We start from the raw sequence: 72,089 nt of genomic DNA, 5'->3' as shown, positions 1-72,089 counted from the left end.
ATATGCAGCTATCATGTAGGCCTACAGCAATATATATGTCAAAGTAGTGTCACTTTGACAAATAGTTGACCTGCCCTGCAGGAATTCTTGTACACATGGCTCTTACGCAGAGAGAAAAGGAAAGTGGAAAACTGTAGTTCTTGCCTTAGGCAAACAAATAGAAAAATTGGGATTTCCACCCACTTACAGAACTTTTAGTTGATAAATCATTTAGTTTCAATCAATGTGTTGATTACTGAAAGCTCACTATAGGCATCTTTTAGAGATATTGACAGAAATGTGGAAAAACATGCAATGCAATAAACCAATAAACTACTTTTCTTTGTTAAGAGAAAAGTCCATCTTGAATAGTTTTCTCCATTCAATATGACAGAAGCAGACCAGAACCAAAATAGTCTCCAAAATTAAAGACATGCTGCTTTACTGTTCACCCTTCATGTTAAAAGTTGTGCAAATTAAGTAAATTTGCCACAACTTTCAGTCTAGTGCTTGTGTTGATTAATACAGCAATCAATCAAATGAACAAATGAAAGGTACAGCAATCAAGTACCTTTTCATTCAGCACCCATTTTACGTAAAAGGAAAGAACACGAAAGCAGGGCTGTTCCATATTTAGATACTGTACCTTAAAACACCACACTCCAGCCTGATAGAGCATGCGGCATCTAGGGTGATACCTGCAGAAGGCCTTTTAACAAGCTAAAGCATCCCATTAGTGAGGAGGAGAGACTTCAACTATTCTCCTCTTGCTCTCCTGAATCAATGTGATTTTGGATTTAGGAACCCCAGATACGGGACCAAGGAATTGTGCCTGCACACACCCATTGCCCTATGCAGCTGCACATCTACTTGGGTGTACATCCAAACAACCACTTTTGTGCATTCATAGTCCCTCAGCCATGCCCCAGATAGAACTATGGATAGTGTCAGATTGGGAGTGAAGAGGCAAAGGCTCAAACCACTACTCAGCTATAGCGGCCTTCGACTGGTCACCGTCAGCCTAACCTACTTCAGGGTAACTCTTGTGGGTTACTGTGCAAAGATGCATTTTCTTGCCTCTGTGACTGTTTCTGGCAGCTTTTCCCAAGCTGTTGCCACCCACTCCATCCCTGGTGTGTTACACTGCAGCTCCCTTCATCCCCAGCCGGCATGGCCTGGGATGACCAGGTTGTAATTCAACACATCCAGAGGTTGGAGGAGGCTGGTTTATGGCAACGTTTGAGCACATGTGGTGCCGCTTGGCATGTTTAGGGCTCAAAGCACACTTCACAACTGCTTTTGAATTTCCACATGCACTTAGTGTGAAAGTGGACAAACTGGGTAGGTAAAAAGAGAACCCAAAGCAGAGTAGCATGTGTGTGTGAATACACTTTTGCTGTGAGACAAACAGCGGGAGGAGTTTTGACACTGGAGTAGCACTTCCATGGCTTGCTGAACCCAAAGACACAAGCCCCTAATGAGGGCAGAAGATTCCCAAATGTGTCTGGCAGCTCTCACTTCTTCTCACGAATCAGGCATCACAGGAAGAAGAATCTCTTCATGAGGGACAAATGTTTTACACTGAGTAACAGGATCCCACACATCTTGCAAAGGTGTCAGATAAACCAAAGGAGCCAGGAAAGGAGACAACAAAGACAAAGATGTTCGAAAGACAGCCGTCACACTGGTGAGATGTTACTTTTGAGCTAGCGACACTATGGAATGAAATGCAGTTTGTTTTGATGTCACTTCTGCTGTTTGTGTTTTGAAAATAGCAAGCGGAGGAGTAATAAAAGAATCTCCATAGACAGTCTACAGGTGACTGAGACGCCTTTACAGGGGAAACACAGTTAGCCAATGGAAGGGGAAGTTCCTCCATTTCTGAGGCCTTGGGAAGGTTCTGTTGCTTTCTATTCTATTTTATATTGTATAGATCTTTGCTATTTAGATATCCAAGGTGAAATATTGGGTTGGTTTAGGGCTGAATCTAGGTTGCCATGAGGAAGAAAGAACGGTGAAATCTACTTTGCAGGTATTATAATAATTCATGCCGTTATTCAAAATTTTCATTGTCATCACCACTGTCATCATGTTCAATAATAATAATTCATAGAATAAAAGAGTAGTAGAGTGGGAAGGGGCTAGAGGGCCAGAGGGTCCACCTGCCTGCTCAGGGCAGGCCTCCAAGCCTCTCAGAGGGCTGCCCAGTCATTAATGAATTCATGATTTCAGTATCATTTGTATTCATATTTATGAAAGTTATTTTGAATATTAATGGATTCATTATTCATAAATAATAATAGGTTAAATTTTGTTTTTGTGAATGTGATGATCTTTTGCTTTTGCTTTGCTTACAGGCAGTTTATGCAACAAGCAAAGCACCAGAGGCTAATTCTCCAGGACTTTGTCAGTTGTGCAAGCCAGGCAGTAACAGGATAACATCCCGCAGATACAAAACACTTCACCTTAGCAAGGAAGCAGGTAACCCATCTGCCTCTTCAGTCTACTGTCTAGACACTAAATGCTGCTGGAAAAATTCAGGACACCTCGTTTTCCTTCTAACAGTTCCATATCTTTAAACCAGAGTCAGCCAGGACAACCCTCGAAACAAACGATGTCTTCAAACATAGGGCCGTCCTGTGTCAAAAGAGGCCACCTGGTGACCCTAAACAATGTTAAATAAATGTTCAAAGAATGTAACAATTGTCAGAGGAAATTCTGTTGGACACAGAGCTGGTAGTATTCACAGAACCTGCTTCGCTGCCAGAAGCTGATATGCTGCTGTTCCTACATCGAAGCCTGGCTATTTCTCTAGGCGTTGTTTTTCACACATTTTGAATTGTGGGCCCTGAAATATGACAGGGACAGTGGTCCCCAAACAAAGATCATTAGTTCATAGGAGATTACGTGTTTAAATAATGCCACCTTCAAAAGCAACAACAACGACGACAACACGCAAACACACACACACCCCCCTAAGAAACTGGATCTAACAGCAGAAGCTATTTTCAAACTTTGAGAGTTTCATTAAAATGCAAGAACGCAGGCCTTGGTAACAAGATTTCAATAATTTAATTAAGCACACTAGACTAAAAGGATTACTCATTTATCAGTTTCATTCGACTTCCCACCCTCAGCTCATCAGGCACCAGCTCACTATTGATTACCCAGAGAAAACCCCTTTTCTGGGCATTTTTATTGAATAGAATGAAATATGCAAGGAATTTTATACAAAAATAATTACAAAAGTGGACAACCATAGCCAAAGTATGAAATGATGAAATACCAAACCAAGGGCTAGCTCAGAGAGTAATAAAATGGGATAGTGATCCATATTGATCCGGAGAATGGTTTTGGAATGAATGGAACCTAGAGGTTGTTAGCCCTTGAGCATTTATAATTATTTTCAGGAACTGAGGCTTTAAACAGATTAACAGTAGCAGACTCATCATTCTGCTTACTTATGTGGAAAGAATTCCAAATTCAAGATGTCCTATAAAATAGCAGTTCAGAGTGCAGGACAATTAAAAATGCAGAATATTAGAGTGCCTATCACACGGACAGGTAATTTTCTAGGGCAATAATTCCCAACTGGTGGGACCTGTTGGCACATAAGAGAAGGCCTGCAGAAGAGTTGGCCAGGCAGCATCAGCACTGGGGATACTGGAGACAATTCAGCGGCGTTGCCTCGCAGAGTTGCTCAGTAGGAACAGCTTTCAATGCCAGAAGCGAGAGGGTAAGTGAGCGCGTGCAACATGCACGTATGTGCAGCATACAGGACAAGCTTGCCCGACCTGGACTGTCCGGATGTGCTGGACTGCAGCTTCCATCATCCCAAGCTGATAAAGAGTTGTAGCCTATCACATCTGGAGGGCACCGGTTTGGGGAAGGCTTCTATAGGCCATGAGTGAATATAAAACTGCACAGCCAGAAATGGGCTCAGAATAAAAAAGAAATGTGACTGATATGTTCAGCACTGGAGATGCTATAAAAAGCTTATCTTCAATACCAAAGTAAGAACTAGTACTGCAGAAGAGAGGCCTACACTGCAGAGTCCCCATGTGTATGAATGAGATAAGAAAATTATATTGCCAAATCACTGGGCCTTGGTGAAGGGCAAGAAATATAAATATCTAGAAACCGTGTGCTAAGTATTTCTCATGGACTTGGTTTCCAAATGGTAGACAATGATCATCTCTTTACTTTTGGTATTCGGTATACAATATACACTTCTGGAGAGCCACTGCAGTGTGGTGGTTCAAGTGTTAGCCCTGGAAGATCCTAGTTCTAGCCCCAACTCAGCTATGGGCTAGTCACTCACTCTCAGCCTGGCCTACCTCCCAGGGCTGTGGTTGTTGTGAGAATAAAATGGAGCTCTGTAAGCTGACTTGGGCTCCTCAGCACAGGAAAGCAGGCAGGATGTTTATGCAATGTAGTCCTTTTCATCATCACGGGCAAGTGCATAATTAGGTGTAGGTCCTTTGAAAATGTCCAGAAGTACCTAAGGAGAAAGGATTGAACCATTGCTTCTGCGTACTTTAAAGGGACTGGATTTTACACATGCACCCCTTCGTTCAGGATGAATTATGCATAGGCACGGAATTGGGTGTCCATTGAAGAATACAAGATAAGAAGTTGCTGTGTTGTAATCACAGCCCGTATCAGGACTGGGTGGACTTATTTTTGCAAATCTTGATAAGATCTCTGTTCTTCTCTTGGCTTGGTATGAATGAGTGGGCTGAGGCTCTCTGTATTATTGTTTTCAAAAACACAGGATGGGGAAGGTGCACAAGTCCACTCTACAGGAAAGAATTGCTGTGATGTGGTTAAGGGTGTTGTCATCTAGCAAACCATAGCATGCTAATGGCCATAGACTTGCACAAATCACACACAACAAAACGAGAGTGAGAAATAGAAGGCGTTTCAAAAAAAAAATTTTTTTTTTGCAAATATAACAAAACCGAAGGAAAAGGAGGAAAGCTAAAACAGCAATTGAACAAAAAGTAGGGGGAAATAATATACCCCAAGCCCCCTAACAACCTTCTATATCAACTCAGAATTGCATTATAAAAAGAATAAAACTAAAAGAGAAATAAACGTTTTAACTCCAACATGTTGTTGTTGTTGTTAGTCGTGAAGTCGTGTCCGACCCATCGCGAACCCATGGACAACATTCCTCCAGGCCTTCCTGTCCTCCACCATCCCCCGGAGTCCACTCCAATAATATAAGTGGTCCATATAGCTAAATAAGCATGCAATTGATGACTGTCGAATATATGTTCAAATGCAGCAAGAGCAGCAAAATCTTCAGACCACCATTGGCAGGTGTTGATCTTTCCAAGTATGAAGTGTGTCTCTTTGCAACTGCAAGGGCTGTTAGAGGCATGCCTGCTCTCCATCTTCTGATTCTAACATCAGAAAGAGGTAACTGAAAAGTGCATAAACTTTCCCAATTAGCACATATTTTTCAAGAGGAGATCTTATACAAGCTATCATTTCCAGCCAGAAAGACAGCACCACAAGGCATGAGAAAGCTTGGGTGCTTTCACTGTGCCATCGTTCTGCCTGATTAACGGAACGTAGTGAGAGTTGGGATGATGTCATCTTCCTTCTGTAACCTGCCTATGTTTTCTCAACACTCCATGTGTTTTTTTTCTTATCACAGAAAATCCATTAAAGGAGAGGTCAGAATAGCTGCACAATATTTCTGAACCCTGAACAGTCAGTTAGATATGCGATGATCACAGTTTCCTCACTCATTTTCTCTGCTTGAAATGCCTGCAGAACAACACTGGAGACATTAACTCAGATCAAGACTTACTGCGGTCAGTGGATTACTAGCTGATACCTGTTCAAAGAACTGACACCCAAAGAAGCAGCTACATACAAGATGGGAGTGTGGTGACAACCTCTTCTCTGGCATAGCTTTTGTTCCTTCAAATAATTGCAAGTAGTCATGAATTCCAGTGGCTTGGAACTTCAGTGTCCTTTCCATGCATAGATGGGCTTTTGACCTAGTTGCAACTCTCCTCAGTGGAAAGAGAAAGGCAATTGACAGTTCTCTCTCTCTCTCTCCCTCCCTCCTCCACCCCACCCCACTTTCTTGCTGCAGCTCCATTACCTGGAACAGATTTTCACAGGTACTTGAACAGCAGACTAGAGACGGAGACAGAATCTATGGCACTTGCTTCTCCTCCATTCCACCAGCAGGAGTATCACATGAGTTCCATTTCATGCACTGGACCTTTGGATGACTGCCAGCATGAAGTTAATGAGCTGGCTCAGTGAATTATGGCTTGTTTTAATTATGACTAGTTAACAAACCAAGATAGATAGATAAATAGGTAGGTCTAGGTTTTTAACAAACCTTAATTATATTAAATCAAGCCTAAATTTGCCCTGGAAGCAAAAATGACAAAACTGAGGCTGTCATACAGGGTACATCATGAGAAGGCAACACTCTTTGGAGAAGACAATCATGCTAGGGTAAGTCAAAGCAGCAGAAGTAAAAGACCAACTTTTAAACAAAATTATTGACATTTTTATAGACTGTCACAATAGCTACATGGTTTACAAGGTTAAACATGGTTTACACAGTTAAAAACTATCAACCAAATATAAAAATCAACTTATTAACAAATTCAATAATAAAGCATCAGTACCAATAAAACATCCATTCCAACAGCAGGAGCACCAACCGTGTTGACATCATGCACTAACAGACTGGACAGCTTCTTATAAATAACAATTAAAATATTAAAATTCATCAATTAAGATAACCTCAGATTAAAATTAAATTAGAATTAAACTGTCAGCAGTGATGAGATGGATCCATTCCATAAAGGAAGCCACAGAGCTAAGCAGGGATGCATGGAATTCACCACCATAGGAATGGCAGTGAATTCCATGCAGTGAAGGGGCTTGGACTAATTGGACTAATTCATGGAGGAGAAGGCTATCAGTTGCTACTAGCCTTTCAGGCTGTGTGCTGCCTCTATTATCAGAGGCAATATGCCTGCTTACATGGGCTGCTAAGAGTATGGTCAGGTGGATCTCTGGCATGCATCCTGCTTAAGGGATCCTGTGGGCAGCTGGTTTGCCATCATGTGAACAGAGTGCTGGACTGGATGGGCCCCTGGTCAAGTCCAACTTGGTTGTTTTATGTTCCATCAAGGACATTTTGGAAGGGAGCCATTCACAGGGTCACCATGAGTCAGAGACAACTTGATGGCACATAGCAAAAAAAATAATTAAAAATTAATTATACTATGATCCTCTAGTTTGGAAATCACAAAGACAAAGCAGGTTTTTATTGCCCCGATATACATCTGAAGGAGAAGAGGGGAGAAAAAATGGATTAGTCCAAGGCTCAATTGGGCTTAAGTGCAGAATGCTCATTTGGCATTACACCTGAAGCAAGCCATAAGTGATAATGAAAGGTCTGCTTTTGGGATATGTTTGAGCTACAGTTCATAGCAACATGAGTGTCTTCAAGGGGACAGGAGGGAGGCAACCTCATTGAGAATAATTGACTATTCTGAAATGAGAAAATTTATCCTCGGTCATTGCGGGGGGACACATGCCAATGTGCCTTTAAGTCATCTTGGGGCCTCTGAAAATAAATGAAAAAATAAAGTTTAATATTAAGAGAGCAGAGGAAGATTAATATAGTCTTTGTAATCTCATCATTGGTGTGTGCTGCTCATTTTATCATCATAGCTACCCTGTGAGGTAGCTGAGGGAAAGAGCAAGTTGAACTTGAGTTATCCAGTTTTCATGTAGTGAGGCCCCACCATGGGTGAATTTCCCAAGGGCAATTTTGTTGCCCCTGCCGCCATTTTAAATATTGAGTCACAGCAGGGACGTAATGGAGTTTATTGTTATTTGTGAACCCAAGGAGGGTGGTATGTCAGAGTGTTTGACAAGCCACCCAGAACCAATGGGCTGTTCTAGACTTGCTTCTGCCCAGCAATCCATCCACTCTTGCCAGGTTCTCACACAACAAGAAGCTAAAGCAAAGCCCTACCATATTCAAAATGGTGCCCAGCACCTCAACAAGACACTCCACAGGAAAATCCACCCACAGAAGCTTCTTATTATATGTACACCAGGTCAGTGAGTCTGCCAACATTCATTGTTCTGTAGGAACATATTTATCCATGTATTTATTTCATTCTACTTCTATGCTGCCCCATAACCCAAAGGTTCTCTGGACAGCTTACAAATGCTGAAAACAGCATACCATACAATTGATAAAACAATTAATAAAGCAGATAAAAGAGATAAAATGGTTAAATAATATATTAAAACCCTCTTGTGATGAAATGTAAACCATGCACGACATGATAGATACAACCAATAAATTAACAACCAAAAATTAAATAAGCATAACAAAATATAAAAATATGAATTAGATAAATTAATCAAAAGCTTATTTGAATGAAAATGTTTTCTCCTGGCATCTAAAAGAAAGAACCAGCCCTGTGTCCCTGGGGAGTGAGTTCCAAAGTCTGGGCTTTACTGCTGAAAATTCCCCGTTCCGAGCCCCCTCCTAACTTCCAGCTCTCTGAGAATAAAGGAGGCTGTGTTTTCCTTCTTCAGTCCTAAATATTTTACTATTGGGTTTAATTTATTGGTTATTTAGAAATTATACTAGCAAACAATGTCCATGTAATGTTTGTATCTAAGATAAAAGTAATCTCTTCCGGTGTTTTCCGTCTTTCAGTAAAAGGGTGTTGTAACTGCAAGAGGAGCATGTTTGATGACAGCTAAAGATACCAGAGGATAATAGTATTGACAATGGGGTGTTAATTGGAAACAGAGTGGGGAAGTATCTGAAAAGAATAAGCACTAATTAACTTCTTATCATTAAGAAGGTTAATGTATGTGAGAGAGAATGGATTTTTCCCTACATCTCCTCCATGGTAATATGATGATGACATTTTAAAATGGCTTTTGCTTCTATGATTAAAAAAAAAAAGCAGGAACCCATGTTCATTAATATCTCAATAACTCATTCAAGAGGAAAATATACAAGATCGCCTCCGGGTTTTGTGGACCCTGGCAAAGAAAACTGCAGTATAAAATGCACATGGTCCCTCCTCCACAGAGTGCAGCAAATACAGGACACAGATACACACACGCACACGCACACACACAGTGCACATGCACAATAAACATCTAGACACACACTGTTGGCATTTGGTTGTGCAGCATCTGGAATCAGCAAGGATTCACATTAAGAGCTGCTGCCATACAATGATCCCATTATGGAAGTGACTCCCATTAGATCATGTTTTAATTGGAATGATCCTGTATTGCCTGCTAGGGAAGCTCTGAGTTCAGCAACAATCCAAGGGTCATCAATGACAGCAAGGCTAATAATGCCACTGAAGTGCTTCAAGCACTTAGGAAAAGCTCCATAGAAACCCTCATGGAGATTTCCCAATGGATACTTCCAGTTGTATTGCGCTGTTTGCACTGATAGAAACTGCAGGTTGCTGGAGGCTCTACTGATGCATTATAATAAAGTAGGGGAAGGCAATGTGGTGCCCTCCAGATGCTTTGGACCACAACTTCCAGGAAGCCTGACCATTGGCCATGCTACTTGGGGCTGATAGGGGTTGCAGTAGAAAACCTCTGGACAGCTCCAAGATGCCTACCCCTGTGGTCATATATGATCGCATCCTTCCTTGGAGGAGCCCAGCCACCATCCTGGTCCTCCTATTTTTCTGTGCTCCTGATTTGTTGAGCCTTTCGTACTAGGATGATAAACGAAGGCTTGATCTGCCAACATTCTCCTCGACTTAATTTTCCCAAAATCACATGGTGATTTTTTTCCCTATCGACGCAGTGTCTTCTGGAGAGGTGTTTTCATCAATTGTTGGCTTTTCTTCAGTAGCACTCATTACTTTAAAGAATGTCTGTGGCAGGAAGCCCAGGACTTCTCTAAGCTGCTTTTATTCCTGTCCAGTGTTATCTTGTTGTCCTATCTTAATCCCAGTAAATAACAGGCTGAACATTTCTGAATTCTATTATACTTTAACCCTAAATGAAATGTCAAAATATTCCTTCATATTATCTAAAATTGCAGTTTTGCAAAACAACAAAACTCATCAGGCTGGGTAGTAAACAAACAGATGGTAGTCGTCCATCTGGAAAAGTGGCTGACAATGAAGCAAGCCAGGGGTGGGGGCAATTTTTTCTCACCTGTCTCCAATTTTTCTACTTTGTTTGCCACTAACCTGATGAAGAATTTTGGAAAACCCCAAAGCTTTGTCAACTTTGTGTAGGCCTAATAACACAGCTACCTTCTTTGTTTGTTTTCTGGAAATAGTTTATCCATGGTAATTTTTAAAAACCTCTTCAAAATCCATACTTTGTACTGCACAAGCTGACTAGACATGCTTTTTAAAAGAAATTACAATTAAGCAAAGTTAAATTTATACATGCATGTTTATTGCTTAATCAGTGCTGCATCGAGTAATATGTTGCATGAATGAAGCAGCCAGTACATTTGCAAAAAATTATTTTCTTAAGACCCCACAGAAAACTTTCATACAACTTCAAAATCAATACTTTTCTGTAGAGGTACTTTATACATTGAGGACTGGTCTACTTTTTAGTCTGATTTACTTTTTTATTGTGTGCACCAATGCGCAGACAATGTCTCCACATCAAAGAGTTTTGTCAATGTGTTTGAAACATTAAATATCTTATTCCATTTCTGTATTTGTATTTTAAAATTTAACTAGACAAGCATTCCTCAAATTCCTCTTCCTCTATATAAAGGGGCTCTTCTATAATTAAATTATTATTATTATTATTACATTTATATCTTGCCTATTTGCAATTACTGGGATCAAGACAGACTACAACATTAAAAATGCATACAATTAAAACATTCATAGAAACATTTTTAAATGAATTGGGTATTAAAATTATACAGATACCCAAATAAAAACAAGGTACAACGGTAGAAATAGACTACCACAAACTCACAGGCCTGGATCATTCCCAAATGCCTCCCAGACAAAAAGTGCTTTGCCTGCCTTTGGGGACTTAACAGGGAGGAGCCACCAAGCATCTGTGAGCAGGAAGGCCCGAGCCAGGGGGCAGCCACTGGGAAAGGCCTCTCCTGCAGGCCAACCATGCATGCCTTGGAGTGCAGTGGGACCAAGGAAAGAGTCTCTCTGGGAAGATCTTAGAGCACAGGCAGGGCCGTAAGGGAGAATATGGGTTTTCACATAGCCGGAAGCTGAACCATACAGGACTTTAAGATCATAACCAGCACCTCAAATTGTGCCTGGAAACAAACTGGGAGCCAGTGAGGCTGTTTCAAGAAAGGAGTTGTATGCTCCCGGTAGCCAGCCCTGGTCAGCAGTCTAAACTCAAGGAATCACCACCATCATGCCTAATTTGGCCTGGAACATCTCAAAACTAAAATCTGTAGTTGTGTTAGCACTGCTAAGTTAAACTCATTGTGAGTCAGTGTGATGGTTAAGCGTGTCAGACTAGGTCTTGAGCAGCAGGCTCAAGTGTCCACCTGGCTATGGAGCTCACAGGGTTACTTTGGGCCAGTCACTGAGCGGCAGCCTAACCTTCCTCACCTGATTACTGGGAGGAAGTTGGGAGGAAGACTATCATGTAATTAACTCTATGTACCTTACAATGGGGAATAATGTGGGATATAGATGCAATAATTGTAGGAAGTGGGCCTGCTTATCCCAAAATATAGCATGACAAGATGGATATCTCAGACTCTGAATCTGAACTGTAGGAAGAGTCTGGGTCAAAATGTTTAGGTGAATTATCAAGGTCAACAAGTTCGGAGATAAACTAAGTGGCCAGTGGGAACAGACTGCCTCTGGTTTGATAGGAGACACTGCAGAACAGGAAGGGTCAGAGGGGGAAGCATTTAACTTAAACAGCTCAGTGGTTTCATGCCAGCTCAAATGAACAGACCAGCTAAGTAGCTTCTAGCATCCCCTCTGCCTGGTCCACAAACAACACAAACCTCCTGGAAGATAGAACCATTTGGTGGGGAAGGAGGAAGGCAATTCAGTTTGGAATCACCTTCTCGTTTAGACAGAATAAAAATCACAGTTAGAAAGCTCATTAATTTTGATAGCAGCCTCTTGCTAAGCTTCTTTAGATTACCCAGTTTGTATCACAAAGCCAGTCCTGGCTTGTCAGATTTAACACATGAACTATAGTTAGAAGCCTCTGTTATGGATCTGATGAGAAGAAAAAAGGAGTGAGGCTGGGTGTGTGTGTGAGTGAGGGTGTGAAAGAGAGAGGGAAGGAGAGAGAGAGAGTGAGAGATGTCAGCTCACAATAATAATAATTAAAATTTTTTAAAGAAGCAATATTCTGATCATCTCTTTGGCACGTAACATAGACATATAAAAATTCAGAAATCTGATTACTGGACTGACATGTCTAGGTGAGCCCTGTTATGTCATTTTGCTGCTCCTTGTGGGTGGTGTTTTCTTCCAGAAACCATACTTAGGAGTAAATTACTGCATAAAAATGCATGCCAGGAAATTGAACTATCCTTTCCATATGAAATCATGTGAAGGTGTTGACAGCACAAGGCTAACCAAGAGCATACAGACAATGAACATGACTTCACATGATGCCAATATGGCATTAGGGAATTTTTGACAGCTACCACCTACCCGAGGGTTTTGCCTTGTAGGGAGTGCCTCATCTTTCTGTAATTGACTGCATGACCAATAACTGGATTTCTCACAGGAGAGCATGAACAACGAATGACAACAGAAGAAAATGGTTCTTGAAGGTTGGAAATGGAGTAGAAATCTCGCCTGTCTGATCCACCTCACCCCTTCTTTAAATGTTAAGGAGCACTGTAAATACGGCTGTCAGGAAAAAATGTCAGATCAGTCAAAAATATAAAAGCACAGAAGAAAGAGGAACTTTGGTGGTGCCATATCCTGGTAGGCAAATGCACTGTGGAATACATTGGCAGGCTTCTGTTCCTAAGAAAGCAGCCACAACATAAGTGTTCTGAGGCTTGAGGTTCTACAGGGGAAAGTATCCCCAAGCTAAGATCGGAATCGTCTGGTGTCAAGGGCAAAAAATGTGAGCCGGCTTGCACGACACAAGATCCAGTTGTGGGTTAATTAGGAAGGTCCTTCTTAGGCAGCCACCTCCCAGGAAGGTGAAGAGAACGCTGGCTAGAAGAAGACCCTTCTTGGCAGAGGCTCCTTAGAGAGATGTGCCTGGTACCAACGTTAGCATCTCATCATCCAGCAAAGACTCACCTTTTTCCAGTTATTGTAACAAGGGATTTTAATGGCTATCCGGTTTTAAAATTGACCCCATGTTGGTTTCAGTTGATTTTAGTTTAATTTGTTTTTAATGTTTATATAATATTTTAATTTGATATATTTTATATTTGGATTATAATGTTAATGTTTTGAATATGTTGATTTAATGCGATTGATTTTAGGATATTATGCTTGATATTGTGAGCCATGCAGAGAGCCCAGACATGGCTATTGTAGTGGTATATAAATCCATTAAATAAATAAATACACCCACATTTGTTGCTTTGTGTTGTGGAAGGCTGGTCAGTGGGGGTTATTTGAGGACTAAACAACATCACACATAAGCATTCAACAGACTGTGAATTAAGCAGGGATTGTTTAACTCTCAAATGACCCATGCCGGCTGGGTTCACCTGACAAAAAATGTTGGGGCTGTTGTGTCATGTCAGCCAGCTCACTGCATTATCCAGCAACCTGAAGTGACCTCTCTTTTATTTATTTTACTTCATTGATATTGTTTGCATATTGGCCAATTAACAATATCTTCCAGGCAGTTCACAGCATCAGCCTGGTGACACAAAATTAAAAACCATTTTTAATTGCAAAGTACTTCATTCATTCTAAGGCCAAGCTTCAACTTCGAATAAGTCAAGGAATATATATCCCCATGGGAGAAGGAAAGGAATGTGGATGCCTCTTTGCTATACAAGGGCACGCGTGTTTGTCCTTCCCCTTCCCTTATTTCATCCAGTTCAAGAAGATCACGACATGATTGGCACAATATCAGGCACAATAAGACAGAACAGAGATTTAAAGCCACGAGGAAACAGTGGGCCTTTGTACTGGATTTGCTTGGGGAGCGCTTGGAAACTCCCTCTGAGACCTCACCCAGAGGTCTCACAGACCAACTTTAGCTCAAAGCACGGTTGTGGGATGTCCCTGTGAAGATTTTCTGTTTGGGTTTTCCTCATTCGCTGAATGGCCTGCTAAAATGCATGCCTTACAACATGAAAATGAAAAGTCGGCATGAGTCTCATTAGCCATGCTGTTGTTGGAGAACTAGCAGCTTGTTTAATAATAATGTACATAAAGACTGGGGTAAGTCCTTCATAAAGAACAATAATTTGGAAAATGTGCCATGTTTCCACATATGCATTACAACGTCAGGACTGCCAAGTCTCCCCCATTCCCATCTCAGGAGAGCTTTTCTCTACATTTTCCCCTGAACGGACAGCTTCTATGTATCCTTTCATGGCAAGACTGTCTGACTGAGTGGGCCGTGGGGAAGCCTTGGGCGGGCTCCTTGGCTAGGACCACGGCCTTCAAGCTACATATGCATGCCAAGCAACACTGTATCAGTCCCACACACGTTTATTTGGTGGTAAGTCCTACTGATCACAGCGGGACTTATTTCTGAGTAAACAGGCATAGCATTGCCATGCAGCACAGAAGTATACATTCAGGTATGAATTCAAGCCAGGAAGATGCAGTCACTCCTCAGTAGGCAGCCGTCAGCAAGCTATTCTTTTCTCAGCCTGAGTGCAGTTGATCAAATGGAGGCATTTCTAGGCAACTGAGCAAGGACTGAGGCAACTTTAAGCTGTTGGGGTAGACAGAGGTGATGGAGAAAAAACAGGCAGGCAACAGTATCAAGTGCTGGCAAAGTGTTTACTATGCTTGTCTGACTCTGGAGTGTGAATGCAAATACCACACATGTGGGAGGGTCTAGCATGCAAGGGTTATAAATGCTTGTTTGCATATATGGATGATGGAGTATGTGAGTGAAGGGGGAATCGATACAGAATATATAAGATTCACAAACATGTGTAAGCCTCTTCATTTGGTTAATGGGTTTACACAGAATCTGCAAAGAGGTCTTCCATGATATGGCAGCTCAGATGCTGTGATAGATCCTCAATAGGAACACACCTTTGAGAATAATGTGCAGCTTGTTAATGGTTAGAACCTTCTAGGTTTAAACCCAATTAAAACCTCCAGGTGCTACTTTTTCTAACTCTTTATTATTTTTACGTGTGTGTTATTTCTCCATATTTTTATTGCAGCTTCTCTAAATGCTAAAACAGTTCCGTGCAAATAAATACCTGCAATTATTTACTTGCCATTTAATAGCTCAAGGTCAACTGCTTAGTTAACATCAGACATATTTTCTTCCAGGCAAGTATTATAACAACATTCTCAGGCAACCTTACAACAACAACAACAGCAACACTCAAACAGTTTTTGCATTTCCGCTAACATTTTAACCCTAAGACTTCAAAGTTTTCCAAAGGCCAAACACATTTAGAGCTGCAAAGAATCCCAATAGCATTATTTTAATTCAGTCTAATCATCATCATCACCATCAAAATACATTGTAGATTATATATTGTGCATTTATATATAAAGCAGTTGCCTATGTTGTGTTTTACTATGGTGGAAGGTTTTAAAAAGAAGCAAGGATATGGTTTTTGTTTTGTTTTATTTTGTTTTCAAACCCGCACCGAAAAACCAATATTAGAATATTGCCACACCAAAACCATAAGGCTATCCTAATACTCACATTTCTTGAATCATTTGGACATATTAGAGGGAAAAGGGCAAGTTGGTCTAATTTCCAATTAAACCATTTGGGTGGGAACTTATTCTGGGATGAGTGTTGTGTTTGTTTCAGCAGGGACTATCAGTAGCTTCTGTCTATACCAGTTTGGAAAGAGACATTAAAAATCAAAGCACCAGTCAGAGGAACCATTCCAAAGCCAGGCCTCCATTTTCTCATTTCATCACATAACCATTAATAGAGCATCCTAGCAGTGGGCAACAGCTTTTGAGACATTTCAAGAAAAGTGTGATGACCATTCCAGCTGGTAACTGATAATGACTTTAGCTGAAAGGCATAGGAATTGTACTGTGGGGTGTATTTTTAATAGTTACACGGTCTTCCAAATTAACTCGTTTCAGAGGCTTGGGGCTATACAAATCTTGATTAGGACAGCAAACCTTCAAAGCCTGCATCCTGCCTCTCTTCCCTGCCTTGCGGGTCCTTTGTGTGAAGCTCATTGTTAAGCAACGCAGCAAAGAGAACCGTCCAAGAGTAACAGTACAAAAAGATCATTGAGAATATTGTTTTGAGGTCTCTTAATTTTCTGCATTTAAGAGTTACCCAATTAATGATTCACATATTTCTGTGCAAGTCAAGGCATTTTACACTGAATCTGTATCACTTCCAAGTAAATTGAGCATTTAATAGCCACTAAGCATTGGTTACTAAGTGCTGATATACATAGGTATGTTGACAACTCAGTGACCCAGTTTGCATAATTAAATATCCCACAGTTTGTTAACTATGGGTTGTTTTGGAGCAAGCAAGAGGCAGCTAGCATGCTGGCTTCCAACTGCTCAACAACTTCTAGGGCTTTAAACCACCCAGGAATACTTCACCAGGCTGGATTCAGCTGATAAACCACACCAAGGGTGAACTATGATTTACCAAGCTGTCTGAACACTTGCACTGATCTGTATGATGTTAACATTCAGCACCCTGGATTATCAAGGAAAAACACCCCAAAGTTAGAACCCATGTTTTGTGCTTGGGTTATAACTGTGGGTTGTTTCTCAGTCAAGAGATCTGGGTTCACACCGCATAGAGAACAACTCAGGAACAAAAAGTTCCTGGGCTGTTTCACACACAGTGCATGTGAAGAGCTGAGTCCAAGCATGCTTACTTGCTCCTTCTTGCTCCTGAACAACCCACTGCTTGCTTATTTCTGTAAGCCGGGTCAGTATCTCATCATCCAATTGTTCACAGTTGATCTTGACAGCTGCTTCCACTGAGAAACATTATGCATCAAGATGTATATCAATGGTATCTGAACTGCAATGTCTCCTGAGTTGGTCTCTTAGCCCACTCCACCTCTCTCCTTTCCCCTCTCTGCAGATCAAGAAGAGATGTCTAGCTGCAGTCATTGATTAAGTTAAGTTTGCCAACCAGAGTTGGCTTTGTGATACAGAATGAGTAATATAAAGGTCATTATCAAGAACTATCCATCAAGTTAATGATCCAGCTAATTGTGCAGTTTGTTCTGCTCATTTCAGAGAACTAATTCCAAACTGAATTCGCCTCCTCCCTTCCCCACCAAATGGAGTTGGCTCCACCCTTAGGGAGGTTCATACCACTTCTAGGTCAGGCAGCAGGAACACTGGATGTCACTTAAGTGGTCCATTCATCTGATCTGCTATTGAACCACTGGGATCATTGGCATCCCTCCCCATCCCCATCCCCCAGTGCACAGTGTCTTCCCCTAAACCAGAATATTCTGCTTTTCATCAGCCATTTCCCTCATTGATGGTAGCAATCCAGCTAAGCAGAGCCATAACCATTCAGAGGCCCTCACTCTTCTTCTAGTTCAGATTCAGAATCTGAATTATCCACCTCATGATGTATTTTGGGAGAAACACTCTGTGACACAGTTTTCTATATCCGCATATCTGAACCTACCCACACCTGCTCTGTGAATTGCAACTTTTGAAAGTGAATTGGGGCCAAAACACACATTGCTTTAACTATGAATCTAGAAGCTTTTTTAAATTTTCATTCTCAAGATCTACCAATCAGAGTCTTGATTCAGCATTTGGAGCCCAGGGATTTGGTAGCAGTAGAAATGAACAGAGATCACCATGTGTTTTTCTGCACCTGGTTACCCCAAGCTATCTTCATTTAAGCAGCATAATTTAGGTGGAGATGGGGGGGGGAGTGATCTTGCTGGTATTATTGTTAAATAACAAGGACTCAGAAACCCTGGAGATCTGCCAGTAGTTCCAGATCTATCTTCTACCCATCCTGAATGGATATATTGCAGGTGAACAAATTACGACATGGCTGATAAATACTTCTTCCATTACACTATGGTTCTCAAAACAAAAAATTATAGAAAACTGTTCCTTTCCAGTTATGTTGAGAACAAAGATTAATGAGAAAGGGGGAAAGAGAAAGAATTTGAAGAGAAAAGATAACAACAACTTCAGGATATGGAAATTGCAAGAGTGATGGCTCAAAGAGCACAAGGGAGATAGATGGACCAAGACAAAAGATGAATACGAAGTAACAAATCAAGGGGAATTTTGAGTTATTGTTTGACTCCAACTTCCATCAGCCCAGTCAGCATGACCCACAAGTCTGGATTGTGAGAATTATAGTCAGTAACATCTGAAGGAGCACAAGGCCATCCCCAACCCCCATATCTAGAAGCAAAAAAAGTTGCAACTGGTTGTTCTTTAAAACTTTGTGCTCTTAGGTTCATTATGGCCCAACATTCAGAGAAGATACATTAGCTTAAACACACATCCCCACTAGCAGAAAACATCATGGGCCTTTCTGCTCTCGCCTCCCACTGCAGCCCTCTGGATCACCTGCAAGTCTACTTCAGGGGATTGGCCAAGCCCTACAAAGCAGGTATTGTATGCACAGTGGAGGCTGTGTGGAAGGGGAAATCAGCACCACCCAATTTTTCTGTCACTATAGATGGATGTGAAAGCTGGACAGTGAAGAAAGCTGACAGGACCGAAATCAATGCATTTGAAACATGGTGCTGGAGGAGAGTTTTCCTTAAATGAAAAATGATGCAACTGAGGCTGTCACACTTTGGGCACATCATAAGAAGACAAGATTCCCTGGAGAAAACAATCAGTCTAGGGAAAATGAAAGACAGAAGAAGAAAAAGAATCACAGAAGAGTTGGAAGGGGCCAGAAGGCCATCAGGTCCAACCCCCTGCTATTGCAGAAAACCAAACATGAGATGGATTGATTCCATAAAGGAAGCCACAGTCTTGCATGTATAAGAGCTGAACTGGGCTGTCACAGAGAGGACATTTTGAAGGGCTTTCACTCATTGAGTCACCATACATCAGAGACAACTTGAAGGCACGCAACAACACTTTCACTCACAGAAATGCTTCCCTCAAATGACTCAAACTATTAGAGATACAACCAAATATAGATGGTACCAGTGCCTAATCTTCTTAAGTAACACTTAGCACAATTTATATCTCAGTTGCTCACTTGATAAGTATCCTGTGAATGAATCAAAGGAGTGGCTGAGCTATTTTTAACCAATAGCTGAACATGGCAGCAGCAGGAGATGGGGCCAACATGGTCAAGAGACAAGACCCATTATGTGTCGGGGGAGGTCGGTGTGAGCTGCTAGGCTAAATCAGCTCCATGTTCATGTGCTGGTTTAGTTAAGGCCATGGGGCTCGCCTCAGACCGCAAACCTCAAAGGCTTTCACAATATCTCTACAGTGACCCACCCAGAGAGACAATTCAGGGCTCCTGGTATCCAAGCAGCCTTTGGAGAGGACAAGGAAAGTACTAAGATTAAGGAAGGGGGCAGGCAGTCCAGATGATTGCCTCAATCTAAGGGCAGTTGTAACCACAAGTCTGCATGTTCCTTGCTCTAATAACCAGCTTGCCCAAATAGGAAATGAGTCATGAAGAAGGGCCGGTTTCATATGAGGCAAGCAAGCGAGGTTCCGGAATTATGATGTTTACAAAGTTGTGTGTGTGATTGCCAGCCAGCCTCCTGCTATGCAGGCACAAATCAAGACTACATTCAAATACTAACTGTACAAATGTATCTAGAATATCTATTGCTTCCTTCCCAGGCAAAGCCTTTCCAAGGTGGTTTGCAAGAAAAGCCAATATTAGGCCGCCTCCCCCTTCCTGGAAGAATGGAAGCCTGGCTTTCCAAAGTGGTGCCCACAGGAAGAAATGCACCCACAGCGACTTTGCTCAGCTCCCTCCTGGCTCCCTGCCTTTCTGATTTTAATTTCATCTGTTAAGATTTTTGTATTCTTTCTGCAACTTGGAGATTACCACACTGGAAACCAAGAGCGCTCTTTTCCATTACTCTATTCTATGTCTCTATTGCTTCCTACTCCACAGTTTACTTCCTGGGAATGGATTGCTTTGGGACTAACTACTGAGGCAGCCATGCTGTTAATGAGCAAATGAAGCCACAGCACAGCAAAGAGGCCCTGGGAAGCCTGCTGTGCTGAGACCGGCCAAAATTCAGCCAAGGTCCTGACCCATAAGTTGAGAAGCACTGGTGGAGTGTATAGTGTATGAAGCACTTAACAGGTGTTGCCAGGAACTTAACCAATTTGGAGACCAGGCCGATAAGACACAATTTGCATAACATTTGCACATACTAATTTACACTATGGAGAGTATACACACTGTACTAACCATATAAGCAAATTTAGAAGTAATTACTAGGATTCATTTAAATTCCACAGATGACAAATACAGTCAACTAATTTCTCATCCAAAAAAAGCTCCTACAATAAGTTATACTAGTCAATGAATCTGTACCCCATCCCAGATCGTCCGAAAGCAGTAGCTCTTCTTCAGTTACAATTAATTTGCTGCTGTGATAAAAAGAATGCAAAAAGGGAAAGTGGTGGTTGTTTTGTCTTGTCTTGCTTTCCAGGAGCTGTCTCACACACACCTAAAAACAGCAACCTTTGCATCCAAATGGAATCTGAAAAATGTAAACGCTGATCCAAGCGCAACCCAAGGAGTCACTCCCAATTCTTTGTCCTCTTCCCACCCAGATCCTGCTCCAGAATTGAAGTTTCAGTTACCACCATCCTGATGGCTACATGCCAGCTCTAGTATCTGAGGCAGTATGCCTATGTATATGCCAGTTGCTGGGGAGCATGGGTGGGAGAATGCTGCTGCAATCTTGTCCTGCTTGTGGGATCCTGTGGACAGCTAGTTGGCCGTTGCAAGCAGAGAAAGCTAGATCAGCTGGCTCTCATTTTGGTCCAGTACAGGTCTTCTTATGTCCTTGTATCCAATTCACCATTACGCCATCAATTAAATTCAAAATAACACAAAGCGTTGCACAATTCTAGTTGGGGAAAACCCCTGCACAACACTACATTTACACTTCCTTGTTTTAAAGTTTTATCTGCAACATTTGATTTATTCCTTTTAACATTATACTTTGCTTTCCTACACTTGTGTTGTCATTCTACTGCATAATTTCTTGTTTTGGGAATAGTGAATGATGTCTTTGAATTATACATGGCACTTCCTTGGTTGAAAAGAACAAGGCTAAGATTAAGGGAAACTAGAACTTTTTTTTTGAAGGGGGTTCATATTTCATTTCAGAGTTTTAAATGCCTGATATTACATTCCAAAATTAAGTCCTGTAGCACCTTTCTGAGATAGATATCATTGTCTTCTTCTTTTAGATGGATACACTAATGGGAAGCATGGTTAAATTACTTGCCTAAAGTTGCAACCTTGTGATATCAAAAACTAGCACTCAACTCCTGTAGCCTTGGCTGACAAATCCAACCTCTTCACTGCTTGATCACAGCCCTGTCTTTGTCAGAAGATAGATAGATAGATAGATAGATAGATAGATAATGAGGAGGAGGATGGTAGATAATCTCATATCCCTCATATTCCCTTTCTGGAATTTCAGGCTTATTGATAAATGTCCCTTTAAATGTCAGGACTGCATTTTACTTTAACAGTTAAAAACTGCAGGCTTTATCCATATATGTCTTTATGTGATATTCCTGCAAGTCCCCCATAGTACATTGTTATACGAAGGAGAGAAAGTTTTTGTTTTGGGGCTCTATACATTTTTACTGAGTTAATCAGTGAGCTTTGCAAGGCTCTTTGCTACAGATCACCAAAAAGTGGGGGTTAAATTGGGAAGACTGTGAGGGAAATGACTAGCTGATCACACTTTGGTTAAGATTCAGGGAAGGTGAGACAGGTGGCACCTGCAGGACTATTTATTTAACTTGGCTCTGGCCCAGTCATGCACAAAGCAGGGGAAGGGGATCCGATTTCTAGAGTAAAAGAGGCATTAAGGATCAGTGCATTAATTGCACGTTTTGAAGTGCATCGCCCATATTAGGCAAAAAAATATCATTTTTAGGCAAGGTCACAAAATGAGTAGGCAAGCTTTCAGTGACCACAGAACACTGTATCTTACCTACTTTTAACTGTCAGAGGAATCCAACCTTCTAAGCGTTGTCAAGCCATCCTTTTTGCTGCTGATGATACAAGCCGCACAAAAGTGAGGTAAGATCCAGTGAGCTCCTAAACACCACACACACACACACACACAATTCAGAATGCTCTCAGATGAGGTTTTCACTGTGCCATTGCCCTGCCACAGTTCAGGAATTAGTCAATGTCCTCGTCCTCTTGTAACAGTCCCACATTTTCCCACAATTTCTTCCCCCTTTTATGTTATTGCAGAAAAGTCATTATGGAGTGATTGCACAATGCCTCCTAATTAGTAGTGCGAAGAGCTCTCTCTCTGCAAGCACCCCCAGTCGCGTCATCTCCCCTCTACGAAGCTAAATATTTTCACATTATTCGTTTTTCAAAGAGCCTAGCGGGAAGCATACAAAGCTATTCAGTTTTAGGTCATTGGTTCAAACGGTCCAAAAGTCATTTGGTGCCGAACACGATTAGCATACTGACAGCTGTTTCATACTTCACATGAAATGAATTGGTGGCTTCATTCCAATTCCTGCCAGACAGTTGTCCATTTCCTATACCTCCCACTTGATCATAATTGGCAGTCTCACAAAGGACTTATGTTTCATGGATACTAAATGGCTCTTTTCCTCTGACAAGATAGTTTTATGAGGGTCTGGACCAGGCTAGGATGCTGATGAGTTCGTCAGGCATTTTTCAATCAGAACTGTCAAAACTAAAGTGAAGAATACCTGACAGCAGAATGACTGGAGTGGGAGACTATGGCTTGGTTACAAGTTTAACAGTCTGTCCAAAATATTCCTGTATTGCCTTTACTTAGGTATTTATCAGCCTGGGGGCTTTCCCGGGATCCCACTTCTTTCCCTGACCACAGGTTCTTTAGTCATTTCTTGACTTTTGCATGGTTTGCCCTCCTCCCCCAATTCTAAGATTAAAATATGCCTCCTGTGGGTTAGTTATTAATAAGAGTTTTAAGGTAAAAGATGTTGGCGTTTTTAAAAATAACGCGATCCCATGGCTTTTGCCTTTGGCTCTGCCCACCATGGTGATAACAGCAAGCCCCCCTGTTTCTGCAGCTCTTGGCAGGCAGAGAAAAAGAAGAGCACCGAGACCTGAAGGTTCTCCATCCAGCGTAATAAATCACCATTCTTGAGATAATAACTCAAGTATTCCTGAGTTCTGGCTAGCTCTGTGGTGAATTTGGGGGACAGGGCTTTAAAGGGTTTTTCCAGCGAGGTAACTGGACTCTGCCAGGCTTCAGCTTAGCTCCAAAATGTGCTGAAGCACAGTGCCGCTCCACTCAGCAAGGCTTGGAACAGAGGTAGCAGATTTGGTTGGACAGGCTGGGATTGGGTGGCAAGGCGAGATACCAGGGACCTGCTGTTGCATATGGATCCATCACATAGGCTAATGAGCTGGCATGACTGTAAGGATGAAAGGGCCTGGAATGTCCTGACTGGCTTGTAAGGGCAGCTGACAATAGCAAAACTAGGCAGGCCGCTGGCTGATCCTCTTCAGGCTTATCTGCAACCTGCAGGGGCCCTTCTTCCAAAGATCCCAGTGCCCACGGACACCTCTCTCCATGCCTGCCAGCTTCCCTGCCTCTCCGGATTTTTATTTTAAGTGGTAAGCCAACATGCTGTAAAGCTCAGTGTCTTGCTTTAGCACTATCTTTATTTGGATTCAAGAGGGTGGTTTCATTTTTTTGGATCTCAGACCCTGCCTTTAGTTTATACTGGAGTTTTGGACAAGCTTTCTTTTAATCTTACTGATCTGTACTCTGGAATGGGTGTTTTGTTGCTGGGGATGAGCACCATGGAAGTCATTTTATGCCTAGGCAGCCAAGCCCCATAGCAGTCAGTTGGTGAGATACCCAAAACATATTCTCAAAATTCAAAATGTGCCCACTAACCCAAGAAAATATAAATATGTGGAAGTCAAATGTTGCTGTTGTTATGTGCTCTCACATCATCTCTGACTTATGGCAGCCATATGAATGAAAGCCCTGCAAAATATCCTGTCCTTCACAGCCCTGCCCAGGCTCAGGTCTGGGACATGGGTAATGGGCGGGGATAAGCAGAAAACTGGGGCCAGGATACTGGTTTGAGGCAGGGCTCTGTAGGGCCAAAGGCTGGCAGCGTGTTCAACAGTCCAAGGTCAGAAACGAGGCAACAGGTGCAGTCCAAGGGAGAGAGAAAACAGTCCAGAAACAGTCCAGGGGTGGTTTTCCAGGGGAGCAGTCACATAAAGGGGGCCAAGATAGAGGAGCGAGGCCACAGGGACAGACAAGAGCAGGCTGGAGCAAGGCAGGGCCATCTGAAGCGAGCAGGAGCACACAGGAGCAGGGCAGGGGCAGACTGGAGCCTGCGGGATCAAACAGGAGCAAGGTTCAAGGTCCGGCACAGAGATCCAGAGCACAGGATTGGCCCAGAGACAACTTGTGTTGCTGGGGCAAAGAGCAGCAGTGCAGGGAGGGCTTCTGTGCTGGTCTCCGGGGGCCCCAGCTGCACTGCACAGTTGCCCCTCAGCTGTTGCTTGCAAGTGCCTGCCAAGGCGTTCCTGGTTCTGCAGGCACTAGCAGGGTCACTCAGGCCATGACCCTGATGCCCAGGTCTTGTAAACCCAAGGCTGTGGCCTCCTTCCATCTCATAGCTTGAGATTTTTCTATATGCTGCGTGCTTCCTTTTTTTGTTGCCAATCTAGAAACCAAACCCATACTATCTGAGAGTGTTTACAAGACACAGATTTATTAAAGCTGTGTGACAGAGGCAGTGCTGGGACAGGGGTAGAGGAGAAATGCACCTGGTAGCAACAGAAAGTTCATGGAAAAAGAAGGACAAATTGGAATGGGCACTCGCTTTGGCTTGTTCTCCTTGCCACACCTGCATCAAGACGCACATTCTTCTTTTGCCTTTGACTCTCCCTAGCCTTTTCATGATGTGCCCAAAGCATGACAGCTTGACCTTCATCAGTCAGGGAAAGTTCTGGCTTGTTTGATCTACGGCCCACTTCTGTCAGCCCAGGGTATTCACAAAGCTCTCCTCCAACACCATGTTTCAAGTGCATCAATTTTCTTCTGATCCAGCTTCCACTCCCACACACACTGGTAAGAAATGTAATAGTGTCAATGATATTAGCCTTGATCTGATAAAACTTTTGAACACTTCATGATCTTTTCTGGGACTTTCATTGCTGCCCTTCCAAGTCTTAGACTCCTTCGAATTTCTTGGTTGCAGTCTTCTTTTGATTTGATGATTGAGCCAAGGTATCTAAAATCTTTCACAATTTCAACTTCTTCCTCATTGACCTTAAAGTTGTGCAATTTTTCTGTAGTCTTGATTCGTTTTCTTAATGTTCGGATTCAGTACTGCGCAATACTGCTCCATTTTTATCAGGAGTATCTTTCAAATAATGGCTGTTTACTCCCCATAACATGCTATATTCTGCATATCTTGAATACTGATGTATCTTCTGCCAGTTTTTACTCTTTCTTCCTCTAATACTAATCCAGTTTTTTTCTTCATTATATGTTCTGTGTACAGGTTGAACTGATAGGGAATTTTTTAACTATAGGGAATAGGGAGATAGGGAATTTCATACTAGCGCTGGAAGGCGAGGTATTTTAAATGGCTTCCCAAAGCAGACTGCATATGGATACTGCAGGTGGTGAACCACACGCTTTTTCTGATGCTTTTGTCTGATGCCTTTGCCTATAGGAAACTATTCTGTTTTTTGAGCCTCTGTCCTAACCATAGCTTCTTGTTCACAATAAAAGTTGAGCACGAACACAGTCAAGTGCTGAGGCACCCCCATTTCTTTCAGGACCTTCCACAGCTTCTCATGAACCACCCAAGGCTTCCCTGTAGTCTACGAAGCATAACTGATACACTTCTGAAACTCTTTGGTGTGCTCCAGTTGTCAACACGTATTTGCTATGTGATCTGTAGTGTCTCTTCCTTTCCAATATGAACACTTGGCATTTCTCACTGCAAACAGGGTAAAATTCTTTGTTGAGCACATTGAGCATCCCTTTGCTTGTCATTTTTAACTACCCTTCAAGGTGGACTGATTCTCATTGCTGTTTATGAGGTAGAAGAGTCGGTTGATGTGAACATTCCCTTAGTATAATGGTTGTGTGAACATACCCTTCACCCTTGCATTTTATCATGTTGTAAAGAACATAGCAATTTTTTGTCCTCCTTCCAGGGTGTGATATCTTGTAGTTTTACCATTCTGGGAACTGTTTTCACATGCTATGATATGGAAAGCTTAGGAGGGAGATTCACCTTGTGACTTGTAGAGATCAACACACAAACCAGAGCATAAAATACTAAAAACAACGTATTAGCACAATGGAATTTCAGAAAAATAGTAATAAATATACTAGAATGGATTGCACACACCACTGCATGAACTTTTCCTTTGTTTCTTGTTTGCAGATTGTACTGTCCCTAATCCTCAGTGTAATCCTTACTTTCCTTGTCCCTCAGCAGCTTCAATTTTTGTCTTTCTATCCAACAATTATTTGCTTCTTCCTGGCTTAGTATTCACCCTGCTGTCCTTGACTGTGCTTGTTCTTTTTGCTTTCTTCGGTTTGCCTTATTACATACTCAGTAAAGCCCCTCAAGACACACATGAAATTTTCTTTCCTTCAAGGTGACTGCTCCATCAAGAACCAAGGGGGGGACCCAATCTTGTCTCAATTTGCAGTTCCTCTTTCCTATTTCTTGAAGTATCTTTTTGGGAAAACAGGGCCCACAAATCAGAGACACCTTGCTTGTGCAACTAGCATTTACAAGTGGCTAATGAAGTAACCTTGGCTGCTTATTTCATACTAGCGCTGTAAGGCGAGGTATTTTAAATGGCTTCCCAAAGCAGTCTCCATGTGGATACTGCAAGTGGTGAACCACACGCTTTGCATCCAGAAGGCAAGTTCGGCTCCAGGGATACCCGTTCACAGAATGGCAAAGGTCTCCACCTGAGGCTCTGGACTGCCAGGGCCAGTCAGAGTAGACAATACTGGGCCAGATAAGGGGTAGGGGCCTATTTTTCTGCCATGGGCCCTGTTCTCTTGGGAGGAATCCATCAGGAGCCACTGGCTGCCAGGACCCTCAGCCATTTGCTTCTCTCTCACTAATTGACCTGGTTCACACATGACAAGCCTGAGTACAGGTGGAAAGCATATGGAGTGTGGATTGCTAAATGAATCATGGGTTGTTGTGCTGTGTGTCAGGATCAGGGCCTGACAGACCCTGCAAGTGCCTTTGGAACCAGGAACACCTTGCAGGGAACAGCTGAGGAGCATCTTTGCAATGCGGCTGGAGGGCCTGGAGGCCAGCATGAGAGGCCTCCCTGCACGGCGGCTCTTTGCCACAGCGATGTGAGCTATCTGGGTGACTCCTTTGTGTCCTGCCCCAGCCTCCAAGCTTGTCTCCTTGCGCCTGATTCCCAGGTACCTGCAGCCATCATCCCTGACCTCGCCTTGCTCTTGCCCTTCTGGAACTTGACCTTATCTTGGATCATGCCTTTGGCTTGTGATGCCTTGGACTGTGTTCGCTTGGATCTATCATCTCCCTGGCTTTGACTCTGAGCAGTTAAACAAATCTGCCTTTTGCATCAGGCCCTCTGAACATGCTGCAAGACCCTGCTTGCCTGTGCCCTGATCCCGGCCTTCCAACCTCAGCTGCCTGTTGCTCATGCTCTCGACTGCACACTGTGTTGTGTAAAGGCAACTGTGCCAACAAACAACCCCTGAAAAGAACCCATAGCTTGTTGTTGGTTGTGAGCCATGAGTTGTTTGTGGCTAATGCACCATGGGATCCCACAGCAACCCTGATGTCGTGTGGCAGGATTCCCACATCTGTAGGAGTCTTTGTGCTTAGGAGTCCCTGCTCAACGTGTTGCAGTCAGGGAGCAGAAGCATGTGGTATTGGAGGCTGGCCCAGTGGCACAGCAGATGCTGCACCTTCCATGCCAAGCATGTGTGTCTTAGCCTAAGCTGAGCCTCAGGACTGTTATGAGAGTAAAATGGTGGATGGAGGTAACCCATGGGTGCTCTCTCAAACTACTGGAAAGCACAATACAAATATAGTCAATTGTTCTATCAATGGTGATGCTATAGAAGGAAAAGAAACATTAAGTGCTTTCTGGGTACTGTGCCTCCGTTCTGTAATCTTCCCCACCATTAAAGCACAGAGGCTTGCTTGTTTGCTTCCCGAGTAAGGAAAGAGCCAGTTGAAGGCACCACTTGACTGAGCTGGCTGGAAACTCCCAACAACCACAAATGCATCCCTCTGCCTCTCTCATGCGTTCACCAGTATGGTATCTGTGAGCACAGAAAGCAAGCAAATCACCATGCCTTGCTAACCATCTTGTTCATGCTGGTCACCTGCCAGTCAAATTTTCACATTCACATGACACCCAAACCTGGAGAAGGTGGCTTGTGAGATTGGGCTTTACAGCTTTGCCTTGCTGCTTGCTTTTGCAGTGGGTCAGCAGCTGTGATCTGGGCTCCCAATGGAGGTTGTGCAGACGGGGATGCAGGAGACCTGCCATTTGGGGAAAAGAGCTATGTTGAGGCCTTCGCGGTGGTGAGGGAGGAGCCGAGAGGCAAAGAGCAATGTGATTGGCACACAGTGCCTGTGCAGGTACTAGAGACGGAAGGAAAACCGAAGGCACGGAGAGGGTGAGAGCAACCTGGACCCACACAAGATGCTGCACTCAATAAGCAGAGAAGAACTGCCAGGCAGGGACATCCCAATCCAAGGACCAAATGATTCTGTTGGAGTGTGGCTGCCTGATGACCAACACATGAAGCTTTGCTTGGACCATGTGGGGAGGGCCAGATTCAGAGCACAGCCCTGCCGCTTGCCCAAAGGGGATCAGGATAGCCCCCTCAATACTGTTTGAGAAAGATGCCCATGCGGCCTCCCTGGAACAGCCTGGAGCCAAAAGCTCAATAAATGCATACAAATGAAACAAACTGCGGACCAATAATTGTTTACAGTTTTCACAAGCTTTTAGTAAGACACAGATTTGTTTCATCATGCGCAGGTGTTCACAGCAAAACTAAAATACATTTTGTTATAGCTCTAGAATTGCCATGGGTGTTTAGCTTTGAGAACAAAGGAGATCTAAGTTCTTCAGAACTCCCTAAGCTGCAATATATCGCATGTTTTCAAACAGAAATTTATATGCTGAGCTGTTAACACCTCGTAATGGTGCAATACTACAAATGTGGTCTCTTGGCTTGATTTCAATTTTAAGCCATGCCACAGTTAATCCTTCCCTGGGGAAATTCTTTTGATGGCATAATAATTATCTGCAACAAATTTGTCCCTGCCATGTTCTTTGGCTTTCACAAAAAAAAAATTGAAAAGATTACATCCGGAATATATGATTACCCAATACCTATACTGGGAGTTGCGCCAATTCTTACCCACCGGAACTCAGAGCTACAGATGAGTAGTTGTGGTTACATGGCATGAAGCAGCATTGGAGGATCTTTCTAGAAGAAATTAGACAGGTAGTAAACCTTATCCTCAGGCTCAGATGTGCTGGTATTTCTTCCTGTTTTGAAAAAGAGTACTAAATATTATAGCACACAATGTTCTGAACTCAATCTGTACTCAGTATTTTTAGCATACCAACATCACACAGTTTTACAAACCTTGAGTTTAGTTCTGAACAAACCATCTCAAGAAGTAACTTGGGGTCATACTTCAAAAGTGGCGCTAGCGACTACATCTTTTCTCCTTCTTTCTTCTTTCATTGTACTGTTTGGGGCAGAACCTTAGCTTGGGTGGTGCCGGGGCTTTCCCCTTGTTGTGATCCAGAGCTGGATTGGAACCCTGCACTTGCAATATATTTTGCCAAACAGAGATCCATTTGCTTTAAAGGATCATTCTTTGGCAACAGAAACTGCAGACATGGGATCCCTGACCTAAACTGTGAGCACAAAGAGGTTTAGGGATGCCCAGTACCCCAAGTTAGAGTCTCAGTCTGGGGCTCTTGTACTTGCTCTACAGTAAACAAGATAAAAGATGTACCTACTTCTATGTTCTTTGGGTCTTCAATATACTGCAAGCTTCTCAAACAACAGGTGAAAATAAAGGGTCAAGTAGCATAATAATTCTGCAATACAGACATATTTCAAATATTGTGTACATTTGTTATCATTCCATCTCAACTAAAACTGGAAAGGCACTGGAAATTAGGTATACAGAAATGTTTCTCTGTTTCTCACGATATTATAAATTGGGGTCAATCAGTGATGTTGATGGGTTGGAGACCCAGGGCAGGAAAAAGATATACCTCATCACCCAAGAGATTGTTAACATGGTCAGTTTGCTGCTGCAAATTGTAGTGATGTCCACTGGCTTAACAATCTGACAAATTCACAAAGGCTCACCATGAAAGCTAAATGGAACCCTCAACACGCAGAAGCTTCTGAATAGCATATAATTTGCTGAGAAGAAGCAATGGTATATGACCAGCTAGGGAACTTCCCAGAAGCAGTAAATAGACCATAGTTGGTGGGTGAGGACAAAAGAGGGACTTCAGATGTTGGGCTACAGATTTTATCATCTCTGACACTTGTACTTGATGCAGAGGGACATTAGCTTGTTGGAACCTTCTTCCATTCTCCTAACCATTTCCACTCTTCACTCTCCACTCTCGCAAAAAATATTTGCTCAGCCATCCAGGGCAGACTTTAGAACATGTGCCAAGGCCTTGGAAGGAGAGAGAAGAGAGAATTACCCTTCTGATTCTACTTCCTTCCGTGGAATCACATTATTGGCTCCAACTCTTGGCCTGATCTGGTGAGGTTCTTCTTATATTCTTATGGTACTTGTGGGAAAGTTACCCTTATAGTAGCCTCTTTAAAAAAAAAAAAAAAAACGGAACCTTCTTCAATACACTCAGAATTAAAATGTGTTAACTTAGCATAGATAATGCCAAAAATTAGGCTTTAGAACAGGCCTAGCCAGCTTGTTACTCATCATTCAAACTGACTGACCTCCAAGAGGGATTTTTGATCATCAGGATGAAACAAAAGCCACTTTGAGTTATGAAAGTTTGGAGCCTGTTGTTCAAGATGATGACATAATTCATCTCTGTGGACTTCTTTGTGGGATGTTTATGTGATCTAATGGTGATTCTAGAAAGGCATCCTGTAATGTACTACTATGCAAGACTCGGAGATAAAACTGTCCATTTGTCTTGATGCACAAATGTTTGCTAGAAGGATTAACTGAGTTGTTCAAATGCATCTCATCAGGGTCAGTTCACTCTCTACAATTTTGCTGGTAAGCTTTCTCCCTCTGCCCCCCCCACAAAAAAAAAAAAAACCCTAATCCATAAACACTGTCCAACCAGAGGAAAGATGACCAGAGTCACCTCTTGAGTTCTTCTGAGTCTGTCAGTGTCACATTTGGGACTTGAAAAAACAGCTCTGTCCTCTTCAGTGGGGTTTCCAGATATCTAATCAGCTCACAAGATGCCATTGTCTGACACTTAAACCAACATTATCCCATTTTACAAATGGATGCATGAAGGCAGGTAGGTTAAGTGCTTTGTTAGAGGCAACCAAGGGAGCTAGCCACAGAGATATTGAGTTGTTTCTGCTACAGCGCACAGACCATCAGATGCTACTGACACAGTAACAGGACAATGCCTGGATGAGCAGAAAGGAAGAAATGGCTCAAGAAGATATAGTACTGCAGACAACAGTGTAGTGGGGAAAGCATCTCCCCAGTACGGGGACTCGGTTGGAATCTTTTCACCTCCATCTAGATGCAGCAAAGGGAGAAATGAGATAGCATATGCTCTAAAAATGAAGACATTCATATGCTGCCACTCATAACAGTTATTCCAAGATCCATCCCAGTGGCCTCAGTGGAGAAACCAGCTCCCTTTGGCTCCTCCACTCCTTCAACTAACATCTACCAGCAACCATTCAAAAGGATGTAGGAGGGACAGAGATGGAATAGCAAGTGTTCACATATAACGCCGGTCCTCTATCGTCTACACTGGCTACCAATTGAAGTCCAGCCCCAATTTAAGGTGCTGGGGATGACCTATAAAGCCCTAAACGGCTTGGGTTATGGATACCTGAAGGAACGCCTTCTCCCCTATATGTCCTCCCGCGCCTTGAGATCTGAGTCAGGGGTCTCCTCCAGGATCCATCCTTGAAAGAGATCAAGAGGGTGACTACCCAGAGGAGGGCCTTCTCTTCGGTGGCGTCCCGATTGTGGAATACACTCCCCAGAGAGGTTCGCCTGGCGCCAACGCTTCCTTCCTTTCAGCTTCAGGTGAAAACCTTTTTATTCTCTCAGTATTTTTACTGTTAACTTGTTTTAGTAGTTGGTTTATATTTTAACATTGGATGCTGGGCAACTGTTGTTTTTATTTCTATAACAGAGATGGGACAGAAGAGCCCCTTACATTGCTGGTCAACCAGCTGCCTTTTGTCTCTGATTTTATGGACTGGACTAATGTCTAAGTTTGCAGATCATAAAAGGACTTTGAATCAGACCTTTTTCCTAAGTCCCTTCTTCTTTAAAAAATGACTTATGCAAACGTTTTTAAAGTCTGCATAAGTCATTCTATGGAGCCTGGGCTTGACTGGCCAGCAGCTCCTTGACAGACAACACAGGAGACATTTGGGACAAAAAATGGACTCTATTCTCAGCTTCACCCAGAGCTTGTCACTACAATTGTGCATAATTGATCCTCTGTTGTATAGGCAGAAGCAAGGGATAAACTTCCCCCTTTTTCTTTAATAGCGACCATTTGAAAAGCAGGGAGATGCTCATATTGCAAGAGAAAACACTAAAAAATTACAGTGCCCCAGCCTGCTGAAAGTTCAACACAGAATAGCAAACTCCATTATTACATTATTTCTAATAACAATGGCTTGGATCCTGAATTGTCCTGAAGGGCTCCATCAGTTCACAAATGGGATCCCAATTCAACAGAACTGGCACAAGCGGAGTGGGAAAAGGAACTGGGTTTTTCCATCTACAGCAACAACAAAAACCTTTCCCTGGAGTGTCAGCTCTGAGGATGTTCTAGAGAATCTCCAAATCTTCTAGAGCAGATGTTCAATTGACTGCAGGGAGAAAGCAGAATCAGAAAAACTCACCTATGCCCTTTTCATAGAATTACTCTATGAATAACTCTCTGCTCTTGGGAACTTGGAATCTAAGCCAGTGATTGGATATTATTGCTAGAACCTCTAAGGCCACAGCTCTTAGGAATGGAAACTGCAGTTCTCTGTGTAGAGTGTGGAAAGATGACAGATATATCTGACATTGATATCTAACCAGACTGTTCGTCCTTGTACTGACATTCAGCCTAAGCTGAATGGCTCAAATATGAACCTATTTTATTTTTCAATAAAAACTATGAAATCTATCAGTAAAAACTGACTCTTTAACAGAGGATTAGAAGGCAATAAAAGTAACACCAATTGCTTTTTAAAGCGATCCAGAAAGAAACAGGAAATTGTAAGCCAGTCAACTTGTCTGTCCCATGTAGATTAATGGGAAATATTATTAAATCTAGCATTCATTAAACATGCACAAGAAAAATGCTTCTTGTGGACAAGTAAGCCTTATTTCTGCAAGGGAAACCCTGTCTCATAAACTATCAAGAAACATAAGATGTAAGATGATTTAGCTAATATTATATATTCTTCACAAAAGGTTAATCATCTAGCCTGATGATGATTTCTGGAGAGCTTGAAGGCTTGAACACAATGTGTTAAATTCATACACTAACTTGTTCCAGACTTTGACAACAGTCTGGAAGAATGAATACATGCATGTAAAACTTTGCAGAATTAGGTACACTATCATCACCTTTCCAAAATGCACATAAAGAACCTTTGATACTGGAGTTTCAAGTGCAATGTATCAATTAGAACACCAGAAATAAGATTTTTTAAAAAAACAGTAACAGATGTACACAGATGCAGACGCAATAGCCAAATGTTAATTGTAATGGTGAAGATGACAATCACTAGCATAATTACAGTTCATCTTAGTGTTGTGAACAAATACCTTTCTCTATTTTTATCTCACAGGCTATAAACATTTGTTTTCCATTAAATGTTTTCCAAATTTCCTGAATATCATCCCTACATTATGTAATAACATTTAGCAGTAGCACAAACCAAAATGAATTTTATAGCTTTTACATTAATTTGAAACTTGCCTCATAAACAGATAGAAAATCTGGTGAGAGGCACTTTAATCTGCAATCCTCTAACAACTCACGTGGATGTAAGGCCCATTTAACACAATGGGACTTACTTCTGAGTAGACATTTGCAAGACTGCTCAGTTTTATTCTCTTTTCTGGGTTCAGCAGCTAGTTCTCTATCTCAGCAGTTCCATTAAAATGTCACTTTGTTCATCAATGACGGTAATAAACATCTTGTAATTCTTCAACAAGTGCATGTTAATAATTCACAGCTACATGATGTTATATTGTAAAGGTATTACAGTTTTCGCATTGTAAATGCCACACATTTTCAGAAATGTGTAATGGGTAGACTGGATTCTAATCTTCACTCTGATTTCCATGGCAGTAAAGCATCTAATACAATCTGGAAACTTGAAAATTGCTGTTTTTTCCTTAAGGTTTGTTGCACATTCATTAAAGGTAATCTTTTTGCTGGAATGGCCTCTTCTTATTCTTTGCAAATCATTAACTCTTCTGCTCCTTTTCAGAAGAAGCTTCTTACTTAATTCTGTTTTCCTTCTTTGGTATGGTTTGGTAACAGAGCAAAGGCAAAAAACCCAGGTAGACTAAATACTTTCAACCAAATATACATATCATGTTAAGGATTTGCTGTCAAAAAGTCTTGTTCTAACCCCGTAAGTCCCATGCCACTAACTCTGGAGAAATTCTATTCAATTTAACACCAAAATAGCAGTAGTAATCGCATTACTTAATCAATCTCATTTTTCTCACATAGAAAAAAAGCATGAAAATCATGTTGTGATGTGTGCTGAGAAACTGCCACCGATTTCTAATGCATGTACACGGAGTGGAATGGTCATGTCTGCAGTCTGCATGTGAGCATCTCTTGCCAGCAAAAGAAAAGAACAATATCACTTCAAAAGCAGTAAGACATGGTTCAAAATAAATACACCTTGGATGGGGCTTACAGTCATTTACTTCCATGTGAAAACGCTCTTGTTGGAGACTTTCGCCTTGAGGCACTTTTCATGGGAGGATCAAGGCACCTTTGACCTTCTCATACTGCTGAATGGGCAGTTGCCTCTGCGTCCAAACACTGGCTAAACCTGCAAAGGACTGGATTAAAGGGGAGGATTCTAACTTCTGTGGCTGCGCAAAACATTATGCTGGCCTTCCAAGTAAATACGCGAATGCAAATGATCAGATTAGAGAAGTGCCTGCTTATGGCCCAATGACCAGAGGGTAAGCTGAAAGGCCAATGTCCACATCATGCTCCAACACCTTTTAGCTCACATTCCAGTTCTCCAGTTTCCATTCCCAGTTATAAACATGGAGAGGTGGCTTGCTCATGTTGTTGGAATGCAGCTTCCATCATCCATCACCTCTGACTGGCTAGCTGAAACACAGTCCAACATTTGGAGGGGTATACATTCCCCCCACCTGCTGCAGGCTTTACAGGAATGATGATTTTAACTATGTTGATTAGGGTATTCTGTCTGTACAACAGAAAATGTATGCATGAAATCATGCCTTATTCTATCAGGCCCCTAGAAGTCTAGTAAAGGTGCTGTTATTGCCCAAGTTCACAAAACAGGTTCGAAATGGATGGTAAACATTCCTACTGTACGGCAGTATCAGCAGTTTTAGAGTCAGGCTGGGGAAAGAACGAGGGAGGCAGCATACAGCAAAACTCTACTCCTAGAATGCCACCTTCCCTGAGTAGCAAGCAGGGCTGCCGCTTCATTTGGAAAAAGCATTCCATGGGAAAGAACCAGCATAAATCTGGAACTAAGACATGCCTTTGCTCTCTCCTCTTTTCCTTTTCCGTGTCAGGGTCTGCACTCTGGATGTGGGCAGCTAGAGACCAAGCAAGACAAAAGCAACAGAGGCACCAGGATCGGGCCAACAGAACTTCAGGAAAAACAGAGGCCAAAGGAGGGTTTAATGGCAAGTCCAAATCATAGTCATGGTACAGCACAAGGTCAGGAATCAGCGGTATGCATGAGGGCAGAACACGGACATGGTCAGGAACACGCCAAGGTCAAGAACCAGGAGCACAAACAGAGGTGCACATTCCTTGAACAGGATAACAGGGCAGAAGAGACAGTAAGGCAGGAACCAGAACATGGTCAGAGCCAGATGCAGCAAGGGTCAAGCAAGATGGAGGGCCTGAACCAGGGTTTGCAGGAAGCCCTGCATTACTGAGCCAACATGGTACAGCAGGATAAACAGGCAAAGCATGACAGAGGTCAGGCACAACAGCCAGGCAACATGGAAAGGCAGGAGACACAAGATGCAGGAGCACAGCAGGAACCAGGAACAAGAACTGAGAGGAGGAACTGTTAGGTAGGATGAAGGCACAGCAGCAAGCAGGAGGACCTGTGCTACTGAGAGAAGAAGGCAAGGTGTGAGGCAGCCAGGCGAGGTGCAGACATTTCAACTACAGGAAGACCTGTGCTGCTGAGGCCCATTTGCTCTCACATAGCTCTTCCCCCACAACTCCCAGCTGGTGCTCATCAGAATGAGGGCTTCAGACTGATCCTACAAATACGGTGGTAATTGTTCTGGTTCTTGCCAGCAAAGCAGCCCAGACCCTGACACTCTTCAACAACCCCTCTCCTGTCCAGTAGTGAAGTGGTACATTTTGAGGTGCAAGGTTTCACCATGGCAGTCCCCACAGCCACACTCCCAAGGAAGTTGTGATGATCCATATCAGCAAACTAGGTCTAGGAATTTTTATCCGTTAGGATTTGGGTGTTCTCGTTTATTAACGGAAGGGATCTTAATTCCCATTTCATGACCTAGCCTCCCCAAAATGCTTTGTACTACAATAGGGGGCAATACTATATTATTGCTGGGAAAATTCATTCCTTCTCCACAGCTGAGGAATACAACCCAGCTAATCTCAGAGGGAACGGGACACTGCGGTGGCTGTACAGATGGAGGCAGCAAATGATGTCAGCTTTCCTGCTAATAAAAAGTACAGACAGCACATCCTTGCAAGCCCTGGCTCTGCTACACCGCTGATCCTCTCTTTCTGCTTCTCTTCAAGCCAAGAATAATCAAATGCGGTATGATCCACCTGAGCGCAGACTGCCTCCCACTTGTGGATCCTGATGAGTGTTCACTTTCTACTCATGGAGCAGGAATGCCCAAAGGTGCTATGCAGATAATCCTGCTACAAGAAGAGCTGTAGACTAAGGGTACAATCCTATCATATTCAAACAAGTAAATCCCCCTACAATTCCTAGCATTCACTAGCTAAATGCGGGGAGAGTTGTAGTACTTTTCAGGCATGAACATGCATAGGATTGTACCCTTAAAAGATCAGGAACCTAGAGCAGATTCCAGATGAATAAAAAGGTTGAGATTCTGTCGTTTAAGCTAAGGGATCCTTAACAGAAGCCATGAATAGCCAATTAGGTCCACAGTGGAAAGTGTGGATTGTTTTCTCTGAAAACACGTATCTGTGCATGTATTACCATCTGTACTGCAAGTTGGCTTAAGGATAATTTGATCAAAAGCAAGATATAAATAGCCTAATTAATTAAATAGCATCAGAACCAGAGAAATCCATTGACCTGTCAGCAGCAACAGGCTCCAAAGGAGCTAAATGCAGCACTTCTTCAGACATTTGCCACAAGGCATGGCACTGACTGCAGCAAGAGAGGAAACAGCAGAAATTGCGCACACAGGTGCGCACGCACGCACACGCACACAGTATGAAGGCAACATGGGGTGCCGGGACCGTCTGGCAGTGCAAGATGGCATTTCAGGGGGTGCAACAAACAGGAAGCCTGTGTCAAAACTGGTGAGTCTCGGCATTTTTTGCCAAAAATTATCCCAGTAATAAAATTATTTATTATTTTGTTTGCATTTGGAGTCAGTTCTCTTTTGTGAATCAAGAAAAAATCTAGGGAACACCTGAATCCACAGGCAGACTTCCGGAGCGCAACCAGCATGAAGTTCCATGTTTTAACAAAATCATGAATGAGAATAAAGGAACAAAGAAGTCACTGAATTTTATGTTCACTACTGGGATTGAGTTTACTGTCTAATTGCTAATAGTTTTTTTCTAATTGCTCAATTTATCTTTGAATTTTATGTACCGATTTAAAAGCTCATCTTTTTTTAGTTCAATTTGTTAACCCACACTCAGGATTGAATGAAGTTGTCACTGAAACATGCATTTTCATGTTGTCTGAACCGAGCCAAGATAACAAACCTACAGTGCTGGACAACCTACAGTGCACAACCCAGTACCAAAATATGGGTACCCTTCACAGATTGTGAGTGGTTAGCAAGTCATGCCTTGTTAGTATGACTAGCTCTGATAAAACAATAGCCCATGTTCCAACAACAACCCACATGCAACCCTTGATTATGCACTATCCTGTTGTCTGAACACAATCTCTGAAGACCAGGTGATGGAAACCAAGTATAGTGGTCCTAGGACTACCTCCAGCACATGTCGGCTGGCCTTACCAGCTTTGGAGACAAGGAGCTGGCCTTAGCAACACAAGCAAGCTACTTTTTTATTGAGTCGGGCCATTAATCCCTTTAGCTTGACGTTGCTGACACTGACCGGCAGCAACTGCTCTCCAGGGTTCCAAGCAGGAGCTTTGTCGGCCCTATTTGGCAATGCCTGCAGTTGGACTGGGGTGCTTCTGCACAGGCCGGACCCACTGAGTTCCAGCTGCACCCGACCAAAGCTCAGCACAGCGACGCTTAGCAGCTTCCTCCTCCTCTCCGTTGCTCCACTATTTCCCCTGGGGTCTCATCCCGTTTTGCTCCCCTCTCTGTTACGTGTTGCGACCCTGTGCATGACCACACACAGGCATCCGCGGCCCTGGATTTTAGGAAATCGGCACCCTGCCCGCACATGAAGCTTGGAGCTCCACGAGCAAAGCGAGCTGGTGCTCGGGGGCGACTGCCCCTCCTTCCACCCCTGCGCGTCCTCGGGCTTGGCCGCTCCTCCACGTCCCGCCCCGCGGCTGGCCGCTCGGAACCCTCCGGGGTGGCTCTCGGTGCGTGCTCGCCAGCAGCCTCCTTCGCACGCTCGGTTACGCAGCCAGCCAGCCTTAACCGAAAACCCACCCACCCCCGGCACCCCCCACTTGGGAGGGGGAAGGGTTAGGAGGGGAATGAGAGGAGGAGGAGCCGGGGCCGCCCACTGCCGCTGCCGCCGCGGTGTCGCGGTACAGCGCCAAGGTGGGAGCGCGTCTATAAAGGAGAGCGGGGCGTGTTGGTGCGAAAACTTTGTTTGGTTTTGTTGCGTGCGGCCGCAGCGGGCAGGAGCTGAGGGAGTGCTGGAGCGATGGATTCGAGCATGGATGTAAGTGCCTCGCTGGGCTTCAGACGAATGAATGAATGCGTGCGTGCGTGCGTGCGTGCATATGCATCAGTGTGCTCGGAAGTTTCTACAGGCGGCAGTTGCTCTACTAAACGTGATCCTGTAGATCCCAGCCTGGGGAAGAATCCCACACCCAGCCATGTGGCTTTTGTTTGTTTAGCTAATGAAAGTGCGTGCCGTGCTCATAGCCCAGGCGGCATTCCTGCGAGGAAAAGAGGCGTCCGGCACGTTGCAAGCAAATCTGTTTCGCTCCAGCGCTGGCTGAGCGATTGCAGCGCGCGCGCCCGAAAGCGCTAGATCCAGTTTGCACCTTAAAAATCTTGGGTATCTCCTGGTAAGCGGGAGCCTCTTCTCTTGCACGCACATTTGAAGGCGGTTTAACTTTGCAGAAAAGCCGGCAGAGTTTGGTTGCGAGTAGCTTTTTAAAAGCTGTAAGTGCAAGGCGAGCCGAGCGTGGAATCCAGGCAGCTTTCCGAGGCAGGGGGACAGTGGCAGTGAAATAAACGCTACTCGGGGCCTCATAAGCGTTTACTAGAAAGTACCGCCTGTTCGTAGACCGCTTCTCTTTCCCCCACCCCCGCTCCGTATTTGTCTTTTGTTTTACCTCCCCGGGAAGGTTTTGGAAGGAGGGTTTGTAAATAAACACCAGCGTGAGTTTAAATAAATGCCGCTATAACTGGGGTGCTTGTACACCTGTTGCCGCTTTGATTTGGTTTGAGAGCTGGGGATGAGCCGAAGAAACCCATACATCCATTTTAGTGCGAAAAAGTCCTCCTGGAATGCTAATGGAGTGATGTTGTAGTGGATTTGGCAGACTTTAAGTAGCGCGAGCAAAACCACGGAACTTTTCCTTGTTCCTTGGGTCGAGGCAGATCTAAGAAGTAGATCAGACTGGACATTCGTGAGTTTGCCTTTCCTTTCCTCCTGCATTTCTTGCATTAATAGAAAACGCAACATACAGTGAAGAACTTTACGGGAAATGTAATTATAATGCAGCAAGGGTTCTTTCTAGTTTTACCTGTTCCTAGAATGGAAGGAGCCCTTTTTAAAGAAGAAATAATATTCATACACATGCACTATCCCATGGGATCTACAGTTGGACCTTAAAAGGTTGGGTCAAAAAAAGTTACTAGCAGAGTACTACATAGATACTTTTTCCAAATAGGTGGCTAGGACTTGATCAAGGGCCAGCAAAGATTCTACAAACCCCAACAAGATCTCCTGAATGCGCTTGGTTTTTGCAAGCATACTTCTGCAAGTTGCAGATATAACTACTTAAGCAGATACGGACTAGGGTGCTGCTTGCCATTGAGAACAGACCTTGCAGACTGACTCCTGCTTGTGAGTTTCCCTTTGGACAATGCTAGAGTTTTGGCTTGATCCGGAGTGGCTACTCTTGGCCAAATCAGTGCTATCCATTTTGAATTGGCTTCCAAACTCATCTGTACAAGTGCTCCCAGTTCAGTTAACAATGAAAGCAAAGTTTAAGTGAGGAAGATGTCAACACCCTATTGCACCAGGCTTTTCACTGTTGTTTGAACATCCAAACGGTTGGCGGTTTCCTGAGATACAGCTTCTCTTTTTTCTTCTATTTCTATTGGCGGGCATAGTTGAAATATCTCCTTCCCTTCTTCTGACACACAGACCAAAGCAACACCTGCCTGTGGAAGAGAAAGTCTTTGCTTTCAGTTAGACTCTGCAGACTTGGACTTTTTAATCTCCAACAACATTGTGGTCTTTTATGTCTTCCTGTTGTTGCTGTTGTTTGTTTACTTTCCAGCCTGATGAAGTGTTTTGATAAACTCTAAAACTTGCTTAGGGCTTTGGTTGCTCCCAATAAAAGTATTATGGACCCTGTTGCTACTCTTGGATTTCTTCTCCTAGTGGACCACATGCCACCTTGTATGTCAGCCTTACAAATCAACCCACAAGAGGTAGGCCACCCCCCAAAAAGTATTAGTCCGCTGGGGGAGGAGAGGAGCAAGGAACTGCATTTCTCTGCTAGGCATAGAAGAGGGGGCTCCCCACTTCAGGAAGCCCATTTTCTGGCCACCAGCTTCTCCTGGGCTGAAATCTATGCTTTCTGCAGTTCTTGTTTGTGCATTGTAACCCTTTGGGAAGTTTGGGGCTTTCCCCGTGTTGTCCAGAAACTATTGACAACCACTCTCATAGGCGCCTTCTGGCTGTATAATATGAAACTAGGCCTGCGCTGAAACCACACCTGTCCTTTCGCATGCAATTTCCCTGGGAAAGAGGCAGTTGTTTTTCTGTTACTTTTGCTGTGGAGATTTTGCGAAATTTGGGGAGAGGTGGTGGTGTGCAGGTCCTCATTGTTTTACTTACTGTAAGGGGATGGTTGTGGGCTGAGGAGGAAGTGTGTCAGTTACTTGACCTTTTTATCCAGTGTGGTCCTTGAAGCCCCGCTGGCTGCCTGAAGTTTCTGAGAAGCTTCCTAGAAGACTCAGCTAGGACTTTCTCCCTTGGGTTTTTCCAGTGCTGCTGAGTTCCTGAAAGCTGAGTGAAGCACCTTGTGGAGTTGTTCTTGTTAAAAGTACTTTTAATAATACAGAGAACAGATTGTATTTCACATCTTCACTCAGCACTAGAAAGTCCCAAGGAGGCCAACCTGGCTAAGTCTTCTGCAGGACGCTTCAGGAGCTGAAACGACCGAAGAACCAGTGAGGACAAAAGGATAGAAATAGAGCACACATGGAACCCTTGACCACATCCTTACACTAAAGAAGCATGAAGCCCAGCACCCCGAGAATTTTCTCCAAAATTCTCATCCATTCCCACAATTTTTGGGTGCAATTTCTTTTCAACCCAATAAATGGATGAGCGGAGTTGGGCAGAAATATACAGCATAGTGCTACAAGAATCTGTATAGTAATGTACTCTGAATGGTTTCATGGTTTGCTTATGGAGCTGTAGCATCTTTGGAGTTGGAATCCAATGCCCATGAACAAGGTGTGATTACAGTCACATTCAGATGAGTCTTCATGATTGTTACCATACCACAAACAAGGCATCATTTACAGCTTTTATAAATCCCGAATAATAGCAATTTAGCTTCGAGTTACCAAGGTGGAGGTAGAGAACCTTTGCTCATTTGGTCCTGTGCTCTGGTCCTTCAGACATGATGGCTCCCCCACACACACACACACACAGAGCATTTTCATATAGGAAGCACTTATAGACCACAAGGGCATTGCCACAGCCTGCGTGCACACACAGGGGAAAGCAGTGATTCCCCTAGTGCATACGTATCATGTATGCACTAAGATAAGCAGATGTATGTCACTCATTGGAATGTTATTCCTAAAGACCCATGAAGTATAGTCCTAATTTTTAAATCTCCTTTAGAAAGTGGAGATAGTATTTCTGAAACCAATTTTTTCAAAAAGTTCTAATTTTATTTATGTATTTGTTTCACCCACTGCCTCCCTATCTGGTGTATCCCAAGTTTTCTTGCTAGTGTTAAAACTTTAGCATTAATCTTTAAAATTAGGACCTAGAACTTTTAATACAGAGACACGGCATTCTGCAAAAAGGAGGTGCACCTTTGTATTATTGTTATAGTTGCAGAATTGGAGGTTTTAAGTGCAGAATCATAGCCTCCCTGGATATAATTTAAAGGTATAACAAAGCATACAGTGTATGAGGTCCCTTCATTTCTGTTATGACTCATAAGGCCATTATGCAAGAGATGCACTCGGAGCATAATTTCCAGCACTTACATTTCTCTAAAGGAAAGTAGTAGGGAGACAGCGTTACTGACCTAGGGTCACCAGAGGGCTCTTAGAGATGGAACGCACCCAGGTCTTCCAAATCCAGTGCACTATCCACCACACAACATTGACTCTTACCTGCCAGTGAATATATTCTAGGTTTGGGCCCCCGCTCACTGCCATATTCTAACCGCTTCTCTTTTATTGTTCAACTACAGCTGTCTTCTGGATTCTTTATTTTTCTGTCCGAAAATACTACCGACGAGACAGGCTCTGGTGATGATGGGAACTACCATGAAGTGTGTTTGCAAGAGGAGAATGCTGATTTCAACCGGATCTTCTTGCCTGTAATCTTCTCCATCATTTTCTTGATGGGAATCATTGGCAACGGCTTGGTCATTCTGGTCATGGGCTACCAAAAGATGCTGAGGAGCATGACTGACAAATATAGGCTACATCTCTCTGTGGCTGATCTCCTGTTTGTCATCACCTTGCCCTTCTGGTCTGTGGATGCTGTGATAAGCTGGTACTTCGGAAGAGTCTTGTGCAAAATGGTCCATATCATTTATACTGTCAACCTGTACAGCAGTGTTCTGATCTTGGCCTTCATCAGCTTAGATCGGTACTTAGCAATTGTGCATGCTACCAACAGCCAGAGACCCAGGAAACTGTTGGCTGAAAGGATCGTCTACTTTGGTGTTTGGCTACCAGCAGCACTCTTGACTGTTCCTGACATGATCTTTGCTGAGACTAGTGAAGTTGGTGGAAAATACGTGTGTCAGCGATTTTACCCTGATCACAACTGGGTGATTTCCTTCCGATTTCAGCATATATTGGTAGGCCTAGTCCTGCCTGGTCTTATAATACTAACTTGCTATTGCATTATCATTTCTAAGCTGTCACACTCAAAAGGCCATCAGAAACGTAAGGCTCTGAAGACCACTGTCATCCTTATCGTTGCCTTCTTTGCCTGCTGGTTACCATACTACATTGGCATCAGCATAGACACCTTTGTCCTCCTTGGATTCATCAAGAATGGCTGTAACTTTGAGGCAGTGGTGCACAAATGGATCTCCATTACAGAAGCCCTAGCATTCTTCCACTGCTGCCTGAATCCCATACTTTATGCTTTTCTGGGAGCCAAGTTCAAGACATCAGCTCAAAACACTCTCACCTCTGTAAGCAGAGGATCAAGCCTTAAGATCCTTTCCAAAGGCAAACGAGGAGGTCATTCTTCTGTTTCAACAGAGTCTGAGTCTTCTGGTTTCCATTCTAGCTAACAAAATCTTGTTTTCAGTATATGTAAAGAGTATATATATGTGTATATATATATGTTTGTGTGCGTGCATGTGTGTGTTATTGCCACAAGATTTTGGAGGGGTGGGGGTTGGAATCCTCCAAGATAATGTACAAGTTTATTCCCAGTTGGAATATTATATTTGTTTTTAGTTTTTGTGGAATTTAATGGACTTATTTATAAAATAAAAACCTTTACCTGTTCATGAGAGAGTGTCTAGGCAGGACCTGCGTGTATGTGGCTAGTTGAGGAAGCTTGATCTCTTGCTATCTAATTGTACAGATGTTGGATCTAAACACTTTTAGAGGATAGCATGGCTGATGTGCCCAAGTTATTTGTATATATAAAAAAGGATTTTCGGTGTACCTGGTGAAAAACGGCATTATCATCTATGTGGATATTTAGGACTCTGTGCCTGACTGCATAAGCTGCTTTGGTTTACACTAGTTCAGTTGCAATGTAGACAGTGGGTGCGATTCACATGCTACTAAAGGCAGGGTCAAGATGCATACAGTTGAATGCTGCTGGATTGCACCCAGTGACATTTACACCCAAAGTATCTTCTGTCAAGTACTTTTTGGTAACAAATTGGATTGCAAGACTTTGCCCTTGTAAAGTTGTAAATAAAGGTATTGGACAAAGAAAATCACTTGGAATTGTGTGTTCATTTGAAGTTTAATGCCACTTCCTTCTGCCTTTCTTCGACCTCAGGTTGCTAATGTATAGAACATTGCATATTCCCACCAAGAGAATATGCCTGAGTGTATTCCTGTGTAAGGAGGGGTAGCCTTGCAACATTATGCATCGGTGTATAAGACACACAATATTACTATGGATTTGGTGTGCCAGAACAAGCCTTCACCAAAGCTGGTACAGTTCATAAGCTTTGCACTTCATTTTCAGACTATGTCTTGATGTAGACTTCATTCACTGGCTGGCAGAATAGAACACTTAGAACACTTGACAAAACCCCAAGAAACCACCGTTGAAACATTTGCCTATGTCTTGATCTTAGGTTAAAAAATCAACAAAAATAGCAAAGTTCAGATTCTCAGAACATTTCTGCATGTCTGCTCGATCCATTCAGATATTTATCTCGCTCAGCATTATGAAATGACCCTTGCCTTTGAAATCAGCAGAATCCCTGCTCTTCTCAAGGTCAGTCTCTATTTTTGTGCCCTGAGTAATGAGACAGACTGTTGACCCCAAGCTCAAACTGCTGTGTGTCTTTTTCCTAGCATGGTGGTGACTTGCTTTATTGTGCACACTGCCTTCCAACAGTAATTTCAAAAACCCTACCAATTTCACCCTTTGCCTGCTTGCCCTTTCCCCTACATTACTCATCTGTCTGTGTGCTCTGCTGCCTTTTCCTAACCAAGGTTCCTTATTTCTGGTAGCAAGAGCACTAGACCAGAAAGAGCGCAACGGTAGCCGCCTGAGTCAGGAAGATGCTGTGGTACCATTTCAGATGTATAGAATTTCACTCCCTTTAAGGCCATTACAGAGGTCGGAAAAAGCCGCTTCCATCACCTGGCAAGAGAGTAGCTAGTTGTACCCTTTGTGTTAAGACAGGAACTCGTATTTACCATGGCCAGCATTTACAGCAACTTTCTCTGCCTGCCTCAGTTAAAACCATTTTTTCAGCCCTCTGAAACTAAATGGAGTAGAAAGTGGCCTGTATTTGTAATAAGCTCATGTTAAGAAAAAAACCAAATCTCTTTAAGCTCCTTGGCCTGCACAGTGATAGTCTATTTGGGATGAGACTTTAATGGCTTAGGGTGAGTGCACGTTCCCAACTGAGCATTTTTGCAGGTGCTGCTGACTCATTGTCGGGTGTGACAAATGAGATTGGCAAATGGGGCGCTTCTGGAAGGAAAGTTCGCCGTTGCATGACGATACAAGATGTGGACTCAGCCACATCTCTCACACAGACATTTCTGAAACCCTGCATCATCCTATGAAAGCAGACTCTGCAGGTTAAAGTGCAAGGAAGTGCTTCACAATGTGCATAATCCACCTGGGGATTTCACTGCTACGTACTGTGGGTCATTGCTTTTGATGGCTGTCTGAAAGAACTGAGCCATTTCCACAAAGATAAACGCGGGGCATGATAACAGAAGGAACTCTCCACGTGCAGAGATGGTATGCATCTGTTCATGGCAGTTGGGAGCAAACACGGCAGTGTGGGTGGGCGACAATCGCTGTCTTCGTGCCCTGCTTATGAAACTCCTAGGGATATTTGTGTACTGTTGAAAACTGAATGCTGGGCTCCAAATGCTTTTGATCCACCCCAGCAGAGTCTTCATGTTCTCCAAGTAAGATGAAATCAACCCTTTGCATAAAGAAGGAAACTGGAAATAAGCTCTGCATGTACAATACAAGTTTCATTAAGTTCCTCCTGAAATCTCTTTGTTGTTCCACAGAATATTGATGGAAACCGCTACATGACAGCTCAAGAGGAAAGCCCCATTATAAGGAGCTAGGGAGTCCCTCAGCCAAGTATTAAGCTGTGTTGAGCTTTAAGGGTGAAGAGCAACACCTTGCAGGAGCCTAGAAACAACTGACCGTTGGGGTGATGCGGAGCTGATACTGTGCACTGGTTTAGCAGCCTCGCTACCACATTTTACACCAATAAAAGCTTCCACAGAGTGCATATGTTTATTTATAAGTTGGTTTTGGAAATGAGCTTCTTACATTGTTGCTTGATGATGAAGATCTGCGGAGACACACACTCTCCCCCTGCCCATACACAGCTTCTTTCTGAGATCAGAAATGTAACGAGTGGGAACATCTCACTCGAAAAGAATGACATGGAAGTGGCAAAAAGTTCAGTGGAAATTCTTCTCTGGTGAGGGTGTCTACAGCTAGCAAGTGCACCTCTGGCATCATGGACATACTTCGAATACTGTCCATGTTCAAACAAAAAACCAGGCATGTTGAAAATAGATAATTTGAAGTTTCTAGCATAGCTGGGGGACTTCCTGAACAAAGCTTGCTTCCTAAAGCCCACTGTAACTGGAGGGCTTACAGTTACTATGCGATTCTGGAGCATAGGGAGGAAGGCATTGCAAGAGATAAATTTCATGCTGCTTATGGCATAAAACATCAGATAATCAGCAGGAAAAGTGGCTTCCTTTTCTTGCCCCTGTGTACGCCAAGCATGGGCTGTGCAATTTAACTGATTGCCCACACAGAGTGTGGCTTTCCATGTCTTCCAAATGTGACAAGATGCATGGAGGATGGATTCAAACACACCCCATCCCACGGTTTCTTGCCCCACTGGTGCTACTTTCCATTACATCACCTTAAGCAACTATCCACTAACTGGACCAGAAGTTCCCCGCACTCCTGCAGGCAAGATCTGCCTGTGAAAACCAACCATTCAGAAAAGGCACAGAAGTCAGTAATATGACACCTTAAAATATTAACATTTTTATCCCAGCATAACTTGTCATGGGCACTGTCCACATTGTCAGCTGCACCTAATCAAGTGGACAGCATCCACAAAAGCTTATGCTGGAATAAATTTGTTAGTTGTGATAATTCCTTTTGTTGTTTTAGCTGAAACAGACTAACCCAAATACCCGTCTGAAAAAGTGAATACTGCTTTCTCTGCTTCTGTTCCTTAGGATAACACACAGAGGGCAGCTTCTCATGGAATTCCTGTAGCATCTCCTGGGTGTACTGTTTTCCTGCCTGGAGTTTTAGCATCTCTCTAGTCAACAAATACCTGAGTCACCCTGAGTCAACCATCTCAGAAACAATATCTAACCATCTAATATCTAACATCTGTTGTGCAGATGAGTGTAAGCTGAGATGTTTGCACATAATGTTTACTTGTATACGACTTGTGCAATGCTGTTCTTGTGCTGTGGCAGACTTTTCACCAAACTGTCCTCAGAGATGTTTGGGTGTAACAAGCATAAATCCTGGGCTTCACTATAACTCTGTATGAGGTAACATTGGGCCACTCAGGTCTGATCCCTAATCTCTCCCACAGGATTGTTCCAAAAACCAGAGGTGTTTTGTTTGGTTTTGTTTTTTAGCTTCTTAAAGAAGGACAGGATACATAAATAATAAGGAAAATAACTAATGTGTGCCAGAAGGAGACATGTAAACTAATTTTAAAAATAGAACTTAAAACAAATACGTTTAGGAACTCTAAGGGTCCCGTTTCCCACCCATCCACCCTTAAAGGAAAACAATGGTAGTTCGCTGTTGGCTTCGTGAAAAGGCTTGGCTCCTTCTTTATGGAGCTGTTCATTTCTTAGAACCAATTCAAATTAGGAGCAGCAATGCTGAGAAAAATCTAAACCCTGTCTGTGTTGGAACTGAAAAAGTGTATTGTTGCTGCACTCATGTTTAAACCATTTTATTGAAACAAGCTTCCTTAGAAGGTCAGCACTGTGGTTCCATCTGCCTAGTGTCTAATACAAGTAGCTCAAATTAAATCATGGGCCCATTTCTAATAAGCCTTATGGTAATATATTCCACAGCTCAGCAAACAACATGCTCATAGTTCCATTAGATTAGAATAACAAAAGCAAAAGCCCCTTGCTTCTAGTTATTTGTACTTTTCCGTAGTTTGTGCAATTTGCTGATGGGATCAGCACAGATACCTCTTTGAGTCTCTCTTAGGAACTGCATTGTGCCACGCTTGCAAGAAACATAGTCTAGGGTGGAGAACTTCAGTCTCAGAGTCCACATGCAGGCCTCCCGTTGTTCCCTGGATGTTTGGCAGTTTCCCAGCTGTTGTGCATTTGCCCCACGTTCTGACAGGCTGAGATACCTCTCCTACAGCTTGCTTACTGGCAATAGGAGCTTTGGGCCAGTGTGGTGTGGTGGTTAGAGTCTTGGACTGGGCACCCAAGAAAGCTGGTGTCTGCTCTGCACTCAGCTATGAAGCTCTCTGGCTTGGATGACTTTGGGACAGTCATAGACTCTCAACCATTCTACCCCACAGGGCTATTGTTGTAAAGATAAAGCCGAGTGATATAAGCCTCTTAAGGGTTGTCACAAAAGGAAAAAAGGTAGGATATAAATGCAAAGTAGTAAGGTATTATTACTGTTGTTGTTGTTGTTGTTGTTAGGGGCCTTCAGCCCCACCTACCACTAGAATGTATTGCCTAAAACATCTCCAAAATTCAATTCAGCCCTTGGGCAGAAAGAAGTTTCACGGCCTTGAAAAAGTAGGCATTCTACTAAACCAAGGTGTATGTGTGTGCAGAATTAGCTGTAAGTATAAACATTATTTTTAAAGAGCTCATCCAACCCATAGAATCATCTCTATGGAAGACTGGAGCCCTGTGCAGATCTTCCCAGCAGTTCTCCTCTATGTGTGCAAGCAGAACGTGTGACGGTGACCGTCATTGTGGCAGACAGCCCTCTTGCCCCCTGTGCCCCATATTCAAAAGCACAGTGGATCATTTGAGCATGCAGTAAACCTATGCAGCAACTGCCTGATTATTATTCTTATGCATAAACACCCATAAGCAGTTTGTTAGCTCTCATCTCTTCCGTTGGCACACACAGGCACCAGTGTTGTGCATCCACAGCCAAACCTGCTGAAGATGAAAAGGAGAAATAGAGTGGGGTGTCATCAACATACTGAAGACAACGCACTACAAAATTCTGGATGACCCCGATCAACACTTTCATGTAGATGTTAATAGTATGGGGGACAAGAGCAAACCCCAAAGAAGTTCAGACTGGGGGCTAAACAGTGTCCCCCAGGTACCGCCTTCTGGAGCTGGCTGTCCAAGTAGGAGCAGAACCATTGAAATGCATTGCCCTCTCAACTCTGACAGCCACCCCAAAAGGATGCTGTGACTGATGGTTTCAAAGGCTCCTGGGATGTCCAGGAGTACAAAGAAGATCAAACTCCACCTGCCTTTCCTGGGCAACCAATGCTGTCTCCATACCAAAACCTGGCCTGAATTCAGACTGAAAAGGGCCCAGAGCATCTGTCTCTCCGTATTGACTCAGACCCTTGGTCCATCTAGCTCAGTATTGCCAACACCGACTCTCCAAGGTTTCAGGCAGCTATCTTTCCAAACACTACCTGGAGAGGCCAGGATTGAATGTTAGACTTCCTGTATGCAAACCATACGCTGAGTTAAGGTGCCTGCAAGAAGAGGCACAATTGGATCCTTGTGCTGCTGCCACTCTCCATTCCTCCATTACGAAGGAATACCGCAGAATGTCTGCGCACCACTAAGGTGTACATATTTCTTTAATGCATCTGTATTCCAATTCTTCCTGCAAGAAGTCAAGGGTCCATAATTAGCTCCCCACCCATCCCCCATAATTACAACTGTGAGAGGTAGATCAAGTTAAGGAATTAACCAAGGTCGCAAAATGAGCTTCATAGATGAAAAGATTATGGATTTGATTATGAGTTCTACGCTGCCAGTGAGAAGAGTATTTTTACTTGAAGTAGAGAAATAGATGGGAAAAGCTGCTGTGCCCCCAAGCAAAACAAACTCTACTTCATAGTTTACAAAATACACAATCAAAATATAATTCTCATTGGGCAGGAGAAATAACATATGAGAGTTCTGGCTTTATTTCAGGAGTTGGCCAGACAGAATTAATTCTGTATTTGAAAAAGTATTAATTTAGGGGAATTATTGTATGTTAAGGCAAATGCCTGCGAAGTTTCTCAATGAAACAAAGGCTTGTCGCTTAATATTGTATGGGAAAGGAAGTACCATGAGGATGAAAGGAAGGATTTCCTCAAACCAGATGTATTGCTACAGCATCACAACAACAGCACATTCTCTCACGGAACCAACAAGCGTGAAGGAAATGTCTGAGCTGGAGCGGCGTAAAGGATGCCACTCCCTCATGCCCAACGTCCGAGGCAGTCAGTGGGTCATTCACTGGCACAAAAACAGCAGTACAGCTGCCCAGCACTTGCTGTGATGAAAAGTCAGCTTTGTTTGAAAGCACACCTCTGCCATGACGTGACTTCATGCATAATGAATTGTGTGGACCTGTGCTGGGTTTGTCTGCATAGGGAACTGCATCTCCCATGGTTTGATGCATTCCTGTGATGGGAGACAGCATCTGGGGCTGAGGCAGAAAGGCCAGCACAACCACGAATCAGTGAGTGAGTCACGCATTATTCAGTGTGGACTTGTTGTCCTAACCATTTCTCAATTCTCTTCTCAAGCGCAGGTGTCCTTTCAGGAGTGTGGGGTGTTTTGATCTTTATTCCAAAATAACACAAAAAAGTCTGTGGGACTGGACTCAGCTTCCTTGTTCCATCTGTGGAACAAATACTGCTGCTGGCAGAACTCCACTTCCTCTCCCGATCCCTGCAGCCTCCCATGGATTTCCAGGTCTGCTCTGGTGTGCAGGGGACACTCCAGGGGAGATCTAGAAAACACATGAGAGGTTTCAGGGGATAGGAGAAGATGCAGAAGTCGTGTTCCACCAGCAGTATTTTTTCCACAGGCACAATGAGGCACCTGGCTTTAATGAGAAATGAAAAGTGTTAAATTAAACTCTGGATCTGATGGCTCTTAGCTTCAACTCACTTGCTTTAAGAGTAAAATTGGCTGGGTCAGAACTAGTTACAATCCAATCCAAGCAGTTTGGCTATTCCATTGATTTGGGGAATCAATGGATGTGAGGTGATCCTAATTAGAATATGGATAGTAATCAGTGGACTTGCCATAATGGGTACAATCATCCAATTTGTACACTCAACTGGGGCTATGCTACAGTAATGTTCAGTACTGTGTCCCTCCCATCTTCTTCAGGAACAATAAACTCTTTATAGCCACCAAAAACATAGATAATCATGTCAGTCCATATTAAAGAAAACAAAATCAAATCATTCACTTTTATTGGGGTCAGCCAGATGGTGAAAAATAATTATTCATGCTTTCAAGTTTCCCAGAATTATTAATCAGCTTTGATGTTAGTCAAAAGGTGCAAAAAAAAGTTAGTCCAAACTGCCTTCTGCTCACCTCTGAAATGGTGATCTCAGTTCTCAGAGCACTGGTTGTTATGTGCTTAAAACTGTACCATCTACAAACAACGTTTCTTGGAGGAACTGAAATACAAAAACAAATCTGAGTGAGAACCTAAGAAGAAAACCCAGAAAACCAATCAGTGGAGACTGCGGCTGTTTTCACAGCTCAGAACCATCGATCTTGTGGGGTCACTGTGGTGCACAGCTTTTCCCTGGCAAGTGCTTGCCAGATGATTAAGTGGTTTCCGGGCTAGCATGGTTTCCACTCTCTTCATTCAGGCCTCCTACTGTTGGCATGTTTCCCATCAGCCACCATGCTGAAAATTCAGTCCCACACTGGGTGTCTGGAGCAGCTCTTGCAGCAGCTGCCACTCTTGCTTCTGTGATAGGACAGTGGAACCCACAATGCTGGATTTGGACAATCAGAGAAACCACGCCGAAGTGTGAACATCGTAGAACAGATGTTTTTTCTATGGGTTATAAAAACCAAATGTACCACACTGAATTACCACAATCTAGTTCAAATGACATGACAGACCATTCTGCACAAGAAACCACCATGGCTTGATGTGTCCTGCAAACCCACCCAATGTGAGCTGAGTGGGCACAGGAAGCCGACAGTTCACTGTTAATCTGCAGTTTCAATTATATTGAAGAACTGAGACCCAAGCACCTCACAAAGAGAGTTTACTTTGCTGCTTTACCCCTATATAATACCTAGGTAGTATACCATCCAGGTGGTATAGAATGCAAACACACAAGAGGAAATCATGCTTTCTTTCATTTTTATAATTGAATACTGTATTTTCTCTTCTCAAAAAAAAAAACCCTACCTGAAAGTGCTGGTCAGCCACAGTAGCAAAACAGCAGGGCCACATCGTTCTCTAAGGAACCCATAAACAACCACAAGTAGGGAATGACAAGCACAAGATAAATGCCTCATGTAGAAAAGTCTTGACAGTTGGGAGAAGAAGTGAAAAGTTGCAGGAGGGGCGGAAAGAAAGCAATGGATTAGAATCTCCTGAAGAGGGACACTGCTCACTACAACATTTCTGGAGAAAAATAACCTAATTTGGGAAGAGACCACAAAAGCAGTCCAATGAAGACAGACTAGTGGCCATTGGCTTCCAGGTGGAAAAGGAAATGAATGGAGTATCCTAGAAGTGGGCATAACTGATCGACAAGAAAGATCACTCCGCACTGAAACATTCCTGTGGAGTCCACTCTGTGCTTCTGCATGCGCGCGCACGTGTGTGTGTGTGGGATTGATGCATGGATAGATTGTTAGACCAACAGTTTGATCAATTGATAGATCTCTAGTATGGATTTTGATTGTAGCCTTCCCCGCAACCTACCCACCCACAAGTCTGGTTTCCTTTCATTGTATCCAGCTTTTTCTTTAATACACTTAGACCTTCAAGTGGGATTACAACATAATATGTAAGAATGAGCAAGGTAACAATGGGATGAAAACAAAGCTGTCTCCCTAGTGTGGTGTACTGGGTTTGACCTCATGGCCTTTTAGGACTCTCCCAACTCCACGATTCTTCTTACGGACCGTCTGTATTGCACACATACATATTTGCTTACAGGCAGCAGGTCGATGCGTGTTGTGGGAAAGTTTCCATCTTTTCTAAGGGGCACAGGCACTGTCCAGGCTCGTCTGCTTCATAACTCTTTTCCCACACCCCAAAAATCAGTCTGCCCCTGTGATCTAGATGAGGGGTGAGTCCTCAGGAGAGCCTTTCGCTGTCAGCCCATTCCATCAGTGACATCAGGGCAGCACCAAAAGCGAATGTCAATTTGCCTCTGTTCTCTTTATCATCTAGTTCTGCTGCTGATGATGATGACAGCGATGATGACGATGATTATGATTGCCGCAACAGTTATGACAACACAATAGCTGAAACATTCCTGCTGCCATGAACTCAGTAGGCTCAGCAAGCCATCCTGTTGCAGCCAGGCCAACACTGCCGGGACAGTGATGGGCGTACACACCCTGTGCCTCCGGGACCGCTTCATTTGCTGCTCCTGCAACAAAAAACTGCAGCAGTTTTGCAAAGGAGAGCAACCCTACCTGCAAAGAAGGTGCATGCTCCCCACACAGCATGTCTCCTTGTGAAGTCCATGTGTTTTTTGCCACAGGCACAGCAGTTTTGTCTGCGGTGGGTTTCATGATGAGGGGACTTGAAACACCTGGTACTTGCTCATCCCTGCCTTGGAAGGAAGGAAGGAAGGAAGGAAGGAAGGAAGGAAGGAAGGAAGGAAGGAAACATACATACTTTTGAACATAACCAGGCAATCCTAGATTAATGTTTCAAGTCTAGAAATATGTCCTCTCCTTCCATAGTATGGTGGATTGAAGATTTCATAATCCTTACTACATCTGAAAAAAAATATTACTACTATCAGCTTTCATGTGACAAATATTCTGACCTGCAGCCAACCAACTTCAGCATCTCTGATTAAGTAAAACCAAAACTGTTATTGTTAGGTCAATCAGTGATATCATTGTTAGATCCCGTAGTTTTTAATATCATTTGTGTTGATATTATTGGTGGTCTTTTTATTTTAATTTATAGGTATTTTACTGTGTCTGTGTTTTATAGAACTGTATTGTCCATAAGTAAGTTTTGTTGTCTATGAGAAAGTTCAATAAAGTATTAAGAACAAAGGAGACATACCATTCCAAGCATGCCTGCTCAGGAGCAAATCTCACTAGGTTCAATAGGACTTACTCCCTGGCCATAGTGCTTAGGATCGGAGCCAGCTGGCCACTGATAAATGCATTAGTAATAGTAAAGCTGCATAATTGTACTAACAGTTCATCTTCATTGTGCTGTCCTCCTCTCAAAAAGTTCAAGAAGCAACTTGTAACTTTGCTTTGATTGTACAAGTCCATTTTTACTGAAGAGCCAATAGTATAGCATAGAACTAAAATGAGAGAGAGAGAGAGAGAGAGAGAGAGAGAGAGAGAGAGAGGAATGCAGTGCAATGGGACAACAATTTCCATTTTTAAGCAGTGGCGTACAGGACATGTGCAGTGCGCACACAAAAGGAGAGAACTCAGGCAAGGACATGCTCACAAGCTGTTCTGCCTGTGCCGCTTGCTGGCGTCGCCCTGCCTTTGAAGACTGTTCCCACGGTTGCCTTTGCATATCCTCTTCCATGCTGTTCTTTACACTGGGATTCCTTCTCCTTCTCCTAGAGCACCAAAAATCACTCCTGTCAATTCCCTACTGAAAAGACACTCCTTCCAGCATGCATGGCACCATTAATCCTCCGCAAAATAAATTCTTGTTGAAATCAGTAATACCAGGCCAAACTGCACTCTCTGTTACTATAATTTCTGTATTAAAGAGACGTGGATTTAGTACCAAGGAGACAGCAAGGAGAACGTTGCTTATATTTGATTTTTTTAAAGCGAGACAAATGTTTTCCATGTGTCTGAGTATTCTATTTAAATGGCATGTGTCCTGAGACAGGCAATTGCTTTCTTATGTCAAATGAAAGATCATTCAGCAAAGCCCAAATGCCTAACGAAGAAATAGAAAATAGTTGAGTTGGGTTGGGTTGGTTATGGTGGAGATATTTTCATTTAGTCCTTCCCTTCCTGGATAACCTGGAGAATACAAAAATTCTCCTACCATGGAGAAAAAATGAAGATAAGCTTAGACCTCTTGAACTTGAGACCTTGTTCTCTGAGGATACATCCCCGTCCAACTAGGAAAGTAATATAAACATTTGTTTAGGATCTCCCTGCTTGTTTTTTACATCTACTAGGAAACCTATGTGCTTTTCTGGAGTAACAGTTTTTGAGTCACAACTACTCTTCATATTTTCAAAATCAGGAATCAGCCATTGCATGTTTGTTACTTCAACCCTTGGAAAGGCTCCCAGTACCATCTGAGAGCATCACTGTGTCTGGCTGAAACCGACTGGGCTCTACAGCTTCCTCACATATTCTAGGTTTCAGCCTTCGGGCGGAACAGCAGCCAGCCTGACCCCCTCATCTCCCTCGCTTTGTCCACCAAAGGCCTGAAAAACTTGCATAGCATTTGATGATCTTTGGGTATTAGATCTTTGAAATGACCTAATAAAAGTATCATGGTGATATGGCTTTTGGACAGTTTCTTCGGTAAATCAGTTTCTGTTAGCCTCTTTTCATTTTTACAACATTCTGAAGAAGAAAAAAGTCTAAGTGTGTGTCTGGGGGAGGGTGGACAAATGTCATTTCATAAATTTTGTTTAATGTCAGATATAACATTCAAATATATAAAAGCCAGATTTTGTGTTCCTTATAGACAGATTGTTTGTTTGTTTTTTAAAATATAGACTATCCTTTCCTGTTCCTGATCATACAATTGATTGTACAAGATAGATAGATAGATAGATAGATAGATAGATTGATAGATAGATAGATAGATAGATAGATAGATAGATATCAATAAGCCTCCATTTGCCAAAAGCCATCTTACTAGAAGATTATGTAGTAAACATGGTGAACATGAAAAATGCACTCCAGCATTTCAGGTGTAGCTTTCCAAGCTCAGTAATCAAATTATTAAAAGGAACTTGCCAAACAGAAACTCAGACAAACCAGTGGCAAGGGTCTAAAACAAGGCCAGGTAACCTTTTGGTTTGGGTCCGTTAGCCACATTTAGGGATGTGAGAAGCAGCCCCAGGCACAAGCTTAAAATGGCTACCAGTAGTGGGCATGGAACTTCACTAAAGACAGACAATCCATCAGTGGCGTTTATGGACGTTTAAGAGGGCAGCAACAAGAGGCTACCACTTCATTTTGAATTCATTCCAGTTACTACTAAGAAAAAATAAGAATACTTTTTCAAATTAAAATTGGGTGGAGTAGGATGAGTTGGTGAGCACCAAGGGAGATGTCTAGGAGCACTTTTTTTTCCTTGTAGACACTACATTGCCTCCCCAGTCTAAACTTATATTTGTTAAAGGAAAGATATGGTTGAACAGGCTTAGGAGGGAAGTTATGGCCCCTGGACATCATCTGGATGTCAGTAGGAAAACTGGCATTCCCTTTTACAAGGTCAGACACAGGGCTGCAAGCTTGGCGCTGAGGATCTGCACTCTGTTCTCCCTCCCACTGCAATAGCCAACATGAAGAAAAGCCTATGTGGGCTGCCTCTCCCTGTCGGGAATGCAAGCTCAGACAGTGGGCAAGGTGGGAGGGGAGATGACTGAGGCCAGCAAGATACAATGTATCCTGATGGTATTCCAACCTCCCTCCTTCCCTCTCCAGAGCAACTCCTCGAAATGGCTGGGAAGGGCCATCTTAATGAAAATGCACTGTGGGAGGTCTGAAGAGGCTCCACCTGCTCTGCACCTAATGCTCAGAAGTCTCTCACTTGAGGCACATATGAGCCTCAGTTCTATGGATTGCACCCTTGGGACCAAGAATTGCTTTTAGGATGGTTCTGAAGGCCAGAATTGGTTTCTGTTCCCAGTTCCTCACTCAGTCTCGGCCACTGTAAATGAGGAACTGAAGTATGCACTCTATACCTCAAACTTTGGGACACTCCATAACACATAAAAATGCAGGGACAGTCTTCCTTGATACCACAAAGCCTATTTTGGGCTCCACTGGTGGGTGAACTCCTTATTTAGGCTGCTGATGCAGTTTTCTGTTCTTAAGGAAGTGGGAGCTAGACACCTGTTTCAGCCACATGCCTGGCTCTGTTCCTGCACAATTAGCAGCTTGGCATGCACACATTTAGCATAGGAAGCTTTTCCTGGGTCTAATCCAGTCGCATTGGAAGGTTCCTCTCTTTTTTCTCCGTAAATCAGGCTGCTTTAAAATCATGGGGGAGCTGCAAAATTGCAAAAAAGGGAAGTAGCAAATCTAAAAGTAGAGTCCGCTGAAATGACTGCAAATGGTTCACAAGGCGGGAGAGCCAGGGAAAACCTTTCTCCTCATTAGCTCTCATTGAGAATGGAATCAATTACCAGGGTTTCTAGATTGAAAAACAACACTTTTCCACAACCGTCTTGTTTATCTGCTTACACACATGTGTCTAAAGATGCCCTTCTAAGGCTTCCTGTGCCTCCGAATTAGCACAGCTGCACAAGGCCTCCAAGGGCACATGACGGCAACCCACAGGCTCAATCCGCCAAGAACAGCGCCTCTTGCCATTCCCCCAAAAGGCACCATGAAGGCAAAAGTCAATGGACAGTTGATGTTAATAAGTTGTACAACTACAGTGACATTGTAGTCCTGAATCAGCAAAGTCTGTAAAAGGCATCTCAGCTGTTGTAAATGAGATTATCTACTAAAGAGTGGAGTTAATCTAACCAAAGGTCGGTCAGCTCAAGACATTAATAATGGCCCCCTACCTTAGTTTGGCCATAACATCTATACCTACCTAGGAGGTCATGTCATGGCTAATGCCTCCCAGTTGTATGAAGGCAACCACAAGTCCCCTTTAAATCAAATTAGTGCTGATTATTACATCACTAAATCATGGATAAGGCTCTCCAAGTGCTCTCATCGGAAAGGCTAATTTCATTTGAACTGCGCTGCTTTCGACATGTAATGGTCCTATTTGTCTCAGGGTATGGCTGCCAATAAATATTCAGAGAACCTACCCAGTTGGATGGCACAGGATCTGTTAATGGTTTATCACTTAAAATAGGCAGGTGCATTCAGTCCAGTGTACTTGGCAGTGGCTGTTAGGGCTTGTGATGTATTTCATTTGCTATTACATGCTGCCATGTGTACAATATATTATGGGTCCCTTCCATATGTAAGGGAATTCTCTGAAAGCTGAGAATATAAAGCAAGGGCAAAGTGGAAATGCTTTGTGCAACAGAATCAGCGATGGATTTTCTTCTGGCTGCTGTATAATGTTTTTAAAAATAGTGAATTAGAAAAATAAAGCTAAAAATCCTAAACCAGCAGGACTTACTTCTGAATAGAAGTTGCTGATTCATTGACTATTGTAGGTTATATATTTATTATGGATTGGTCCCAGACTTAGACATACTTGGATAGAGACATTAAAATGTTTAGTCATACTTAGCATAGTAAGTTATCACTAACTTACATTTTGTTGATTGATTGAGATTAAGGAATCACTAACTAAATTCTGTGATGGCATGTCATAGATGGCAGGCATAGATGCAAGAATCATGCTAGTGTGCATACCAATGTGATGCTCTTTTGGCCACAGCTACCACAAAGTTTAAATGACTGCATCCCTGATTCAGCCCAGTTCGCAAGTGCATGTAAATTTCGTATTTCAGTCAGAACCAACAGTTCAAACTTATTTACTTAGGGTGCAGTCTCACAGACGGTGGCCTCGCTGCCTGGAACCCCTTGGAGGCTTCCCAGATTCCTGCGCCTCCCCAGACTGAAGCTGGCACAGTGGCGCAAGAAGGGGAAGTGATCTTTACATTCCTGTTGTCAGATCTCCTATATGTTTAACTCAACAGGCTGAAATACAGGCACCTGGAGGACAGGGATGGACCTTTGGGGGAGGCTAGTCACTCATGTGTCCATGGGGCTCCCATTTATAGGAGCGATCTTCAAAATAAGCTCACCAGCTACCTTGGATAGCTTCTGTAAAGCTCAGAAGAAAAGTTGGGTAAGGAGCCCCAATTACACAGGAGACACCAGCCTTCAGAGGTCTTTTGGAGGAGGAGGAGGGAAGGAGGCTGGAGGAAGTTCAAGATAAATCATATCTTGGCCTCTCCAGTATCCTCCCCTCCCAACCCATTGCCAAAACACCTCCTTTCTCCCCCTCTCTGAGATCAATTTTCCAACCTTAGAGAGGCAGCTAGCGCAGTTGCAAAGGGGCAAGAAGTAGATTTCTGACTCCTACTTCCAAGATCAGAATGCTGTCTCCAACCTTGGAAGGGGCTTGCTGACAATAAGATTGCTCTCTTACTTACTTACTTACTTACTTACTTACTTACTTACTTACTTACTTACTTACTGTTCTTTTAAACCACTGAATACTCAAGGTCTCTGGGCAGGGTACAAAGATACATTAGTACAAAATGTACAGATATATTTGTACAAAATACAAACTGTGCAGAATAAAATTAATAGAAAGCAAAAATAAAACCACTACAATGTAATAAAACTGAATTAAAAACTAATTCTAGTAAACTAAAACCGTCTTGATAGTGGGGGGGCAGGAGGAGTTGGTGGATTGCTGGATAAACAAAACAACCCAGCGCTAAGGAACATTTAAACTCATTTTTCTGTGTGAGCAATTAAACAAACCTTCCCCAGGCTTGTGCCCTTCAAATCCAAAACTGGCTCTGGATGGTGGAAGATGTAGAACCAATGTGTCTGCAGGGTATTAGATTGGGGAAATCTAAAACAAACAAACAGTATTTCATTTCACTGTTGAAATTACACAAAAAAAATGTGTGTACTAAGAAAGAAACACTCAGATCAAAACTCCCCAGAGGCTGTTTCAGTTTAAACTGAACAGATGTCTTCAAACAACAAGCAGCAAGGGATGTTCAAATGACAGCGGCTGAAAGAAGTCTTCAAAGAGTCAGTGCCTGCCCACCTGAACATGAGATGAAGGTGACCCTTAAGCAACCTGTCGAACAAGAAGGATTGCAAATAAAGCCGTCTCTCAGATTTACTTTGGCTCCAGAAGTGTTCAGATGGAGTAAATGCTGCACAGTGTGAAACTAAAATAGCTGTTGCTCCTGATGTAGCAATGAATTACCTAAAATGAACGCTGAACTAATTAGTCTTCTAGAGCAGGGAAAGTCCTACTATTAGGCAGTTGCATCATGCAACAGCTTGTGGGGAGCACGGTGAAATGGCAACATATCGCCAGCAAATTTAGTCGATTATTGTTGTATTTTTAATGCCATGATGAAGGAAGGGCTGTTGTGAGATTTTCTGGCATAGGTTCCAGAACAGTTTGACTGGCTGTCATCATTATGAACCTTGACTTTGGGTGGCAGACATTTGATGCTCCATCTAAGACAGCAAAAAGCCTTGCACTAACATCCATAATGCATCCATAGTTTGAATACAAAGGGATATTCATAACAAGACATATCAGAAACTAGCCCTTTTCCACACTGCATTTGCTTTTCTTTCATGGACCTTCCCCCATACCACCATCACCAAAAAGAAAAGGTGCAGTTGTTACTCAGCTCACTTATTCCTGTGGATATAGACAAAGTTCCTCAAGGTCAGACTTCAACTGGACACCTAGGTGGTGAATCCAAATGAAACATCCCTGAGTGAAAATTGCTGCCGCTTCTTTTTCTGACAGGTAGTGAAATCCCAACTCTTCTGGCAGCCCAGGGGTTTTTTGCAAAATCATCTTTGACCAGAGTGACAGTGGAATCAAAGAAACCACACATACCCTGTGAGAAGTGAAGACTCTCTCAAACTATACTGAACTTCCTTTACATAGACATGATCAGTGCTTTTTTTTGTAAGAAAAAAGGTGCCGGAACTCATGAAATTATTTACCTTTCGCACGTAGTCAATCACTGTACACACACCCACACGTCAGTTCTGTAACGAAATATAATGGTTGCCACCCGCAGTAAGCACTCAGCGCACGACCACACAACCAATCACAAGCCAAGCAGCGCCACAAGCCGAGCAATGCCATCACAACCAGTGCGCATTGGATTCAACACACAAGCAGCCTGCATGCACCGTTTTAATGATTTTACTGCCGACCTGCTACACTCGACAGGCCGATTCAAATCCATGTGGATCAAACATCAAATTTTCAAAAGTTACTTTTAAAACTTGGAAAATCTGTCGAAAAAAGGTGCCGGAACTCTGTTCCAGTGCGTTCTATGACAAAAAAAGCACTGGACATGCTTGAGATATGATTTGTTGCAAGAAACAGGAAGTCATGGCAGTCACGGCTTTGGCCTGGACTGCTGGGGGCCTGTAAGCTGAGCAGGCTGGTAGCTAGGGCAGTCGAGGGCAGGGGTCCTGAGTCTCTTTCAGCCTGAGAGCCAAAACCTATTTTGGAGGGGCACTCAGGCGCCACCTTCCACTAGCAGGTGGGGTGAAAAGGAGCAGAGAGAAAAATAATAGCATATTGTCATTTAAAGTGCATACTGCCAATAACTAAGCCTTAAGAGACACACCTCAGTCAATCAGAGGAAGAGAAGAAATGCAGAAAGGTTGGGGAAACACCACATGATCAGTGCTTGGAGGAAAGGCAGAGGAAAGAAGCGTGGCTTTCTGGTGATTGTCGCAGAGGCAGACTGGGACCCCTGGGCCGGATCCAAGGATTGGCTGTGTCTTCCTCTGCTGTCTGTATCTTCCTGCAGGTTGGGACCATGGTTCTTCACATCAGAAGCCGGACCAGATTTGCTTTACCTTGGTCTATATTTTTAATTTATACTCTTGTGTTCAGGATTCTTTATCTTGAACAGAGACTGCCCATAGAGTTTGTCTGGAATGGCAGGAGTCATCCAGACTTATTCATTTATGTGCTTATTCATGCATATACATGTTTTTCTACTGCATTCTTCAAAAAATACCTAGGGAACATTTCACTCTAACATGCCTGTTCCTGAGAGATCATATTTTCCATTATTCAATCTACAATATTTTCTGATGGTAACATACTCTTTTATCCTTGTATGTAATACACCCATTGTGGCTGAAAGTGTTGTATAGAATTGTGTTACTCTCAGTGTGGAATTCTGTTAATGTAACAGGTTTCTGATATGTGACATATTTTATGGATAGCTATCTCAGGGCAAAATGCATGTATCAGTGTAATAGCAGTTAGTCTGTGACCTGGCTCATATATTATGCTACTCCATGGTTTATTTGAACTGTGGTTAACCTGCGCTTTGTTGCCCTGTCCAGGGTTTGACCTAGTTTGCATGACATAGCAGTTCATCACTGCTTAATTTACTCATGGGGTTGTTGCATTCTGTTGTATACCCACACTTCTCATGGCACCCGTGAGGACCCCACCTTGCTATGGCTTGCTGTGTCATGCAAACCCAGGCAGCAGAGGGTATTTGAGGGTTAAACAACCCTCAAATGACCCATGGCTTGTTTAATCCTCAACCTCCTGGCACCTGGGTTTGCATGACACAACAAGCAGCTGAGGCAAGACCAATGCTCACAGGCACTATGCAAAAATGGTGCCTGTGAGCGTACAATGCAATGCAACCACTTTTGTTAGTAAATTAAGTTTTGTGCAAGCAGTGCCTTGGTCTGGCAGACAATCAAAATGTATTTTGTGCTCTCAACCTCTATGTTGCTTTTTTCCTTTCTCCCTTGCTTCCTCCCTATATTCCAAATACCTTTGTGACCATAAGTAAATATTGGATTAACTCTGGGTTGTTTTGCCCCTAAACAACCCTGGGTTTTGCTTTGGATCACACAATAACAACCACATTGCTGGACTGATCATTAGAGCTGATTGAAAGAAGCACTGAGCATGCTGGAGGTAACACCCCCATTTGCTGCCAGAGAGCCACAACTAACTTTAAATCAAAACCCATTATTATTTGTTACATCTGAACTGGGTCATCACTGGTTCTCCTGCTGGCCTGCTCATGGTTAAAAAAACATGGTTAGCACAGCTGTGATTTCATAGTATAACAAGTGAGAATTCAACAACCCACAGGTTAAGGAAACCACAGATTAGTATTATGTGCGAACCAGGACAATAAGCCTCTAGTGGAAATATCATTTCTGCTATGGATTTGCTAAATAGACAGCCTTCTCCAAGCTTGAATCTAGCCTTTACCCCATCTGCAATGAAGAGATGTTTATAACAGCCTGCCTACAAACCAATATGTGCTTAAGAACTACTGAACTAAGGTAAATGAGGCTATTCTGGCAACTTAAAATGAATTATGTAAATGCAAAGTGTTGTTATTAGAGGAATCTGTGCAAGAACCAGGGGTCCCTGCAATGCATGCATGCAGGCAGTTGGAGAGTCATACACAGAAATCAGCCTAGAGGTCAACGCAGTGCAGGAATTTTAATCCCATGGAGGGGGGGACGCTTTTGTGAATGAAAACCTGTAAGAAAGCAGAGGTGAAATCACACAAACCAATCACATCAGGGACTGCCTATGGTGACATGCAGGCTGTGGGACCACAGAAAACCTTGCTTGTTTCAGATCATCCTGAAAGCCCCTATTGCTTGAGAGTAAAGCCTTTCAGAGCATTCTGAGCATTTGCAGATATCTTCTGATAAGTGATTCTCACTTCCTCGTAAAGGGGACTCTTTCATGCTCTGCAGTTTAGCCCAAGGAGATCCTGACAGAACAAAATGTGCATCAAACACTTGTGATTTCCCAGCTGGTCACAAGGCCTAACAATGTTGCCAGTGCCCAAAGAGAGGCCCCTCCTCTAAGGTTCGAAAAGTTAGTGACTCTAGCCTGCTAAAATCAATTGTATTAAGTGTGTCTAACTTCGAATAGCCACTGGGTTGGTTGGTTTTCAGCTCTCACTAGAAGCCAAGTGAAATGTAATGTACCTTTGTGCTTTAGTCTGTTTTGCTTCTACGTCAAAGAAGGCATAGATGCACCAAAGAGAAGCAATTATCTCATCTCCAAGATGAGATGAGCAAGTCAATGGGAAGCTTCCTGCTGGTTTGGGTCAGCCTCTTAAATATCCAGTCCAATATCCATGCAGTTTTCCTTAATGCAGCACAGCTACTGATCGATTTTGATTTGCATTATATTTCAGCATACTGGGCCTTTTCAGAAGATATGGTTTACTGGCAGAGTGAACAAATCTGAAGATCTGGTAAGAGAAACCTTAACAGTGAGATATTCAACAAACCACTTTGATAAGCGCTCTGAGTCTGTTTTACTGCACAGAAGCTTTTGAACGTGATTGCTTACATTTAAAATATTACTTAGCCAGCCACTGAAACTTCAGAACCGACACGTCTCCGGCTAGTTTCCTTTAATCACAAAAGCCAATATTCATTCACCGATCAGACTTTCTAAGCTCATCTTTGTTTTAGCCAGTAGCGGAGCCATTTGACTGAAGGGCAAAAAATGGCATCTGTATGTAATGGCCATGCTAACTTGGCAGCCCCAGCACCACTTGATGACAGCCTGCACTGTTTCCTGTTCCCTCTTCTACTCACTCCAGCTGCAGGCCCCAGATGTGGGGTGCCCCCCTCCTCTGGAAGCAAAATCTGGCTTGCTGTTAGCTCCCTAGGCTAGTGGCAAGGTCGCCCATAACACAGTGAAGGAAGCAGAGGATGGAAGTCAAGCATTCTTGTTTTTATTTGAGATTCCTTTCTCTGTTCACTTACATGAGAAGCACAAATAAATCAGCACCCCTTTGAAAAATATTATTCATTTATTCTGCTGATTACCATTCTTTATCTTTCTCATTGATACCTAAAATGATGAATCTTCTTATGACTGTCAAGGGAATGATTTTGAAGCATGAGATCAAAAGGCAACAGAGCAATGTGACAACCTGGTCCCCAAGCGGAAAAGGAAATCTTACATTATGATCCTGAACAGATGCATTTGGAATCCAGGAGAATGTTTTGTGATTTCAATGGAACAAGAGACATAGTGAGCTTAGGATCACAGCTGGGTGTGTGTATCAGCTTTAGCTGCAGCATCAAAGAAAAAGATTTGTTCTGTTTTGGCCATAACTCATTCCAAAACATGAAAAATGGGAGACAACCAGCCAGCTTTTCCCTACAAGTCAAACAATTCTTACCTCCATTCTTCTGGACAGATTCTATAGGCCAGTATGCCTTGTAAATGTTTTCTAGAAGAACCTCATCAGTCAGAAGGAGAAAAGGACAAGCATCGTACAGCAATGCCAACAGCTGCTGGTGGTCAAGATTAAGCTCCTGAACAAAGTTAGACTTCTGAACACAATTAAGCAACTGAATGGCAAAGAGGGATCTTTTGCACAAGATCAGGTGGGGAGCACAAATTGCCTTCACCATAGTAACGCTCCTGTGAAAAATCAACATTCCATATATCCACATCCCTACATCCAAATCAATCTCTGGCTCTAAGTCAGCCTTTCCCAACCCACCACCCACTATTTGTGTTGGATTACAATACCCATCACACCTGACCATTGGCCTCTCTGGCTGGGCCTGCTAGGAGTTATGGTCTAGCACATCTGAAGGGCACCAGGTTGCCTGTCCCTGTGCTAGGGTCTTCAGCAGACTAATTCTCAAATGCCTTGCTAGCTGGGCATAATGTGAGTTATAGCCCAAAATATCTGTAGTGGTATAAGTTGGGAAGACTACTCTAAATAGTAAATGCTGGAAAAGGCTATCATAAGTTGTCATGATGGCCCAGACTTCTGCCCAGAGAAGCCTTCTAGTTAGCTGCCTCCCAGAACAGATGGTGGACTAGATGGGCCTTGGTCCCCAGCAAGGCCATTCTTGGGGTCTCCTGCTCAATATATAGCAAGCATTGCCATCAACTATCCCTATTCCATATTTGTGGCTGCTACTTGTAGTACCTAGTGATTCCATTTGCACTGGGGGTAGCAGGGGGTGGCCCACAAAGACAACACCTCATGGGGAAAAACTTCTAAAGATTACTGCCCCGGGGCAAGCTGTGGGGATACCATTTGTGGTGGAATTTCTGTGGCAAATAAGTGCACATGTTCTCCATTCTGGGTTCCTCAGTTACTAAAACTGATCTGATCTTGAACTTATATAATAAGGTGTCAGTGTTGAGTTTAGAACCCACTGGTGTTAACAGCAGGTTGGGTAGAGACAATTGGGGATTTAAAAAATCAGCCAGGAGCAAAATGATTGGTGTTCCACAGCAATCTGCCCTCTCCTTAATTTTATTTCCTCAGAAAATGTTGTCCATGAGGGTTTGTTACTCATTCTGAGGTTCTAGCCTGGCTCGTGTTGTATGGCTTACGCAGTCTGGTCTACCTGGCAATAGTTCTTCCCTTTGCTCAAAGTGGTGGTATAAAGAAGACCTTCCTGGTATATATCAGCAGTTCTTGGGTTAAACAATATGGGAATAGCCGTTAAGTGTGGTCCAAAGCATCTGTATCTCTGTCTATAGCTACATCTGTTTGTATATCCACATCTGATCACCTATACGGATTTTAAAATTAGGTACACACGTATGTGTGCATTATTTCACATGTCAGTGCAAAAGACACATGAACTCACTATGTAGCTGCTGTGAAAAAGCCAAGTTCCATGTTGGGAATCAGCAGTGAAAGAAGCACAAAAAGGTCCACCTAGTCCAGTTCAAAGGTTCATCCATTCCAGCATTACGTACACACCGTGCCAAAACAGCTGCCACACAGGATCCCTCAAGGAGGATGGGTGCAAGACCTCCACCTGACCAAGCTCCTCAGCGACTGGTATATGCAGGCAGGCCCCTGCTGGTAAAGGAGGTACCACAGAGCCAGCAGGGCTAGTGGCCTCTGACAGCCTCCTCCCGCATGAATCTGCCCAATCCCTTCTTGAAGCCGTCCAGATTGGCAGCCATCACCACTTTCCATGGTAGCAAATCCCATAGTCTGACTACACGCTGTGTGACGAAGTAGTTCCTTTTATCTGTCCTAAACCTCTCACCAATGAGCTTCACGGGATGATCCCAAGTTCAAGTGTTAGGGGAGAGGAAGAAAAATGCCTCCCTCTCCCCTTTCTCTACACCATGCATTATTTTAAACACCTCTCGTCTGTCTCTCCTTAGTCATCTTTTTTCTAAGCTGAACAGCCCCACTTGTTCTATCCATTGTATAGGGAGCTGCTCCAGCCTCCTGATCTTCCCTGTATTTTTTCCAATAATAATCTTTTCCATATAAGGCAACCACAACTGTATACAATACTGGACTCGAAGTAAGATTTTGAAAGTTCTGTTCTCTATTCGGTTCCTAACTATGCCTAGCATGGAGTTTGCCTTCTTCACAGCAGCTGCATACTGGGCCAACATGTTCCTCCAGCTGTCTACCGCCACCCCAAGAACGCTTTGCTCAGTCACTGCTAGCTCAGGTCCCATCAGCCCATACTTGAAGCTGGGATTTTTCACCCAAACATGCATTACTTTACACTGGCTTACACCAAACCTCATTTGCTCTTTTGATGCCCATTATCAAAGCTCAGGGAAATCACTCTGAAGCTCCTCACAAACTCTTCTGGTTTTAACCACCCTAATAATTTGGTGTCATCAGTAAACTTGGCCACTTCACTTCTTACTCCCAATTCCAGATAATTTATGAATAGCCTTTTAAAAATCCAAGGAAACAACATCTACTGGATCGCCCCTGTCTACAAGCTTATTGACACTCTCAAAGAACTCCAATGTTCTAGTCAAGGTCCCCGCAAAAGATATTGTGGCCCAGGGATGGATGCACAGAAAAAGGCAAGCAAAATGATCAAGGGGCTACAAAACAACTCCCTCATAAGGAAAGTTGCAAGACTAGGGCTTTTTTGCTTAGGAAAAAGTTAACTAGCTATATGCATGTATGCATGGTACAGAGAAAGTGCATTATGGGCGTACTTCAACTGTGGAATTTGCTACCACTCTTTGTGTGATGGCTACCGACTTGGATGGCTTCAAAAGCAGCTTCATGGAGGAAAAGGTTACTTATCCTGATGGCCATATATTAACGCTAATACCAAAGACGATGCTTCTGCATGCCAGTTGCTGGGGGACACAAGTGGGAGGGTCCTAGTGCACACCTATCTTTTTCGGGGCTTCCTGCAGGTATCTGGTTGCCTAATATGGGAACATAATGCCAAACAAGATAAAATGCTGGTCTGATTCCACAGGGTACTTCTTTTGTCCTTAGGCTATAGCCTTTCTTCATGGAGGAAGTGCATTTTTTCTTTAAAAAAATACAAGAGACCTCCAAGGTCCTTTTGAGAAGCAACATTTGATCTTCATCCCAGTTCCATCTTGATGACACACTGTTTGTCTGTCTAGGAGTAGAAGCAAATTATAAACTTGATCATCACATGATGTCTGGTCGGGAGGACTGAATCAGTTAGGCATCTTCCCCTGAACCACGAGTCCAGCATCAGCATTCTCTGTTTCACTCATTTTTGTTTTTTGTTTTCCCTTCAAGGCTTCCATGGGAGTATATGCCTCACTTCCCAAACGGCAATAGTAGCATTATAGTCATACATTTTTAGATATAATCCATTCATGGCCATTGTCTGAAACATTATGGCGGGAAGGGGACTAAGGATACCCCTAGGCTAGGCCTCATAAATCAGTGTAGTATAGCAATACAAATGGCATGTTTGCAAATGATATGTTTGCTTCCCCAGGGAAGTAAAAGCAGTTACGTCTTCCTAAGTGGAACATTACTGGGTCTGTGCAGTTTTTGCCTTATATTTCTATAAATGAAAGGACTTAAGACAATCTCTTGCTGGTTCCAGGGCTATCCATATGCATGCTCTCTATAGTATATAGCAGGGGTCCTCAAACTTTTCCACCAGGGGGCCAGTTGAAAGTTGCCAGTGTGGTGCCAGTGGTGCACACAGGCTGGCGAGGGGGTGGGGGCGGCACGTGTGGGTGCGAGCGCTGAGGCAAGGCGAGGCGGCTGTGGGCACGTGCCGCAAGGTGGGCTCACAAGGCAGCGGCTCGCTCGCTTGGAGGTCGTTTCTCCGAGAGAGCAAACCACTACCTCCCTGCATACCAGATGAGGTGGGCAGCGGCAGGCGCATGTGTGGGCGCGGGCGTCCACGCAGGCGCATGCACGGCAGGTCCAAATGGGCACGGCAGGCCGGATAAATGGGTCTAGTGGGCCGCATCCGGCCCGCAGGCCGTAGTTTGATGCCCCATGATCTATAGCGTGGATTGTGCCTTTCCTATACATAGGTATGTTTGGAGAGAGAGGAGGGAGGGGAGGGGGAAGAGAGATGATATACTCAGCAAAAAGATCTGGAATACATGGAGGGACGGTCTTGCTTACTCTCAAACAGGTATAGCTCCAGATCCATCAGATTTCAGTGAAGAATCCAAAGAGAAAGGATTCTTTGCACTCTTAAGGAGCCAGCACTTACGAGACATATTCCCAAAGCCACACTTGGTGAAATCATGCACTGAATGGGCAGCGGTGGTGCAGAAGGCTCAAATAAAGGCTCAGCCTTTATTCCACTATCAGGCCTAGTAGGCAAACAACCTCTTTCCCCAGATCATTCCTCCCGGTTGGACACGTTTTCCGTCTGTGATCCTAGCAGAAGAAAAAAGTGGCTCACGATCATCAACGGGGCATTTACAGGAAAGCATCAGGAAGCGCTGGATGGGTTAAGCACACAGGCCCTTGGTGCACAACCGCAGCCCATTCTATTCTGCAAGTGCCCCTCCTGCCTCCACATTTGCCTTAGGTAGGAGACAGGCAGTTGCAATGCCCCGTTTTGCTCAGCACATCTAGTTGCGCCCTTAGGCTAGTTGCAGGCATCAGCTTCCCTTGCAACTCATTTGGGATCAAACAAAGACCTTTGAACTATTTTTTCTTCCACCAGGGTCAGAAATAAAAAGTAAGCCCAGTAGGAGGAATGATCTGGGGACGAAGGTCATTTGTAAGGAAGAATTAGCAGAGGAGAAGGGCTTGAACAAATCCTTCCACCCCACTGTTGTACCTTTTAGTTCACCGAGAAGGGAGCAGCCTCAAATTGGAGTGTTCTAAAATAGAGACATCCAATCTTTGTGTGTTTTGTGGAACTCTGACATTCTGATAAAGAATACATGATTTAAAAAGGGGAAATCCAGCTTCCCTGGTATGGCTGAAAATGAAAATAATTTTAAAGCAGTTTAAAGGAGGTGTAATAACGGTGTTCACTCCTGCCTGTACTGTATGCATTAGCCAGCTTCCTAGTTTTCCTCCACAAGTTCACTGAACCTGTGGAAGAGAAGGCATGCTGCAAAGTGGTGTGTGCTGGTTCTGCTCTCACAAACCTCCACACACACAGCCTAAAGGTGCCAAGGGGGCTTCTCTCCGTCCAGGTTCTTCACCCAGCCAGAAATCCTAATCGCACTGGGAATGGCATTGGAGGAGATGGTGTCAGCACGCGTGTTCTCATGCATTTCTCATTGCAAGCAGGTTAGAATGCCCAAATGGGGGCAAATGTGAATGTGGAGCAGGAGGGGGAGGGGCTTGCAGGGAAGAATCAGTAGGCAATGCCTAACCGAGAAAGACTAGGATGGACAGTGAGGCCCCCAGTATGCGCCTGAACACTACAAGCAACATAGCCAGGTGACCCCAGCAGCAGAGGCAGCAGCCCAGGAGCAATGGAGGCAAC

General features: G+C 43.3%; 1 protein-coding gene across 1 annotated transcript; it reads left to right on the top strand.

The window, feature by feature from the left end:
- Positions 1-39,747: 39,747 nt before the first annotated feature.
- Positions 39,748-45,529, top strand: CXCR4 (C-X-C motif chemokine receptor 4). The gene is made up of 2 exons (XM_044438228.1): positions 39,748-39,840; positions 43,805-45,529. Exons 1-2 carry the CDS (start codon positions 39,823-39,825, stop codon positions 44,864-44,866), a joined length of 1,080 nt encoding a protein of 359 aa, XP_044294163.1. The 5' UTR covers positions 39,748-39,822; the 3' UTR covers positions 44,867-45,529.
- The last annotated feature ends 26,560 nt before the right edge of the window (positions 45,530-72,089 follow it).

This window comes from Varanus komodoensis, unplaced genomic scaffold (assembly GCF_004798865.1).
Source record: "Varanus komodoensis strain SLA01 unplaced genomic scaffold, ASM479886v1 scaffold32, whole genome shotgun sequence".
Lineage (NCBI taxonomy): Eukaryota > Metazoa > Chordata > Lepidosauria > Squamata > Varanidae > Varanus > Varanus komodoensis.
The sequence above is the reverse complement of the archived record's forward strand: the minus strand, read 5'-3'. Positions and strand labels throughout refer to the sequence as shown.